Source organism: Meriones unguiculatus, chromosome 9 (genome assembly GCF_030254825.1).
Source record: "Meriones unguiculatus strain TT.TT164.6M chromosome 9, Bangor_MerUng_6.1, whole genome shotgun sequence".
NCBI classification, from domain to species: Eukaryota; Metazoa; Chordata; class Mammalia; order Rodentia; family Muridae; genus Meriones; species Meriones unguiculatus.
This window is the reverse complement of record NC_083357.1, coordinates 51,446,897-51,518,524: the sequence shown is the minus strand read 5'-3', so window position 1 is coordinate 51,518,524 and position 71,628 is coordinate 51,446,897. Positions and strand designations below refer to the sequence as shown.

The 71,628-nt window shown below is 46.4% G+C and overlaps 1 long non-coding RNA gene and 2 pseudogenes across 2 annotated transcripts; 2 read left to right on the top strand and 1 right to left on the bottom strand.

Moving 5' to 3' along the window:
• Positions 1–24,863: 24,863 nt before the first annotated feature.
• LOC132656697 (small nucleolar RNA SNORA17) lies at positions 24,864–24,986 on the bottom strand (annotated as a pseudogene).
• Positions 24,987–38,019: 13,033 nt separating this feature from the next.
• Positions 38,020–46,663, top strand: LOC110556538 (dehydrogenase/reductase SDR family member 2, mitochondrial-like; annotated as a pseudogene).
• A 10,384-nt stretch (positions 46,664–57,047) lies between these two features.
• On the top strand, positions 57,048–62,920 carry LOC132656445 (uncharacterized). 2 transcript variants are annotated; one of them, XR_009594207.1, is made up of 3 exons: positions 57,048–57,173; positions 58,418–58,592; positions 59,751–62,920. It is a non-coding gene; the product is annotated as an uncharacterized LOC132656445 (long non-coding RNA). The 2 variants fall into 2 exon arrangements; XR_009594208.1 differs by lacking the exon at positions 57,048–57,173 and adding an exon at positions 58,220–58,262.
• The last annotated feature ends 8,708 nt before the right edge of the window (positions 62,921–71,628 follow it).

The following is a 71,628-nucleotide window of genomic DNA, read 5'->3' as shown; positions in this document are numbered from 1 at the left end:
GTCTAAACAGACTTTGGTTACAGAGGAAGGGAGAGTGACTTAGACCTGAAGGTGGAGTGAAGGGGGCCATTAGAACGCCATTGCAGTAGCAGATGGACAACAGCAGCATGTCCATCTGGGGACATCTGCCTCCGGGTGGGGAGACCGAGATTTCCCAGCAGTTCTTGTTCATTTTCATCGTTGAGACAGATTCTCAGGTTGGTTGTGAACTCGCTGTGAACATCTGGTCCTCCTGCCTCCACCTCCAGAGTGTTGGAGTCAAGGGATCTGTTGCCACAGCACTTCAACGCCGTGCTGGGGCCTGCAGCCAGGGCTTCATGCATGCTAAGCATGTAAGCTATCGACTCAGCCACGTCCCATTCCTAAGAGGTGGAAAGCCCAATGTGGACGTAAAAAAATCATGGATGGATCAGATGCAGAAGGTAAAGTGAAGAGAAAACTCCCGGGCAACGATCAAGTTCTGGTTTCCTGAGATGGGGACAGACAAAGGCTTAGGGGTGAGCGGGAAATGGGAATTCCACTGTTCATGCCCATTTGAGCCAATCACTTAAACTCTCCAACACTTAGTGAAAATAATGTGTCCATAAACGGAGGAACATTGTGGGTAAGAGATCAGATGCCCGGGCTCAATCAGCAATGTCATTCACTAACCGTGTGGTCCACAAGCCAGCTATTTTATTTTATTTTATTTTTTCTGTGCCTCACTTTTCTTCCTCTTCCTCTTCCTCTTCCTCTTCCTCTTCCTCTTCCTCTTCCTCTTCCTCTTCCTCTCCTTCTCCTTCTCCTTCTCCTTCTTCTTTTCTTCTTATTGGGCAGGGGGAGGTTTTCCAAGACAGGGTTTCTCTGTGTAGCCCTGGCTGTCCTGGAACTCACTTTGTAGACCAGGCTGTCTCATAGAGATCCTCCTGCCTCTGCCTCCGGAGCACTGGGATTAGAGATGTGCGCCACCCTCAGCACCGTCACCCAGCTCACTTTTATTGTGGGTAGAACAAGAATAACCACAGTGTCTACCTTAAAAATTTCAAACACCCATCCATGGACTTTACTACTCTCTTATGCTTCCTTTTTACATTTTTATTTTCATTAAAAAATAAAACCTTATTATAAAAACATTGCAAATAAAAAGAAAACCACACACTGAAATTAGCCAGACCCTAAAAGCCGTACAACTCGATGACCTTCTCTTCAGTTAAGGAACTGGCGGCAGGAAATGGCTGCACGGGCGCCTGCTCGCGGAGTGATCTTCCCAGATGTGGGCACTGTGGACGCGAGACAAGGGCTTTCTGGGGCTCCGCCCTCAGTCCTGCTATGCTTTCTCTCAAGTGTCCCGGAGTCCCCTGTTTTCAATCTGTCTTGTTTTGAGTTGATGTCTGTGTGTTGTGTGATATTTGGGGAGGTTGACTCACTCAACCTTCCTGGGGCTGGGAGCATAGGAGGGCGCAGCAGGAAGTGGGAGGGTGGGAAGGGCATGGCGGTAGGCTTGTGAAGTGAACACGGGCTGATTCGTAGGATTTATGACTAGGCAAGCAGTTATTGAGTCACTAGGTGGGATCAACAGGGAACCATACTCTCAGGCAGGCAGGGGAGCGGCCAGGCTCCTGAGGTCTTTGGTTGTGGCCTTGGAAGCCATGTTATCAATCTTCATTTTAATTAACCTGTCATTTTCTAGATCCTGGGCTGTGCTCAGCTGGTGAGGCCTGGAGGGTGGAGAGGGATTGGCAGCTCCTTACTTAAGACTGAGAAACCTAGAGGGAAAAGTTGGGAGTATTTTCCCATGGTGTGTGTGAGAAGCAGAGGCTGCGTGAGAACCTGGTCTCAGTGTGTTTCCCAGGGGCAGAAACTAGCATTATTGACGAGAGACAGGGACTCAATAGGGCCAAGCTATCAGTCCTGCACTGCTTAGACCAGTCCAAGAAATCGTGCAATCTGGGGAGCTGAGGGTGCACAGATGTGGGGGTGGGGAGAGGGGAGCGCAGGGAGCCTCAGGAAGGTAGTAGGAGGAAGTTAGATGCTCACGTCCCTTTGTTGATCTTTTTTGGGGAACAGGACGTAGCATCACCCTGCGGCCTAAAGGGCATGAGGACCAGGATGGGCCCCATGAGAGTAGCTAGGCTAGGTCTCTCCAGGCTCTGGCATACTCGAGAAGCGTTGGGGTGAGCTGTGTCACGTCAGGGAAGAGAAGGAGGAAACGGCGTTTCTCTCAGATCCGTGTCTGGCATGCTCCAGGCACCCTGCAGAGTGCGTCACGCCACCTCACTGGGTGCTATGGCCACTTCCATCTGACAGAAGGGCAAACACATGGCCTGAGAGCCCCAGGGTTCTTGTTCTGTGCCAACAGTACCGTGTCTGGTTCTGTGGGCCTCCTCACTGTAGGTCTGGCCCGGCCTTTCTGATGAGCCTTTGACAGCCAGCATCACAGCCATATCAGTACTTATTTTCTTTCATTTAGAAAGTTTCCCCTTAATAAAAAGATTGTTTTAGAGGCCGGGCTATGTATGGCTCAGAGGCAGCATGCTCTGCTGATGCCCTGGGTTTGATCTCTAGCACTGCGGAGAAAACTTTTTGTCTTATATTTTAGGCAAAGATACATGTACAAAGATACACGTAAAAGCATTTTTTTTCCTGCATATGTATGTGTGTGGGACGCGTGTTGATAGTAGGTGTCTTCTCCAGTAGCATCTTATATGTTAAGATAAGGTCTCTCACTTGAACTCAGAGCTTGCCAGTTTGGTTAGGTCAGCTAGCCAGCTTGCTCAAGGGATCCCTTCTGGGCACAGGTGGACCTCCACATCAGCCTGGCATTTACATAGGTGCCAAGGATCTGAACTCTCGTCCTCATGCTTATGTGGCAAGCATTTTACCCACTGAGCCATCTCTTTAGCTCTGTCTGTCTATATCTATCTATCTATCTATCTATCTATCTATCTATCTATCTATCATTTAGATCTCCCCCTCTCTATCATTCATCTATCTTTATTTATATAAAATGTTAAAAAAAAAACAACAACCTAGGAACTAAAGCTATGGCTCAGTGAATAAGAGCACTTCTTTGCTCTCCTAGAGAACCCAAATTTGCTTCCTAGCACCCTTGTCAAGCAGCTCACAACCTCCTTTAATTTCATCTTCAGATCACCTGCTTCTCTTCTGTTCTCTGCAGGCATCTTCACACATGCTCTATGGGCAGAGACACACACACAGGCACACACATAAATAAAATAAGTCTTTAAAGAAAAGGAACCACCCAAGTGCTCATTCATAGAGAAGTAGTCCAATAAACTAGGGCAGCGTTCTTAACATTTTTGGTCACAGAATCTATGTGTGTTATTTTGTTTTCAATCTATTTCTATCATTTTGACTTATGTGTAGGGATGTGTGTGTTTGAATGTGTATGGGTGCATGCGAGTACAGGTGCTTCGGGAGGTCAGAGTCATCCAATCCCCCGGAGCTAGAGTTCTAAATGGCTATGAGCCACCTCGTGGATGCTGGAAGCCAGACGTAGGCATTCTGGGCAAACGGCAAGTGCTTTTAACCTCTGAGTCATCTCTCCGGCCTCACATATGTTCTTAAAAACTATTGACCGCTGCAGGGCACTTTTGTTCATTTGGGTTTTGTCTACCGACATTTACTGTAATAGAACTTAAAAGCTGAGAAATTTAAAAGCTTGTTCAATAAAAACAATGCTCTTATTGTATGCTCACATAAACAAGATTTTAAATGAAAAATAGTTATGTATTCTAAAAAGAAAAATTAGAAGAGTGCGTTGTTGTGTGGGATCCAGGCCGGCAGTTTATCTAGGTTAGTGATCTGCCCATGGGCTAGCCTTTTCTTTTCTTTTCTTTTTTTTTTTACTTTTCACTTTAAGTCAGGGTCTCAGGATATGTCTAACTTGGTCAGGCTGGCCTTGAACTCAGTCTGTAGCCCGGGAGGTCTTTGAGTTTGTGATGTCCCTGCCTCAGCCCCCAGGCCAGCTGGGATTACAAGCTTGTGCCATCTGGCCTTGATAATTTTTACAGATACATAGCAGAAGACAGCTAGGTGCTCATACCTACTTTTGATTTTAATCTATTATAATATGCTGCTTTTTAAATTTTATTTTTATTTTATGTGGATGAGTGTTTTGTTTGCATGTATGTCCGTGCATCTTGTGTGTACCTGGTGCCCACGGAGGTCAGAAGAGGGAACTGGAGTGCCTGGAGATGAAATTATGGATGTTTGCGAGCTGTTATATTAGTGCCGGGAACCGAACTCAGGTCTTCTGCAAAAGCAGCCAGTGCTCTTAACCACTGAGCCATCATTCCAGTCCCATAATATATCTTGTTCTGATGGAAAAACAAGATAGGAGAGTGTGTGGTCTCACACAAAGAGAAGAGAGAGGAGCATTAATTTTTCAGTTATACATTTTTAAAATGTTTTAATGGTATATATCAATTATACACAGTTTCATTATGACATTTCATACATGTATATAATACATTTTGGTCATAGTCACCTTCCATTACTCTCTTGTCTCCCTTCAACTGATTCCCTTTCTCTTTGTCATCAGTCCCCCCTTCTAATTTCATGTCTTTTTTTCTTTCTCTTGTTATGATGACATTTTGAGTTGCTTATGAGAGCATGGGTGAAAGTTATTTACAGGGCACCTTACCAGCGGCTACATCACTGAAGAAAATGCTTCTCTCACCCCGGCAACTATTAAACTGTCTTTAGGTCCTCAGAGAGACCTTGTACCTTGTGAGCCTCCCCCCCCCCCCCCGCCTTAGCTATTGCTAACTGCCTATAAACCCTCAAGGAGAGGAAAGTCCTTATGAGTCTCTCTCTACTCCAAGTTGACAGGCTCACACAAATGCTATGAGCTGTACAACCTACCATATCATCCTCTGGCTCTGACATTCTCTCTACCCCCTTTCCAGTGGTGTTTCCTGGGCCTTGGAGGGGGTGATATAGCTGTCCTGCTTATGGCTGAGAATTTAACTCACCTTTTTTCAGCAGTCTCTGCAGTTACTGCTGCCCACTGCAAAAAGGACTCTTCAGTATCAAAATTGTTTAGAAAGCAATTTTATGGGCGTCACATCATACACATTTAGCAAAACAACGGCTATCGCTTCCCCACCAGGGCCTATGACCTCCTCAACCATGCGCTTTTGATAGAGCTTATCATAGCAGACTTGATTTTTTTTTCCCCCTGTAAAACAGGTCTCAATTTAAAGCAGGAAGTGGTTGGTTGTTACCCACAACAGACTTGCCATTATTGCACCAGTGGGCACATGTGGCCTGGTAGGTCAGGATTGTTGTGCATAAAGTCCATAGCTGAGAAAAACTGTCCAGCCCTATAAGGGCACACCATTGGGAAGAGGGTTTCTAATTCACTTCTACCTTGATTTCCCCCATGTCTTGTGTCCAGAGGATGTGATGTCTTCAGTCTTCAGTAATAGAATCTTACTGCAGTAGACGTATGGTTTCTTTAAAAACTGTCATGTTATGTAAACATGTTTTTGTTTTAATCCCAGGCATATGGGGCTGCTTTAGTTTGTCCACAGCTGTTGACAACAACTGTCTCGTGCTCTGGCAGAAGAGTGATCTTTGCCAGCTGCAGATAGTTTAATTTTGAAAACTTGGGGAGGATACAAATGCCAGAGCCGAGAGAGAGAGAGATTTGGGGTGGGGGTACTCTGAGAAAGAAGGAGGCTGCTGCTCCCTACTGCTGCTCCTGCTTGCTGTTGATGCAGTTTGAAGAAGTTGGAGATATCCTGAAATGAAGATTGGGTTCAGCCCAAGGAACCCAACCTAGCCTAGTGTTGAGGGGTTGGAAGGGAGGTAGAGGCATAAGAAGCCCAAATAAATAGATTAAAAAATACATGCTATACCTTACTGTTGGGGATTGGTCTAATGCTGGCCCTCAAGGTCTGGTTATACCTATCCTTGTTTTATAAACCTGACTAAGTCATTATATCTGATTGGTTGATTAAACAGCTTATACTTGGGCAGGGCGGAAAGGGGTAGGCATGGCTAAGGTTCCCGGGCTTTGGAGAAAATCATAGGAGACAGACAGATGGGAAGAGAGGAGGAAGGAGGACGCCACGATGGGTTAGAGAAAGAATCACGTGGGACTGGAAACAGGACTCCAATGATGATGATGTGGAAAGACTCAGATGAAGAATACAAGCAAGAACCATGGGGTTATGAAAGGTAGACCAGATGAGGATGATTAAGGTGGATGGTATTGGATGGGGGCTGGGAGACGGATGGTAAGGCTATTGAGACAGTGTAGGTGAAATATCTGCCCAGCCCAAGGCAATTATAAATCTAACAGGTGTGTGTGTCTTATTTGTGATAGTGGGTTAGATAATACCTCCACAATAATCATAGGGCTAATAATAAACATTATGTAGCCCAAACACTCATTTTTAAATTTACAACAACACCTTACCATATAGGTCTTATGGGAAAACAACTGAAGTGGCAAATGACTATTGCTTGATACCATGTCAAAAGTTGACCATTGGTACTTTTTAAAAGGTTAGTTGCAATGTGGAATCTGAAACAATATTAATGAACATGTTTCAATCCCACTATCTTAAAATGCTATTGGACTGTCATACATTTTGAGTGAATTCATATTTCATATACACATGATTCGAGAGAGAGAGAGAGAACCCAAAACTCTTGTTCGTACAACCTCACCACCATTTGTGTTTGATGCCAAGCCACCTTAATGAGACCTGCATGATGACAAGAAGTCATTCTAACATGGAGAAATGTCATGAGGCTGCGCCCCTAGTGAAGAGCCGCAGGTAAGTAGTGACTGCTCAGGGAGGGAGAATCAGTCATCCAGTCCCAAGAAGTCAGCCCTAAACACAGGTACATGTGAACAACACTAAATGGGCTCTGAGGAAGGGGTGGAAAAGAGAGAAACCCAGTACTCATGTATAAAAATCTCAAAATATGTAAATAAAAAGGTATTCAGATGAGAGAAGGCTTTTCATGAGTAGTTCCTGCTAATATCGAGAGACTACAAGAAAACATGCAGTCCCTCTGCATGAAGCAGAAGAGGAGAGAGAGAGAGAGAGAGAGAGCAATGGAGGCTCCATGCTTGCAGCTGTGTCCTTAGGCTGACGAGTGGCATTATCACTGCGAAGTGGCATTGCGCTGCTCCAGATTTCACTCACCGGCTGCATTCAGCACAATCAGGCATGAGGGAGTTCGTCCTTTGTCATCCCCGAGCTGCTGTGGGCTTCTCCAGCTGATAACTTACCTGGGGAGATGTTCCAGGAACCTTTTCACTTTTAGCCTGAAAAGCTGACAATTTTTTTAGCTTCCAAAAAGCGTATCATATCTACATTTAAGATAGCTGACTCAGTTTTTTTTTTTTTCCCCTAAAATCTCAGTGACTGTCTGAGAATGATGCTATGGCTTGCCCAGACCTATTTATTACAGCTGCTGTGTAAGGCAGAACAGCACCCACTGCTGATATCCACATAGCCGGGGTAAGCAGAGCTCAGATTCCTGCTTTTTATTTATTTAGTTTCGTAGTTTCTTTGGAGGCCATGCCTCCACTCTTCTAGTCAGAGAGCTCTCTGGAATGTCAGTTTCGTCTTTTCTCAGGGTGCTCAGACATAGGGGAGGTGGCTGTGGACTAGAAGCAACAGCTGAACGTCGTTCTTAAGCCACTTGCAGGCCCTTAAATGTAAGGATTAATAATGATGATGAAATGATTTTTACAGGTTAGAGCTAAAACATCACACTTTAAAGTAATCTTAGATAAAATTATGACGTCTCGAAGGGCTTACTTTTCAGAGAAAAAGAGAGTGTGCCTTCCTGGCTCCAAATGTATGTCTGTGTGACCCTGCTACCCCCGAGTGCTACCCCCGAGGCTCAGGGACCATCCCAGAACAGGGGGTGGAAAGATCTGAGAAGACCGTGAGGGAGCGGAGAGCCACGGTGAAACAGCATTTGTTGAACATAGTATTGTGTTTATCTGAGACTCATGCACAAGACCTGTTCGCTCAGGATCAAGCGAGCCCAAATCCCAGCATGGAGGAGGGGAGGAGCTCAGGAGGTCCCAGCCTCACCTGAGGAGTTACTGGCAACTGATGGCTTCTGGGAAGGGAGAGCCAGTTTTCTTCAGGGATGTGGCTCCGAAGGGGCTGCCCACGCTCCAGCAGATGCTCATCCATCCATGCATGCACAGACAGCTCTACGTGGGCTCAGTGAATTAAAAAGAAAAGAAGAAAAGCACATAAAATGGGGAAGAAAAAGTGGAGGGGAGGGAGGGAACGAGGGTAGATTGAATAAAAACAGTATATGTGTCTATGAAATTCTCAAACAATGAAAAAGGAGAAAGTGTTTGCTTGTTTGTTTTTGTTTTTTTTCAGTGCACACTTTAGGCGAGTGCTGAGCTACCTACCTTTTTCCTCTAAGTTTTCCTGGGACACCAAGTCTCTCTAGTTTTTCCAGGCTGACCTTGAACTCACTAGGTAGACCAGGAAGATGTTGAACTTAGGATCACGCTAACTCAGCCTCCCAAGTAGTTAGAGTTACTGTATAGGCTATACCCGATTTAAAGTTTGTTTCCAGGGAGGTGCCAGGAAAACTTTAAAGTTTTGAAGTAACAACTTACTGAATAATAGTCCAGGGAGAATCACCTGTATATTGTTAGTATTAATCATTGAGACACTATTACTAACTTAAAAGTTATTCTAAAAACTTGTGTGTTTGAGTGTTTTGTCTCTTGTGTATGTCTGTGTACATATGTGCCTGATTCCTGAGTAGGCCAGAATTGGGCTTTGGAGTCCCTGCACCTGGAGTTACTGATGGCTGTGTGTCACCATGTGGGTGCTGGGAATCAAACCCAGGTCCTCTGCAAGAGCAGCCAGTGCTCTTAATTGCTAAGCTACATCTCCAGCTCCACTGCTATTTTTTTTTTTAAATAGGCCGTGTCTAATATAGCCCAATGTCTTAGTCAGTGTTCTATTGCTGTGAAGCGACACCTAGACCGTGGAAACTCTTGTAAAAGAAAAAAGGCATTTAACTGGGTGTGGTAATAGTGTCTTTGGTGTTGGGCTATGTGTTATTTATTGTTTGCCCTATGACTATCAGAGCTGTATTATTTAACGCACTCTCACAATTAATAAGACACAGGCACCTGTTAGATTTTAAAATTGCCTTATTTGCCTTGGGCTGGGCAGATGTTTTACCTACGCTGTCTCAACAACAGCACCATCCACCTCGCAGCCCCCATCCCATGCCATGTGCCTTAACCATCCTCGTCCGGGCTGTCTTCCATCTATAATCTGACAAATACTTGCTTGTATTCTTCGTCTGGGTCTTCCCACACTATTATTAGAGTCCTTGCTCCCAGCGCACATGGTTCCTTTTCCACCTAACCATTGTGCTATCCTCCTTTCTCCTCTCTTCCCAGCCCTCTGTATTCTTCCCATGAGTCTCCTCTTCTGAAAGTCTGGGAACCTTAGCCACGCCTACCCCATCCTGTCCTGCTCTGGTTTTAGGCCTTTTAATCAACCATAATGTCTTAGGCAGGTTTACACAACAAGGGTAGGGGTATCCAGACAGTAACCAGGTCTTGAGGGCTAGTAATTTGCACCAAAATACAAGCATCAGACCAACCCCCAACAGTTGGGGCTGGCTTACAGTTTCAGAGGTTGAGTCCATTATCACCAGGGCAGGTGGCATGGTGTCACACAGGCGAACACCGTGCTGGAGAGGTAGCTGAGGGTTCTACACCCAAATCAGCAGGAAAAGCAGAGACACTGGGACTGGACTGAGCTTTTGAAACCCAAATCCCACCCCCAGTGACACACTTCCTTCAACAAGGCCACCCTTCCTAGTAGTGATACTTCCCTGCCCCTATGGCCAAGCATTCAAATCTGTGAGCCTGTGGGGGCCATTCTTATTCATTCTTATACCACCACACCGAGGCTAGCCCCGAACCCTCAATCCTCCTGCCTCTCTGTTTCCTGAGTGCCTTGATTACAGACATAGATGACCATGCCTGGCTTGTTTTTGAGATAGTCTTGCTTTGTAGCCCAAAGCAAGGCTACCCTTGAACTCGTGATCTTCCTATCTCAGCCTTCCAATTTCTGCCATTATAGGCATGTATTGTTACTTAATATATACATATATACTTATAATTAGTATGTATATATGTGTGTGCACACATGCACACATCATGAATGGGACACAGCCTGCATGTAGCGGGCAGAGCACAACTTTCTAGAGTTTCTCTCTTTCAACATGTGGGGTCTGGGGATGGAACTCAGGTCAGTCTTGGTGATAAGTGCCTTTATCCACAGAGCCATCTCACCAGCCCTTAAAAGTATTTAGTACAGAATATTTTATTTTGGTTTGAGACCAAAATATATTTTATTTTATATAATAAAAGATATTATATTTTATTTTGGTTTGAGACCAGAATATAGCCTACATTGTGAGATCCCATTTCAAGCCCACCTTCTCTCCTCTCATAAAAATTGGCAGTGATGTAGGGTGTGGAGGGATCCTTGAGTGAGTGAAGTCCTGACTGACTGTGTGCTGCTGACATGGCTACAGCCATGTTAAGGACCCGTAGCCTCAGACCCATGGGAAAATGAAGCTCAGAGGGATGGCAAAGCCTTCCCCTGGGTTCTGAGTGCGAATGTTGACACATGTGCAGAAAATGTCCGTCATGTTCCCCCCAGCCCTGTGATTGGAGCCTGGCCACTGAGCCCCTTCAGCGTCTACTGAACCTATCTCTTCGATCCAGTTGTACACTCTAAGCCCACCTCCTTGTTCATCTGTATGTGATAACCCACCTTCCTGTCCACTGTGTATAATAACACACTGAGCTTCTGGGGTGCTGAATTTTCTCCGAGAGCCCAGTCCACCCGACCCTGGTTTTCCTGTAAGTCTGTCTGTTTTGTCTTTTATCCCCTTACTACCCCAGGCAGGTCTACGGCCCTAGAGACTGTGCATAGAGTCGGCACAGCAACATGCTAGGCATGAAGGTTCATGCTTATAATACTAGCACTCAAGAGGTCAAGACAGGAATATTAGGAGTTCAAGGACAGCTTGGGCTATCTAGTAAAACCCCTCCTTAACATTTTTTTCTTTACTTTTCTTCTGAATGGCATATACAGCTTATAAGCTGGATATTTTTTCAGATGGGTTAATAAGTTTTGCCACTGTTTACTAAAAATCCATTATCACTAGGGCAAAGGGTGATGGTTGCTCTATGAAATACAGAATGTAGGCTGACAAGATGGCTTAGTGGATATATATATATATATATATATATATATATATATATGTGTGTGTGTGTGTGTGTGTGTGTGTGTAGCCCAAGTTTGCCTCAAAAGCTGGTTGGATCATTTCTGAAATTTCTCTTTTATGACTACAGTTGTTCACGCATCAATGCTACAATGTTTTAGTTATGCCTGCTTCATTAAAAACACCTTATGTTTTAGGGTTTTTCTGCTATCTCCTCAATGGCTTGATTATTCTCAGGGCTCCTGTTTTGGTTGTCCATTGCCCCAGAAGAGCAGAAGAGTCCACAACCCTCAGTCGAGGGGACGCGTTGGCTCTGAGCTGGCGGTCCCGGCTCCGTGGTCTCAGGAGGTTGTGCTCATGCTACCAGCCGGGCTGCAGTTGTCTTCACTTGACTGGGGCTAGGAGACTAACCGCTCGCTTGGCGGGCAGTGAGGCCTTGCTCCATACTCCTGAATTGTGGGACTGTAAATTCCAGCATTTTTGGAGTTTATTCAGATATAACCAGCAGTCCCAGAGAACCGGCCCTGGGGCAGAGGCAGTAAGGCTGAGCTGGTAGATGTGAACAACTAGTCCTGGGCCAGGAACACGTGGCTGTCCTGGGGCAGAAGATTCTGCAACTGTGTCTTCACTCTTCTGTACTCTCTGTGCGCTATTTCCTTCTCTCTGGATCTGTCTGCAGCTCAGTCTGTTTTTGTGGGTCCATCACATAAGCCCTTAGGGTCACCCGAGTCACCTCAGCTTTTCAAGGAGCAGATGGGCGGGAGAGGGCCATAGAGGAGCCCAACAGAAATCTGAAGCTCTCTTGGTTGATTTTAAGTGTTTCTGCATATTTTGTGCTTCTCATTTTCTTCTTGAATATTTTCCCACCTGCCTTTCTTCTCCCCTCCCTCCTTTTCTTTCTTTTCTTCCTTTTCTCCTCCTCCTCCTTCTTCTCTTCTTCCTCCTCTCCTCTTCCTCCTCTTCTTTCCCTATCCTCTTCAGGATTAGATATTGAGTCCAGGGCCCCGCACTTGTTAGGCAAGTACCTTACTGCTAAGCTATCCTCCAAAATCTCTTTTTTAATTTCTATTTTGTGACATAGTTTTGATAAGTTGCTCAGGCTGGTCTTGAACTTGCAATCGTCTTGCCTCGGCCTCCTGAGTAGCTAAGATTATAGACCTGAATCACTAGGCTTGGTTCTCTTTCCTAATCTTCCTTCCTTCCTTCCTTCCTTCCTTCCTTCCTTCCTTCCTTCCTTCTCTTCTTCTTCTTCTTCTTCTTCTTCTTCTTCTTCTTCTTCTTCTTCTTCTTCTTCTTCTTCTCTGTTTTTGGTCCTTTCTTTTTTTCTTTGGGCTTGACATTGAAGGTCGTCTACTTTTGAGATGGGGCTGGTTTGAAAGTATGTCCATTCGGCTTCCTCACTCTCCAGTATATTTATCTGAATTAATTGACATGGAAAGAGTGTGCCAGACTGAAAGGTCTACGCGTCTGCTGTTAGCTCTGCTTCTCCAGACTGCTTTGGAATGAAGTGTAAGACTGAGGGTCAGTGAGCGAGAGCCCTCTTGCTCTCCCTCTGGATGAAAGGCACGTGTCACGGAAGGAGAAACAAGCACAGACAAGGCTGCCTCATCTCTGCAGGCTGTTTGCCAGCAAAAGGTCACAGCTGCTTTTCTGTTACGGGTTAGCTTCCCTGTAACATCGTAAGGCAAGCTCAGGCCAAGACCTGTGGGCCTGAGAAAAGGGACAGCCACAGTCGCTGAGACAGGACAGATTCTCAGACGTGTTATAACTCACGCTCTCCAGCAGGGGGCGCTCTAACACACAAAGTGTGGCTCCCCTTTTCCTTGGGCCTGGCGGTGGAGACAAGCTCCTCTATTCTGCCCTCACTGTGTGGGGTTAATCTGTGTTTGCGGCTTGGGGAGAAGAATTCTGCAGAAGGGTATTAGAATGTTTAGAGCCCCGTGTTTTGAAAGGTAGATGAGGCAGCCTCAGAAACCCCTCAGCTCCTGGAAACACAAGACTATAAATGTATGTTGTAGGAAGCAGGAAGGGAAAGCACAGAGGAAGGAGGGAGGAAGACTGAGGAAAAAAACAGGGTAGGTCTAGTACTTACAAAGACCATTTTTGAAAATAAAACATCAAAAGAAACGTAAATTGGAAGTCAAGGCTGATCCTGCCAAAGCAGAGCCTTTGGCTGCCTTCATGAGGACCAGACCTGAATTTAATATAAAATTTCTCTACATAAATTATAGGTAGATGGGTGCTGTTCAGGCACCCATCTACCTATAATTTATAGATATCAACTCTGAACTCAAGGGAATTGGGTTATGCAAGGGTTGCTAAGGAACAAGAGCCGACAGTAGGTAAGGCAGAGGTTGCTTAGTAACCAGGAGTCCCTGGGTGATGGAGTGGCCAGAGTAGGTTTGGAACTGACAAGAATCGTTCACATGGCTGTCTCCTGCAAGCTGGTGTCTGTGAGTCTCTTGGCCTGGCGCTGCCGGGAGTTAACCTCTCTTCTGGTTGCCAGTCCCCAGGGACTCTGACTTAATCCTGCTCCCTACCACTCTCTCCCTATCTCAGCAGAAAGCTAGTTCCAGATCGGAGGACAGGCACCCGGGACTCTCACATTGGTAGACGCAGGAGCTCCTGGGCTGATGTGGAGCGGGAGCAGTTGGGTTTGGATGAAAGAAGACCTTGTAGACAAACTGCTCGTATTTTTCCAACTCGTGGAGACTGAGAATCCAACTCCCTGGGCCCGGACTCCAAGGCCAGATCCCCCCCTGCCTCCATCCCTGCCCTATCAGGGCCTTACCTGTTCCCTCTTGACAGACCTCCTGGGGCTATGGGCCTCTACACTGCCTTCCCTGCCTTGACTCCACGTGACTGGCATATTTCAGAGTGCCCCAAGACTGCTTTTCCAGGCCCTGTCTGCACTGTAGGCACACAGGTTGTCCTTACTATTTCCTGGGTCTCTTGGATACTCACATTCTCTTATCTCTCTTATCACCTCTGTCTGTCCTGGCTTCCCCCTGGTAAAAGCTTTCTCAGTTTTCCAAGTCCTGCATCTCCCTTAGCCTGGCTTTCCTCTCAGCGTGAGCCTGAACCCAGGTATGCCGAACCTCTTTGTGATTCAGACCCTTGCCAGGGCACAGGTCCAGAGGGTGAGCTGGGGGCTATTGATCCCCAGCCACACTCTGCTTTCTGGTTAGGCTACTTTCAGGAAATTCCTTGCTGACTGGCTATTTATAGCTGCAAAGATTGTTGTTCAAAACAAAGCCCTGTTCTTTTTTTTTTTTTTTAAAAAAAACAAACTATTATTTATTGATATATACACCTATAAGTCTCCATATGAGTGAGGAGCACAGAAGGATGTCAGATCCCCTGGAGCTGGAGTTACAGGCACTTGTGAGTTGCCAGATGTGGGTGCTGGGAATTGAACTCAGGTCTTCCTCAAGAATGGTATGTGCTCTTAACCACTGAGCCATCATGCCACCCCTGTGCCCTGGGCTTTTGATTGGCTCTACAATACTAGACGTCTGTGTATTCCCTCTGATGCAGCAGCCTTCAAATGCAACCCAAGAGTGGTTGGCTACTCCTGTACCAGCCATGCCGCTCGCTCTTTTACCAGGGGGAACATCTCACTTGGCAGGTTGGCTTTGTAGTTCGTGAGGCTCACTGCTAGCTAAGATCCTTAAATCTCCCAGCGCCTACACAGTCTTTGGGCACTGTAAAGCCAGCAAGCAAGGGAGGAATCCTCCAGTTGAGTTCCAGCTTCATTTCTTTATGTCTGGCAACAAAGACATGGAGGTGCCTTCAGCAACAAGGGGATTTAAAATTACAGACGGGGATTTACTGTGAGGCAAGCTTAGACCAGCTGGCAGGGAAACATGTTAAGTAGCCCAGACTGGCCTCAGACTCCCGGGAATCTGCCTGCTCCTGCCTCCCAGGTGCTGGATTTAAAGGTGTGTGCACCATGCTCAGGCAACAATAGGGTCCTACCATCTGGTTTCTGGTGGCAACCAAGAGTATTGGCAATAGCCTGTAGTGTTTTGGGGGCCGCTGGGGTCTCTCTGAGCAACAACTCATGAACAGATATCCCTGGCACTGAGATGGAATCCTAATTTAAACAAAAAAACCTGAACAACCATGACTGGGGAGACTATAGACCCTCAGGGACCTCAGTAGTAGTTGATTGAACAAATTCAGTCAACAAAGTAACACGAAAAAAGATTGCAAACTACCAATTTGCATTCTCTCTATAAAAAGAAGCCGTGCTGGGGTGGTTGTACGCACCTTTAATCTCAGTACCTCGGAGGCAGTCAAGTGGCTCTCCATAAGTTCAAGACCAGCCTGATCTATATAGTGAGTTCCAGGCCAGCCGGGCCATATAGTGAAACCTCATTTCAATTATTTTTTTTTTTTGAGACAAGGCCATGCTGATCCCGAATGTGAGAGGGTTTGCCTGCCTCAGCTTCTTGAGCGCAGGGATCTCATGCATGAGCCAACATACATGACTACAAACTTGATTCTGGGAAGGAAACATGGGAAATTTCATTTTTGAATGAGTTTTAACCTGCTGGAGTTTTGAAGCCTACCATGAACTTTTAAAACTTTGTTCTTTAAGGTTCCTCCTCCTCCTCCTCATAGTTCCCATTTTCCCTAGTAACACTCACCCCTCCGACTTTTGTGGTAGTCGTGGCCGTACATCTCCTGAGCTTTTACATGTGTTCTGGCATCTTTAAATGACAGAAGTGCTTTGTCCGTTTGGGAAATGTGCACAATTGCATGCACATTTTGAATTAGGTTTACTTCACTAGATATGTTTTCTTTTTTTTTTTAATTTTTATTAATTACACTTTATTCACTTTGTATCCCCCTTGTGGCTCCCTCCCTCCTGGATATCTTGTCAAGATGTATTTTTTGTTGTTCGGTATATTTTCTGGACATTAATTTCATTGCTGGATAATATTTCACTATACAAATATAACACACACTCACTCATTTCTTCTACCACTGATGAGCACATGTACTTGTTTCCGCTTCAGGGCTCTGACGGAAAATGCTGCTCCTTTTTGCTGGGCATAAAATCCCTCTGCGGTCAGAGATCTATTTTTAACATCTCCACACACTGCCAAACCTTTTCCCAAAACGATTGTCTGTTTTCCCTCTACCTAGAACTGAACGGGCGTTTCTGTTGCTTTTACTTTTCAACGACAAGCACTTAATTATGGTTATTAATTAGAAGGGTGTGGGGGTATATGACCTCCAACCCTAGCACTCACAAGAGGCAGGACCATCAAGCTGAAAGTGGGGACTCTCAGCCTTGCACAAAGAAATCCATTCGGGCCCTTGTTTTGCCTTTGGTAGAGAGAGGCAAAACAAAGTAAAACAAAACAAAAGAACCAATAACGGCTCTCACAGTTCCTTGTTAGGCTTGGTTACACCCCACCACCCCCTGCCCCGCTCACGTGCGGCACGCCTTGCCAAGTGGGAAGCAAGGCTACACTGGGGCGATTGCTTTTGCTGCTGTCCAGCACCGTTACTTGCTTTGTGATGCTCCATGGAGAGGGTCCAGGTGGGTCTGGCACCCAGCGAAGTAAGTGTCTTGGAATCTACTGCCCTGGGCCTGGGAGGCAGGGGCAGGCCCATATTTCTGTGAGTTCTAGGGCAGCCAGAGCTACATAGTAAGCTCCTGCCCCAAAGATAAATAAGGTTGGCGAGATGGCTCAGCCAACTGGCTGCTCTTGAAGTAGGAAGAGGTAGGAGAGACCAATCATTAGACTCTGATTCATTGCTTCATTTAATGATTCACTTGAAGCACTGTTTGCACTGTCTGTTGGCCAAGCATGACTTCACTCGCTACCTGGAACAGAATAACCTGGGAAATGGCTGGAATCACGGGTCGTTGCCCTTAGCAACCCGCTGACTGCTATGTAAGCTTTTGTAAAAATTTCACTCATTCGCCTGACCTATACAGGTATAAAACAAGAATGCAAACTGGACCCATGACCCAGGCCTTTCAGAAACTGTCCTGGCTTTGGCCACCCATGACATCTCCTTTCTTCTACTCTTGTTGGTGTCAGGTGCTTATTCCAGAAAGACTCCCACAACACTCTTCTAGAGGACCCTGGTTTGAGTCCCAGCACCCACATGGCAGCTCACAACTGTAACCCCAGTTCTATGGGCTCTGATGCCCTTTCCTGCTCTCCGAAGGCACCAGGCACACACATGACGCACAGACATATAGGCAGGCGAAGCACCCATATAATAAAAATCAATTAGCATCGTGCAGTGTCTGCCGAGGTCTGCGAGCTCCGCGCTTGCTGGTGGGAGACATTTCCCCGGTCTGCTGAACTGAGGTCTTTTTACTGGAGGGAGCGCTCTAACAAGTCAGGCTGGCCCACCCACTTTCCGTAAGCCAATCAGAAGAACCGGACTTATGGTGAAAAAGCAGGAAAAGCAGCTTTAGTCAACATGGCCACACTGGGGCGAAGAACAGACATCCAGGTCTCAAGCCCCCACCAGCCAAGGGTCCTACAGGAGGGACAGGTCCGAGCAGCAGGACTAAGGGCCGATCCTCCCATCACCCTTGCCTCAGTCCGGCTTCTCCTGAGAATCTGCCTGACAAATCTTCCCTAGGAGACCAGCTCCTCCTCCAGTTGCCCCGGGCCTTGGCCTTTGCTTTCCCCCAGCTGCTGGGAGATTACCATTCTGCAGACCCTGTTGTTTCAATAGCCTCCTAGGTGAGGAGAGGGAGCGGAGGTCTCTGGAGCACAGCCCTGGTGCAGCCTGGCAGACTGGATGCAGCCTCCCTCTTTTCTTTGTAATCGTTAAGGTTCTTTGAGGTTCTACCATCAAGCCATAGCCCCAGGTTTCCTGCCCTCAGAGCCCACTCCCCAGCCCCTTTTGAGAGAGAGTGCCTTACTAAGTGATCCATGCCAGCTGTGAGCTTGTGTTCCTCCGGTGCTGGCCTCCCCAGGAGCTGAAGTTACATTCCTGTAGCACCAGGCCCCTTGGACCTCAGACTGTTTATTGCTGTGTTTTCATTAGTCACAAAGGTATTTTCTTACAATTATTACATATATTACACTTTGTCCATGTTCCCCCATCTGTTGCCCCCCACCTCCCCTCCCCTCCCCTTTCTGCTGCTCCGCTTGCTCCTCTGAGCTCTTATGTTCTCCTTTCATTTCACGTATACACACGGGATTTTGTGTATCTGTATATAATCTAGGTCTACAAATGAAAGAAAACGTGATAGAGCTGAGTGTGGTGCCCCCTGTTAATCCTAGCTTGGGAGGCAGAGGCAGGGGCGTCATTGAGTTTGAGGCCAGCCTGGTCTACAGAGTGAGTTTCAGGACAGTCAGAGATTCAGACAGAATTTCTGTCTTGAAAAACTATTCCCACCCCTCACCCCCGCATAAAAAGAAAACATGATGTTTGTTTTTCTAAGACTGGCTTAATTAACTTCAAACAGCAATTCAGCCACATCCCCTTTCCTGCAAATACCATCATTTCATTCTTTGCCACCAAGTATAATTCCATTGTCTGCATGCACAACATTTTCTTTATTCGATCCCTGGCTGCTGCTCTAGAGCTTGACTATAGTGGCGTAGCAGACATGGATGTGCACATGATCTCTGCGATGTGCACAGAGTCCTCAGGCTAAACACCCAGATGTGCTGTAGCCGCCTCGTGTAGGCTAGGCCCTGTTTTAGTTTCTTGAGGAAACTCCATATGCTGATTTCCACTGAGGCAGGGCTAGTTTATGTGGAGAGGTTTTAATCCAGCAACTTCCCTACACTGGCTGGAATACAGACACAACCTTAGCACACACCTTTAATCCCAAACAATGAAGGTAACGTTAGTTGGTAGAAGAAAGCAGCCATGTTTAAATTGTCTAATTGAGAGGCAGACAAGTGATGAATCAGAGAAAGATTCGACAGAATAGGATATGTTCAACTCTCAGAGAACAGCAGGTAAAAGAGAGGAGACTTAAGGGAGAACAGAGCAGTGGAGCTGAGTTCTCCCAGTTCAGTTTGTGGAATTCAGAGGCAGGTTTTTCTGGGAGAGTTTTACGGAGAGACAGGTTGAAGAGAAAACAAGCTACACCACAGGTGAAGACAGAACGAGCCAGAGAATGAGAAGAAGCCAGAAGATAAGAAGAGATTGCTAGAGTTAGTTTGAGGCCAAGCAGAGCAATTCAGTGAAAAACTGAGAGAAGCCAGATGGAATCAGTCAGCTTGGAGGGGAGTGTGAGCCAGAACAGCTGGGTTGAACCAGCCAGCCAGAGTTTAGAAAGAGCTAGAAAGAGGAAGCCTATTCAGCAGTAAGTCTTGGAGGCTCACAACATTCTAGGCCTAGACTAGATTGTATGGAGGATAGAAGCTTCCAGGAGCAATAAACCTTTGAGACAACAACTAAATCAGGTGAAAAAAAATATTTATTTATTTAAATTTTATTTTTTATATTAATTACAGTTTATTCACTTTGTATCCCAGCTGTAGCCCCCTCTCTCATCTCCTCCCAATCCTACCCTCCATTCCTCATCTCCTCCCATGCCCCTCTCATGGCAGCTCAGCCATCCAAGTGGGTTTCCTAGTAAGGGGAACAGGGACTGTCTCTGACATGAACTCAGTGGCCTGCTCTTTGACCACCTTCCCCTGAGAGGGGAGCAACCTGGTCAGGCCACAGAGGAGGACAATGCAGCCAGTCCTGAAAAGGATACTTTTATAAGTTTATATCTCCAACCCGCTGTGCACTGTGCAATGCTCCCCCGACCCTTCCCGTCACCCCATTCTCAGCACGGGAGTCAATGTTGCCTTTGCTTTTCTTTGGTGGCTAATATCATAGCACAGATTCCATCTTGCTAGGATCTAGAGTCAACTAAGAAAGAGCCACACCTTGAGGCAGGCTTGTGAGAATACTTCCAGAAGGATTAACTGAGTGGAGGCATCTTCCCATCCTGCCTCCAGTTAGCTGTCAGGGAAGGGAGAGGAAAAAGAGGTTTTCAAGAGATGTGGAGACCGATAGCCCTACAGCGAAAGCTTTATCAGGAGAGCAATTAATACCGCAGATAGTGCACTGGGTATCCAAACAAGAGAGAGGTTCGGCTCAGACAAAGTGGGATACACCCCACATTAGGAGGCGGCAGGCTTAGTTAATATGCGACTGCGCATGCGCGAGCGGTCATGTCGCATCCTGTTCCCGGCAGCAGTTGGAGGGTTCTGTCTGTCAGCTCTTGGTAGGGTTATCTGGGGAGGGTGGAGGGATGGCACAGACAGCAAGGCGCTGTGGTTGGAGCTGTGAGGCTGTCCGTGGAAGCCGTGCTCTAATGGTCCCAGCCTTTCCTGTTAGAAGAGAAGAGACGGAGGGCTTTGTTATAAACGAGACAGGGAGCCCGTGCTTCCATCGTCGGTGGGAGTCAACACCAGTCTACCGTTGAACTGGGGTGTCACTGGGTCCCCCCTCCCCCACAGTCAGGTGCTGGTCCCTGGGTGTATGTGTCAGAAGGACGCTGTCCATGTAAGAGTTCTGGAACTGCGTTTGCTGAATTCTGGAAGGGATGAGCCACATATGTTCATGAAGAAGAATGGATGGAGGCAAAGAGAGGAATCAGAGAACAGGCTCCATCAGAGGAAGGGGTACCTGTAAAACCCACGGTTTTCATTTCAGTTGCCCTTTTAAGGATATTTTTGATAATCCAGTCATTATAGGGTAGGTTAGAATATGGGGAGGTGTTGGAGAGGAAAGATGTTGTCAAGGATGCCCTCTGGTTAGGCCCAGATAAGTGGTGACGTGTCCTCCAAGAAGGTGGATGGGCCATGGCTAGCAGGTGGGTGGCCTTGTTTTCCCGTCTGTGGACCAGAGCCCCTCTATTACACACCCAGGAAAGAGTTCTTCTCAGGCTAAGCATGTGGACCTCTGAAGAGCTGTCTCAGATATTTTATTGTCTTTCAGGCACCTGAGGCAAGTTCCTAGAGTCTTCTGGCACAGAAGCTCCTGTCATACGGCTGTTGTGTCGCACAATGACATGGACAATGACTGGCTATTTTAAGAGGCTGAGACGAGACAGCCCCGGAGAGTTTTTGCCGTGGAGCTGCTGGGCTCTCTCTGCAGCTGCTGACCTGTGTCACCCAAGTTCCAAGAACTCAGCTGGCTTTTATTCTGGGAACTTTGCAGTTTCCCAGCTGGCCAAACACCACAGTGTGTGTGTGTGTGTGTGTGTGTGTGTGTGTGTGTGTGAGTGACTATCTCACGTCCTCTACTCCTAGGAAAAGCTTATTCCCAGGATCTTAGATGAGGCCCAGTAGGCAGGAAGTCAGTCACCAGCAGAGAGAACTGGTTGGCAGGTCTTTGGAAAAGGAACTTATGGATCAAGCTGAATCTGAGTCGTCATGATTGGGTCTGCTTTTTATCTTTTTTCCCCTCTATATGAAAGAACATTTGCATGTCATGCCTAATAGTAATATTATACTTAATGGAGAACACAGTACAGCCTAACTATATCAAGGCAGCAGATGAGGGAAAAAGGTATTTTAACTTGGATGGGACCCAAAGCTTTGAGTATCTAACTAGAGGAAATGGAGTTAGTCACTTTAAGTTTGTAGGAGGTCTGTATGTTGCAGTTCTTTTAGAGCATTTAATTTAGTTGTAGCTTAGTATCAATAGCAACATAGTGATATAATTAGTTGGACCCAATTAATATTTTCCCTTAGCAGGAAAATTTTTGTTTAAAGCTTTAAATATTTGAATTTAAATTAGAAGTAACCCCTCCCCCAAGGTGGAGTTCTTTTAGAATTTTGTTTTGCTTTTTGAGACAGGGTCTCTCATTTCTCTTTGTAGCCCTGGATGTCTTGGAACTCGCTATGTAAACCAGGCTGGTCTGGAACTCACAGATTCTCCTGCTCTACCTCAGGGATGCTGGGATTAAGGGCGTGTGCCACTGTGCCCAGAACTGCTACTGGGAAAATTTAAAATAAGCTTTTTGCACACTTAAAATGTGAGTTTTAAAATTAAAAAAAAAATTAAAATATAATCACACCACTTCCCTCTCTCCCTTCTTTCTTCCAACCCTTCCTGTGGAACCCCTCCCCCTCACTCCCCTGCTCCTTCTTGAATGTGTGGCCTTAAAAATACATATCAAATAAAAAAATAAATATACATAATACATACAAACATACACACATATAAATGCATACATACATACACATGTATAAATGCCTACATACATATATACAACCATCCTAGCCTGCTTACTGTTACTCATTTATACATGATTTCAGAGCTGAGTACTTGGTATTGGATAACCAATTAGGATCTTATCCTTGGGGACAACTAATACTCTCAGCATTCCTGAGTTGCCTGTAGTTCATTGTCTCAGGCTGCTCCCTTCCACACCCCCCCAGACTTTCTCCATTCATATTAGCATACCTATTGGTGTTGTGCTTTGCTTGGTCAAGCCTTGTTTAGTCAGCCATGTTGTTGGAGTCTCATGGGTGAAGCTTTGTTGTCATTTCTACCAGACACAATCTCTTGCTGGAGTTCTGGCTCTTAGAATCTTTCTGCCCTCTCTTCCTTCATGTTCCTTGAGCCTTAAGTGAAGGAGTTGTGGTTAAAACTACAATTTTTTTAAAACATGAAGATATGGTTTAAGTAAGGTCTAGGTAAACAAATAGTTATATAAGAAGCCTAATTACTGTAAGGACATATATAATATCACCCCCATCCATAGCTTCACCAAAGCTGAGGTTAGCATTTTTATCATTTGGTTGTATAACCAGCAGAATTCCAACGACCAATTTAAACAATGGCTGGATATGAGAAGATTCAAGAAATATAAATGTGCAGTCTTTTCCCTCTAGGCTGGAAGGAGTCTTGAATGAGGTCTTTTTCCAATTAATGAAACCACCTACTTCTCCTTATTTCCTGTAAGTGTTCTGTGAAAAGGCTCTGTAAACAATTTTGAACTTATTAGTTACTATGTAAAAAAAAGTTTCTTATAACAGTATATATCTCCCTTTAATAGACACAGCTTATGTAATATTTTTTTTTCACATTCTGTACTTATTTTATAAGGAGATAAATGGATACTTTCCTGAAGGGGTAGATCATAGATTTAGGCTAAGGATGTAAAAAAACTTTAGTTAATTCGGACAATCATCATACCATTTTTTATATACCACCAGTATAAAAGACTGAAGATCACAGATACAGTGGGATTTCCATACAATAAGCCGAAGTTTTAAATAGATTTAAAATGTTTGTCCACTAAAGTTCTATGATAATTTTGTAACTTAGTAGGAATGCCCTAGGTAGGAATAACTTTTTAAACTTTGTATTGGTTCTTTGTGAATTTTACATCATGCATCTCAATCAGACTCATCTCTCCCTCCCTTGCAACCTCCCACCCCACAGAGGAAAAATAAATTTCCACTGTGGAAGATGTAGGGTGTCTCATAGTGTCCCACAGTATGCCCTTTTGTCCATACTTCTTGACTTGCAAATGTGCATTGAAATGAGTCGTTGGTCTGGTTCCAGGCCTCTGGCTTCTGCTGTCCTATTGATACTGGATCCTCACTGGGACTGTTGTTTCCCTGTGTCATGGAGGTTCTTCAGCTTTGAATCTGTAGGACTGAGCCCTTCACGTACTCTAGCAGTTATTGATGGGGTAGAGGTTGGGGTGGGCCAATTCAAAGCTCTGGATCGGGCCTGCAAGGTATCCGAGCTGGTCAGCCTGACAGCTCTCCTGTACCCACACCAGGAGGGGCTCTCCTGCCCTGTCCTGGCTGGCCTGTCCAATGCTGTTGCCAGCAAGAGGCAGAGCCAGCTCTCCTGAGGTCTTACCCTTGAGGCCATCTCACCCACAATCCTCCCCTCCAGGGCTGGCTCTACTGTGCTGTTCAGGTGAGGCACAGGGCCCACTCTCCCAAGTGCTTCGGTAGGTGAGGGGTGCACAAGCTCTCCTGCTCTCACGCCAGCTCTCTCACGATGCCCAGGTGAAGGGTGGGGCCAGTTCTGCACAGCCCTCAGATATCAACATGTCCTCAGGGTGGCATTCCAGATCAGCGATGTCTACCTGGCCTTTGGTGGTAACAGACCCCTGCTTCAGCAGGGCCATGGACTCAGGTGTGGCCCCCAGTGGCAGCACAGGCCAGGACCTCACCATGGTCCTAGGTGTCATGGTCGGCTACTCACATCAGGCTGTTCCTCGCTACCCTTGAGTCTCCAGTTCTGCCTCCCTTCATTGTGCACACATCTGTTTCTCTTTCTCTTCCATTTCTCCACCACTTCCTTGCTCCTCTTAGTGATGCTCGGGGTCTCTGCGTGTCTGGGGTCCTTTCAGCAGTGTTATGCTCCACCCATGCAATTCAAGGCCAATTACGGCACTGGGCAGGGGCCATCTTGGGCATGCTCTGCTCCCCCAAGCCTGCACCACAGAACTGGTGGTTCTCTCAAGCTTGCTCTTTCCTAGGCTTGTCCACTGGCTTGGGCTCAGTTCTGCCTGAGGGCCTGAGGCCCTAGTCAGGGTTCATCTAGTCTCTGGCTTGCTCCCCACCCCGGGAGCCCACCTGAGCCTGGGCGGTGCTGGACTGGTGGTCATCTTGGGCTTGCTTTTCTCAGGGAGTGTTAGGTCACTAAACATTCAGATGTTCCCAGGTCAGGGTGGACATGGCCTCTCACCTCTCTGCCACCCACTGACACACATGTGACACAGCAGACACACCTGCAACACCATGAGGGGCAGTGAGGAAGATTTTTTTTTTTAATAGAAAAATTTCTCCGTCTAACACAGTGTTTATACAGTAGGTGAAGACTTTACTCAATGGGAAACATACAAATAGCATTAGGAGAAATCCTTTTCATTTTTTAAAGACTCATCTTTCTTTCTTTATTATTTTTAATGAAGAGCTCTCATTTTTGTTTGACGTGCACTTTTTCTTTTACCTGCATGTATGTATGTGTACCATATGCATGCTTGTCCAAGGAAGAGAGCATCAGATCTCCTGGAACCAGAGCTACAGATGGTTATGAGTCATCGTGTGGACACTGGGAACTGAGTGTGGGTCCTCTGCAAAAGGGGCATCTCAGGTCACTAGGCTGGGTGGCAAGTGCCTTTTCCCACTAAGCCATTTTGTTTCTGGCCCATTATCTATCTATCTATCTATCTATCTAGGGTCTTTATCTAGCCTTCGCTATCCTGGAACTCACTATATAGAACAGCGTCGCAACCGCCTCGACCAGCAAGGAAGACACAACCACCAGCTCTTCCTCAAGCAGTTTATTCAGGCCTTTGCCAGCTTCTTCTCCCCCCATACCCTGGGCCCTTCCCAATTATATAGGCAACCACATCAGCCAATCACAGCCAACCACGCTCATTCATCAGACCTGCAGCAGGCAGCCAATGGGCCAGTGCCACGCTCGCCTTGACCAAACATGGACTTGTTTATCAGCAGTCAGTACATCCGGCAGGCGCCATCTTTTAGGCGCGGCAACTTAATAGCCGCGGCTTGCCACAGAACAGGCTGCCCTTGGATTTAGAAATCCACCTTCTTCTTCCTCTGAGTGCTGAGATTAAAGATGTACACCACCAATGCCTGGCTTTTTTTTTTTTTTTTAATATGCTGTATTCTTTCAGTTAAGTTATTTGCAGTGTTCAAGTACAATTAGGTTGTGTGTGGTAGAGGTGGTTCCTCCTGGCTTTATCAGCTTAACCCTCCTGTCACATGCTTAGGGCTAGGCGCAGCCCCAACACCACTCAAGGGTAAAATGTTAACTGTAGTGGCAGCTAAACCACTGCTTAGGCTCCTCATGCAATAATGTAGCAGCCAGCTAATCCCTTTAGCCTCAATAACTAAGGGCCGTATGGTGTGTATCAAGATACGTGTCTGTTGGTATAATGTGTTTTTTGGTTTTTTTTTTTTTAAATGTATACACCTTACCTTGTTCATTTAAATACTGATTTCTCCCCCACTCCACCCCCAACTCTCTGGTTTTAATCCGGATATTGCATTGTGATACTCATTCTAAGCATCCTGTCTCAACTCTTGTGTAAACAAGACAAAATAAAGCAACTAGATACAATGTTGTGCAATGGGAGGAGCCAGAGGACAGGAAAGAGGGGAGGAGCCAGAAGGCAGGAGAGGAGTGGGAGGAGAAGGGGTGAGAGGAGAGCTAGGAGAGCAGAGCTGGAGGAGAGATCTTGGAGGACATGGAGCATGAAGCAGACCTAAGATTTCACAAAAAGCAAGTATAATGTGGGAAATCTAAATGTTAGGAAACTGAGGGCTTGGAGGTTTAGGAGGGAGTAAATATTGCCCAGCATGGTGTTCTAGGTTAACTAAAAACCCAGTCTCTGTGTGGTGATTTGGTTAATACAGCTGCTGAGGATTAACAGCAGCATTACCAGAAGATAAACAAATAATAAATATTAATACCGATTACAACAAATGGCACCCAACTAATCTAAGTATCCACACCGTTTAAATCATACTTTATCGTAATTTGGTGGGGGGAATAAGCTCCCAGTGATGTAAACCAAACTCAAAATCTAAAAACTCCCAGGTGAGTTACTGTCTCTTTAAGAGAGGCTCTTAAACCAGCCCAGGAGTAAAAGATAGCCTCCTGTGGGCAGACCTGAGACTTCCGTAACAAAACTGGCTGCTGCTGCAGTTTAACTAAGGAGTAAACAAGCATGGCTCTTTCATACTGTGGCTGGCTCAACTGGCTCAGCTTCACAGCCATGGCAGGAAAGAAAGGAACTTGGAGGCAGACAAACCTCTAGACAGAGTTTGGCCTAAACTGCATGTAAAATAAAAAATTGCCATGGCAGAGGGTGTTTTAATCTCTTTTGGCTTCATTTTGGCTGTCATATTCATGGATCTGGTTGCAATATGTTTAATGGTGTTGGTTCTTCTCCACGCCTTCTCCAAGAAAGTTCAAGGAGAAAATGGGGGAAAAAGCCAAGGATTGGGGTACTAAGTTACAGACAATAGTACTCATCTAAATAATTAGGTTAATAACGGCTAAAATTCAAAGCTCTCTGGCTGCAAGGTATTTGTCAGCTCTTTCTGGTAAGGGTCCGCCAATTTATTGAAACATCAACTAAAATAACCAACTGGGCTTTGTTTGTTACAGCATAAATTGGCACAACTGACCCCAAACTTAATTTTTTCTTTTCTCTTTGCTGGATTTTCATATAAAGGCTTTGAGTTACAAATATACTGATTTGAAACTATATATAGCTGAACAAGTTGGTGAAGGCACATGCCTTTCTTCCCAACACAAAGTGAAAAGAAACAGGCAGATCTCTGAGTTCTGGATCAAGCTTATTTACATAATAAAAGCCAGGATGCCAATTCCTGCTGTATAGCCACTTACAGAGATAGTCTAAGATTCTAAATGACAAAAATTTCCTTAAGGTTACCATGTAAATTCTTTTTTTCTTAATAATAGATGTTATGTCCTTACTGTTCTAAAGGTTGGATTCATATCATTTTTAGCTTTATGTAAAGAGAGATAATGTCACACTGCTCTGAAAACTGCCTTATCCTTTTAAATGTGAGACATTTCACAGGGGAATAATGTTGGTTGTGCCTATGTAAAGAAGACACAAGAGGCTTAAAGATGGCAAAGTACATGCCAACCTAGTTTAATCCTAAAAACTCAAAACTTATATTCATATGTTTAAAAAACAAAACTGTCCATCCCATATTAAAAAGAGGGCAAGCCAAAGAATAGCCACTATCATTGTAAAGCTCAGGTACAGGATGCCTAGGGTATGCTTAAATGCTAAAGAGGGAGTTTAAATAAAGTCGGCTACAAAGGCATAACTGTCCACTCTGTATAAAAAAGGGGCAAGCCAAAAAATAGCCACTATCAATGTAAAGTCCAGGTACAAGATGCCTCGGATATACTTAAATGCTAAGGGTAAGAGAGCTTATATGCTAATACTAAGAGAGTTTATATAAATGCTAGAGGTAAGAGGGAGTTTAAATAAAATTGGGCTATAAAGGCATAACTGCCCATCCTGTATAAATAAGGGACAAGCCAAAAAATAACCACAAACAATGTAAAACCCAGATACAAGATGCCTAGTGTATGTTTATCAATGTAAAACCCAGGTACAAGATGCCTAGGGTATGCTTAAATGCTAAAGGTAAGAGGGAGTTTTAAATAAAGTTTGGCTATAAAGGCATAACTGCCCATTTTATATAAACAAGGGGATAGGACAAATAGCTACAATATATATAAAAATCTAGGGCTAAACCTCAAAACAGGTACAAGATACCTAAGGTATGCTTATATTCTAAATTAAAAAGGAGTTTATATAAAGTTTACTTAAAACATGCGTTTTCTATTGCTCAAGGCAACCAGCTTGTCTTTCTATTGGAAGGCTTCTCTAGGGAAATAGGTATCAGCTTGGCCTAATACAATAGGCATGCTAGAGCCCAAAAAGATATTTTAATCTATCCAACCTTCTTTTGATTTCAACATGATAATGATTGTATGTTCAATAATATGGTACCTTATATTGCTGATCCCTTTACATGGGAACAACTCTGAAACTGACTGAGAAATAAAAAATATGTTTTCAGCCAAAAACTTCAACAATACTTGGCCAATAAATCCTTGGCTATAATATCCTCAAAATGTATTATGCTAACCTTTTAATTTGCATAGATAAAATTGGCTTACAGTTTAGTTTCGTCCTGCACATCTCATACATTTATAATTTTAGAACTCTATAATGCTTGTGAGAAATTATGTTTGCAGAACAAAAGAACTGGACACCAGAGATGCTGGATCAAACCTGAAGGATTCATCCTTCAGCATGCTGAGACATTGACACATCTGTTCCAGCATCTTGCATGTTCCAGCATTCTGCTTGTTCCTGCCTCAACTTCTTCAACTGCTGTTTCTCATCAAAGCCTGCTCCCAAAAGAACTTTGAAGAAAGCTACTAATTTTAACTGATCCAGCATTTTAGGCTGTTCCAAAACGGACTTTTATTAAGCCTGAAATTTCTCAACATTCAAATGTTATTGGACTGCAAATGTTATTGCTTGCTTAATTAACCATTTTTATTTGAGCCCCCTAAAGGATTTCTACATGTCCACAATGTCAGCTAGAAGAAACTCATGAGAACGGTGTCCAATTTCCTTTAACGGGGGTTGGGTATGTTTTTGGTTGTTTGCTATGGTTGTTTACTATTTTATTGTCATTGGGAGATGTTTATTATTAACAGTCTTTTTCAAAGTAAAACAAAGAATATACAGGGATATTATAGAAATAGAAAAAAGGGTAGATTATTGAATCTACTCAACTTAAGGTTTTATTTGTTATTCCCAAATAAGATTAATTTTAACTCTGGTATAGGATTTTGCATATTGATGCAAAAATAAGTATTTTTAATACATTGGTATAAGCTTTACTATATTGATAGAAAGTCAAGGTTACTTCCAGTACTTTTAAACTACTATTAAAATGTGGTTAGGATATTAGGTATGCAAGTTAATTGTTAGTTATTCAACTCATAGTCGTGTTGGACACTAGTTTAATTTATCACAGGAGTATACATCATAGGTTTAACAGATAGATATGATTTTATATACAAAGCGATTACATAAAGATAGGTTAGTCTTCAAAAACTTCAGAGACCTACAGAATATGGTGTTTAAAATGTTCTTATTATTTTAAAGATTCTTTGACAATGAGACAAGTCATTTCCTGGCAGCACCTCACCTACCTGAAAGAAGATAATGAGCATCGAAGAACCTCCATATGGAGATGGCTTCCAATGTGGCAAACAAGCCACTCGGGTAAAGAAAATACCCTCGCTTCACAACAGACAAATTCTGCCTAAAATGGGCAAACTTAAATGCAGGACAAGTTGACTGCCAAACTCTGCCAAGACAGGGTAAGCAAGTCCTAAATAGTTCCTGCTTCATGTATATGTCTGTCAAAATATTCTGAGCCAGAAGGCTGAAGATGATGCTCCAACCTTATAGAGAGTTATGGGTGACTGTTCAGCAGCAAACTGTCTCTGTCAATTTTTTTATATTTTGGAAGCTGCTAACATACACTTCCTATTTACTCTCATAACTAATTTTATTCCTTCTCAAGTCTCTGATGGGGTTGAAGACCAAATAGTTACAGTACCACATTTAAGCTTAAGTTGTTTAGAACTTAAGACTTTTCATATAGGTAATACCAATAAGGATAAAAGTTAATTTAGGTATAGAACTTTAAACTTGTCAAGATAGATAGGATAATCAGACCCTTTCTCCTAAGATATCCTCTCCATGTGCTAAATACACATGGACTGGACATTGCACATGTAGATTTTACCTAACAGTTTTCATAATTATTATTGTATTGAAAGAAAAGGAGCCTTTTATTGGACTTAAAGGGGGAAATGTTGGTATAATTTTTTTTTAATGTATACACCTTACCTTGTTCATTTAAATACTGATTTCTCCCCCACCCCACCCCCAACTCTCTGTTTTCAATCCGGATATTGCATTGTGATACTCATTCTAAGCATCCTGTCTCAACTCTTGTGTAAACAAGACAAAATAAAGCAACTAGATACAATGTTGTGCAATGGGAGGAGCCAGAGGACAGGAAAGAGGGGAGGAGCCAGAAGGCAGGAGAGGAGTGGGAGGAGAAGGGGCGAGAGAGGAGAGCTGGAGGAGAGATCTTGGAGGACGTGAAGCATGAATCAGACCTAAGATTTCACAAAAAGCAAGTATAATGTGGGAAATCTAAATGTTAGGAAACTGAGGGCTTGGAGGTTTAGGAGGGAGTAAATATTGCCCAGCATGGTGTTCTAGGTTAACTAAAAACCCAGTCTCTGTGTGGTGATTTGGTTAATACAGCTGCTGAGGATTAACAGCAGCGATACCAGAAGTTAAACCAATAGTAAATATTAACACCGCTTACAACACGTGTCACTGAGGATGGGATGGGCAGGCTAATGAGAGGGATTGACATTAAATCAGCCGAGAAAGGGGAAGAAACTAGATGGAAGAAGAAAATTGAGATATTGTTAGGATCCAGAGTCCAAGGGTTATTACTAAAGCTATCAGAAGCCACAGTTAAGAAGTCAAAAGAAGAGGGGGTGGTAGAGACAGAGGGGATAGAGGCAGGAGAGACAGAAAACATACGTATGAATTGTGCATGGAATGAATGGCAGAGCTTACACATAGAGTAGCTGTAGAAATAAACACTGGACAACTGTAAAGCCCAACTAAGCAGCATATGAACTGAACGTGATCATCTGAATCTCTCTTCAGAGAGTCATGCAAGGGCTGGACAGATGGCTCAGCTGTGAAGAGCACCAGCTGCTCTTCCAGAGGACCCGGGTTTGATTACCAGCACCCACACGACAGCTTATCACTGTCTGTAACTCCTGTTCCAGGGGATCTGATCCCCTCACAGAGACATGCACGCAGGCAAGAATATCAATAAATACAAATAGATTATTTACAAAAAGATTTATGTAAGAGTGAAGATTAAAAAAAAAAGACAGTAAAATGAAATACAATAGGTAAAAAGTCTGATGACTGTCCATGTTTCTTTCCTGATGGAATGGATTGCTTTGATGCCTGTCATGTCACATGTAGCAAACTGTGCTGATGGAGGGGGGAGTAGCTTGTAATCCAGGTCAAATCTGCAAAACCTGATTTATGGGTATTCAGCTTCCTGGTAGAGTTTAAACAAACTGCCTTTTGATCAAGTTTCTGTCGCTGGATGGGGTTCAGCAGTTTTATCTCTCGGTCCTGGCTTTGTTCACTAGACCAGGAAGTGATGGGGAGTCAGGCATTCACACTTCAGCCTCCACAGTTTTCGCCTGTACTGATCCGATCCGGCATCTCCCTGCTCATGTGTCTCTGGCCTTGCTCACATCATCGTAGCTGGTCCTTCCCCAGCTAGCTCTTCTTCATGTGGTATCTGTAAGAGTTAAAGGGGGCAGAGGGAAAGGAGAGAGTGGACATCAGATTGACCTCGATGGCAAGAGCAGGCTTCCGTTGTTTGGAGAGGGATGCCTCATGACCTCTGCACAGAGTGTGAGGATACAGGAGATCGCCCAGTCTAGACACAGTATGCAAGGGTGCAGCACCCACCGCCTAGAGACCGAGAGGAGATTGTGTTATTGAGTAGGTAGGGGAAAACTTTTTGGGGAGGAAGATAAGTCAGACTGCCCAGTTTTTACAACCTTTGGCCTTAGGGGCTTGTGATGGGGTTAGATATTTTTCAGAATTCCACCAGTAGCGGGTTTTCCTGGAACCATGGGCCTATTTTAAAGGTCCTGGTTTTGGGGGGATAGAGGAGGAGGCACCATTTTGGACCTGGCTGCTTCCTGCTGATGGGGTCATCATTTTCGATTCCTGGGATGGAATGCCTGTGAGAGAAGCACCGTCTTTACTTCATCTTGTGTGCTGGACTGAATTATGGTGGTGATGTGATCCAGGAGGAACTTCTGCAGGAAGTTTAAAAGCCAGGGTAAAACTGTAAATATGAGGGTAATAAGGGGCAGAGGGGTGAGTAATGAGAGGAGCTACGACGGGAGAGAATCCAGAGCCCATCCAAAGGAGGAGGCTTGTTTCTGAATTCTCTCTGTCTGGTCCCCAAGTCTTTGTGTCCTGTCTCAAGCAGCTTTGATCTGTGGATATAAAAGCAGCATTGTTCATGGAGGACGGTGCAGAACTCCGTGGGCAGGAGTGTGGAGCTCTAGTCCTCTTTGCTTTTGGAGTACCACATTGACCAAAGAATCGAGTTGATTCTGAAAGGGGTTGAGCTCATCTGGAATTTCTTTAAGTCTTTCTGAGAGTTGGTGAGGCAGAGAAGTTAAGGAAAGCCTTCCCCTCCCCGTCCAGCTGTTTCTGTTCTGAGACCTGAAAGGTTGCCCTAAGAGACAAGCTGGACATCTTGCTTACAATGTTTTTTTTTTTTTTTTTTTTTTTTGGGGGGGAGGGGGGAAATAAGGGAAACAGTAGGTAATATAAAGCCAAGGGTGCAGGCACCCATCCAATTAGTTGTAAGCATACATAGATATTTGTTCTGAAAAACCCAAGAGTCTTGTAAGGGAGGCAAAGCATAGGATGAAAGTGAGTTATCTGGTACAGGCTCCTATTCCTAGGGCAGTTTTCCTTTGTGTGGTGGAAACTTTCCCATATGATGACACCTATAGCTTTCCATGGGTGTTTGTAGTTCAGCTGGTCACGTGGCAGAGGTTCTAAGTTTTCTTTATTTGAAACTGTCCTGGGACTCCATAGAATTAGGTATTGAACCCTCAACATTGGGATTAGCATTGCTAAGAGGAGGAGAATTGAAGGCCAGGGTTAAGAACAAGGCAACTGGGCTATCATGCTGGTCCCATACTGGACCAGGGATTCATTGCCATGCCAGATCCGTTTTCTATAACCAGGTTTTATTTTTATGGAAGGCAGTATTGTGGGAGATAAAAATTGGCCTCTTCCTCCAATTTTGTCTCTGTAAAAAAATAACATTTATATTTGATGTGGCCGTAAATACAATTCTAGGTACATTGAAGACATTTAATCACTTGTAAGGTGAGTGGTCATTAACTTTTATATCTTAATTACCTTTGTTTTAACAGTTTATAATAGAGACTCCCATGCGATTAGGATTTTAACAAGGGTAACTCATCTTTGCTAAGATTTTGCGTTTTAAGAGATAACTTTTTGAATTCAACCTTTTAGTATCAAAATAAACTTTAACCATAAATATAACCCATGGAGAAAGTGGGAACCAAAGTGAGCTGGGTTTGTTGTTGTTGTTTATTTTTGAGTTGGAGCTGCCGTGTAGGAGCTAGGAATTGAACCAAACTCTTTTCATCTGAATTGTGAGCCTTAGCCTTCAAGGGCTCAGCTATCTCTCCAGGCCCCAAGATTAGCTAGTTTAGAAAGAGTCAGTACAAACCTTTTATTCCAGCACTCCCTAAGCAGAGACAGACAGATCTCCAAGTTCGAGGCCAGCCTGTTCTACAGAGTTCCAGGACAGCCAAGGATACACAGAGAAACTCTGTCTTGAAAAACAAAACAAAACAATCAGTACAAAGGGAATGAAGGCCATCAAGTTCCTGGAATGTTAGGGGCCTCATATGAACAAATGTTTTACCAGGCGAGGAACTAAAACATTTACTTAAGGGTTTTACAAGATGAGGGAGAGGTTTGAATTTCTTGTCAAAAGCACAAAATTTATAGTATCTGATAGAAAAGACTCATATTTAATGTTTACAACCATTTAGGGGCCAGGTGAGAGATCAGAGCTCCTAAAACACTTTTGGCACCTTTGGTCTCTGGCAAGGATGAAGTTGCTGGGAGGCCCAAGGACATTTTTGGATTTTAGTCAAGGAAGAAACTGGCTATTCTTCTATGGAGTTATTTTATTTACCCTGAACTGTCAAGCCACTTTCTACCTCCTGCTCTTATTTCCTTCTGAAAAGATTAACTTAGCTGCTGTTACGGGGTTTGGATCCTGATCAATCTGGCTTCTTCAAGCTGAATTTTGGGTGTTGGGTGTGGCAGTTTGGGGGAACTCTTCCAGAGGGCCCATCTAAAAGACCCCAACTATCAGATAGAGGGAAGAAAGGAGGTTCTTGACTGCTGTCTGAAAAGAGATGTGATGGAGAAGTGAAGCCTTGTCCATCTTCTCTTTTTGAGGAGTATTAACATTTAACAAGTTGGGACCGGAGAGATGGCTCAGAGGTTAAGAGCACTGGCTGTTCTTCTAAAAGACCTGAGTTCAATTTCCAGCAAACACATGGTGGCTCACAATCATCTATAATGAGATCTGGTGCCCTAAATAACAAACAAATAAATAAACAATTCTTTATGGCTCTGAACTTGCATAAATGTTAAAAAAGCAAAGAAAACATTTAACAAGTCCTGCTGTGATCAGCCTAGGGAGGCCCAGCTTAGATACTGTGTTACATCATCTTACTCAAAGAACGTTTGACATAAATTACACACATAGACTAATATAGCAAATTAATCTTACCTGAGAGGAAGCTTTGAAAGGAACATGTTTGGGTCTGAAGTGGGTGGGCAAATCCCTTTTCCAGAGCCAGCTTTCCAGTGAGCTTAAATGGCATATGGCAATTTATCAACATCATCTATGCCCAAAAGACATTTGTTTTTCTATAAACTAAACCAGTGAGTTAAACTGGACATAGAACTAACTGTTGAGCCCATGATAACTGGCAGGGCTACATAGTTGTGCACATGAATGTTATCTGTTGGGTCTGATGAGGGCTGACAAGAGACACAGAGCACTTTTCTTTTTAGAATACTATAAGAGACAGTGTTAAAATTAATATGCTTCTCATTGTGAAATCACTGTATACACTTAGAGATGAGTACAGAAAAACGCTCTTTAATAGCAGTGTGAGACTGGTTCTGGCTAAGGCACAAAGGGAGCCTGCCTCAGACAGAAAATGTCCCCAGCTTATACAGGCCTTACACTCTCCACTTACACTGTCATCCTTAAATCTCATTCAGGTCCTGATTCCAGGTTTTACTCCGAATGCTTTAAGCAAAGGCAGGAGACTACTAGTCTGGCCACTTGGGCAGATGAGAGATTTACACAGCAAAGATACCGTCAGAGTTATGTTGTTCTTCCTGAGTAGCTATCACACAGGGACATCTTTTTTTTTGTTTTGTTTTAATTTGTTCACTTTACATCCCAAGAGTAGCCCCCTCCCTCCTCTCTTCCTGGTCCCACCTTTTCTCCTGCTTCCCTCTATCTCCCCACCCAGGGACATCTTGAATCTCAGAATTATGCTTTTCCTGATATCAGAACCTGAAGTTAATACAGGCCAGGATACAATTAATGGTGGTGCTCCCGAGCTGCCCAATAGAGGCATGCTCTTTGATGTGGGTCTGGGCCTAACTGGAGGCCAGTCGTGGTGGGTAAGCATTAGCGGAAACGTTTTCTCAGCAACCTCAAAGGTCACCTCCGCTACACGTTTCCTTTCCTATGGTTTCTAACAAGCCTGGCTCGCGCACTACTCTCTCCAGTCATTGGAGGCAACGCTACTTTAGTCAAATCCAACCTTGTGTGACTTAATATTTCCTAAGCAAGTTGGTTAGCAAATCCTTTATAGCATCAATTTTACTTCTACAAGCCCCTCCTGTATCAAAAGAGCATTAGATTTCTAAAGGCCACCCCACGATATCTGTAAATTAATAAGATCATTGGTACATTGCGCTCCGTACTTAGGATCAAGCAGGCTCAGACTGGCCCAGGAAGGTGTCTGCACTTACCAATGTCTAGATTTTTCCAGCCTCACCTTCAATTTGTATATATTCGCAGATGGGAATGGTCTACTCGAAAAACTTAAGTATTTTTCCCTCTACATGTTCCTTTTGGCTTCCTTTTAAATGCGCAAGCACTTATAGCCCAGAGAGCATTAAACAGAAAACTGTGAGAACAGGCATTTAAAGGCATCGGAAAGCGAAAGTGTGAGACCGAGGAGACTGGTCGTCTAGGGGACCCATTTACCCTTGCGCTGCTTCCAAGAACTCCACCAGCCCTTCAAAAGCTCTGGCCAGCACTACAGCGACAAAGGAAAATCACCACCTTACCTGACCCTGTTAGTTTGAGAGATAAGGGAGAGACCCACAAAAGAAAAGGAAGCACACACAGAACGCCTACCCGCTTCCAGGGCATGTATCTGCCAGGCATTGCGCTACGCTGCTTTCTTGATATCTACAAAAGATCCTCACGTGCTGGCTGTTTTAGGACCCTGGCTTGGGGAAGTAGGTAGGTTTTCTTTTGGTGTCTCTCCGTGTGTGTAGGAAGCCTTTTTCTCGAAGGCTCCAACTGAGTCAGCTGGAGGCCAGCATGCAGGACTCTGTTTTGAGCTCCACAGCCTGCTCTAATCCTAAATTTCTCTCTACCTATGGTATATGCCACTCTCAGGTGCCTCCCCTGCCCCAGCTCATCTGTCTCCACACAGAGAATTCCTGCTTCAGACTGTGTGTGTCACACCTGAGCCTCGGCTTCACAGCCTGTGTGGTCCTCTGCCTCTCTCCTGCGGTTTGTCCAGTGCTGGCTCTTACTCCCTTTCCCATTGGTTGTTCCCGTGGCATCACTGGTGTGGGGGAGGGCATGCTTCGCTGGTGTCTCCTGCTGGCTTTGGCCCTGACACTCCAGCCATGTGTTGCAGGCAGGGTGTGTTCACGGGCTCTCTAGCCTGTTTCTTTGTGGGGCTCATTCATCGTTCAGGAATAGAGACTATTGGAATAGAGACTGTTGGTTATTATCCTGACGGTTTTTCTTTCATTCGGTTGAACCAGAAAGGCTGCTAATTCACTGTCTTACAGGGAACCTCATTTCATTCTTATGAGCTAATATTCTTCTACTCCCTCCCCTTCTTCCTTCCCATCCTTTCCCTTCCCTTCCTTCCCCTTTTCTTTCTTGGGTGCTATGGATAGAGCTCGGGGCTTACATGTGCCAGGCAAGTCCTCTGCCAGGGAGATCCAGTTCTAACTTGTCAATTTTATAACTGTGGGATTTCCACAGGGTCCATTATCCTGACATGAGACTCAGGTATGAGAAATTCACTCTGTCTAGCTGGGCTTCCTGCCACCCTCTGCTGCAAGTCTAAGAAGTGTGTGTGTGTGTGTGAGTGAGAGAGAGAGAGAGTTTGGGGTTAGGAGACTATCTCATGCTCACTAATGCCACCACTGTGAACTGGAAATGGACTGTTTCCTCAAGGGCAGCAGGATCCAGTAGGATCAGGCCTGTCACCATGTTCCAAGCCATGGTCTGGGCCCAACAGTGCCTGTCTCACTCAAGCACTGGGCTCTCTGTGAGGATGCAGAGCAGCAGTGTAGCCCAGAGCGGAGGCCTGGCTGAGCGCGTGGCTGTGCTCACAGGTCCACTGACGGGTGAGTGTTCTGATCTCCTGGACTCTTAACCTCTTACACAGAAGGACCTTGGCCTCCGTGGAAAGACCCAGAGTTGTAGAGCAGGTTATCCACATCTTTGTGTGTGGGGAGGCTGACTTGTATCCCATCTGTCTGCAGGATTGGCTTTGCCATCGCCCGGTGTCTGGCCCAGGATGGGGCCCACGTGGTCGTCAGCAACCGGAAACAGCAGAATGTGGACCGCGCGGTGGCCACGCTACAGGGGGAGGGGCTGAGCGTGAGCGGCACTGTGTGCCATGTGGGGAAGGCGGAGGACCGGATCGGCAACAGCTAGTAGCCAAGGTAAGAGGCCAAGGAATGGAAAGACAAAGAGAAGGGAGCCCTTTGCTTCACAGCTCAGCCCTGGGAGAGGCAGGATGGGGGTGGGTGCCCTGGCCTTCTGCACAGGGAAAGAACTCCACAGCTGAAGAGATGTGTAAAGGCATGGGGGATGTCTCAGGGGATTCCCGGAGATATGTTAGGCCTCAGGACCATTGGGTCCACTCAGGATGCTCCCCTTCCATACACGGTTGAGGTAGCATTGCATTAGCCATCTGTGCCTCAAGGTCCTGCACTCACGACTGCTCTGAAAAGAGGAGTTCTCCTCAGGCCATCTCCACCCTCTCCCACAACTCTCTCCCTGGAGTACTGTGGAGGTGTGGATTTCCTGGTGTCAGCCCCCGGTGGGGAGCACTCTGGGGGCAGTGAACAGGTGTGGGACAAGGTGAGAGGCCAACCAGATGAGCTGGGGTCTGGTATCAGCTCTGTACTGGGCTCTTCCTAGACATCATGGTAAAGGCAGGCCTGAATGGTAGTGAGAGACCAAAAGATAAAGTAGCAGCTACCTAAAGTAGGTGCGGTAAAAAGTTAGTAATGCCCTGAGGGGGAGAGCCACCTCGCTGCGTTCTTTCCCCACCCACTAGGGATACAGTTGCTAGGAAACTGGACCCTCCCCCTAGGGAGGGACACCAGGTCATGGTCAATGGTCTGGGAACCTTCCTATAGCCAATCGATTCACAATGTAGCACTTTGACCAATAGATGCTTGCCAGGCAGGAATTGCCCCTGCCTTGGACATGCTAGGAGGGATCAGAATCTATAAATGACCCAACTAACCTGGGGACGGCGCGCTCAGCTCCCACCGCTTTGGTGGTGGGGCTGTGTAGGCCCAAGCTGCAGCTTGTAATTTACAATAAATTACAATGTGTGTTTTGCAATAGAGTCGATTCCTGTAGATCTTTCGGGGGCTAGTGAACTGGGTATAACAGTAGGGCTCATCTAGGCTATGCTGTGGTTCATTTTAAAGTCGAGCCCTTACCCTCTGCTTTCAATTCCTGACTCTTACACACTGATTTGCTCAGTGACTGGTTTGTTGCCACTACGACAGATTTTCTGATAAAATTGGGAAGAAGAATTGGTTCTTGGCTTAGAATTTCAGACCATGTGTGGCTTTGCTTATTTGTGGGCGGGGATGACGTCGGGAGGGCCTGGAGGACAGGCATTTCTCACCTTACGGGGGCCAGGAAGCAGAGAAGGGAGTGGATGCCTGCAGCCGTGGGTTCCCTTCTTTCCCTTCTGTCTTCGTCCATGGCCTATGGTGGTGAAGGGTCACCATGACTACAGCAGCTCTTACAAAAGAAAGCGTTTTATTGAGGCTGGCTTAAAGCTTCAGAGGTTTAGTTGATTTTCACCATGGCAGGAAGCATGGCAGCATGCAGGCAGACATAGTGCTGGAGGAGCAGCTGAGAGTTCCACATCCAGATTGTCATGTAGGCAGCCCAGGGGGACGGGGGTGGGGGGATACAGAGGGAGACAGAGAGAGACAGAGACAGACAGAAAATGTGACCACACTGGGTCTGGTTTGAGATTTGAAACCCACCAAACCCACCCACCAATGACACACTTTCTCCAGTAAGGCCACACCCACTCCAATAAGGCCACACCTTCTAGTTCTTCTCAAGTAGTTCCACTCCCTGATGACTAAGCATTCCAATACGTGAGCCTATAGGGGCTATTCTTACTCAAGCCGTCACACCTTTTCTTCTCTCCGGGCGCTCAGCTTACTCGGGCGCTCAGCTTACTCGGGCGATGCTGCCCACATTCACAGCAGATCTTCAGATCTTCGGGATTTCCCTGGAACACCGCACCGACATACACAGGACTATGCTTTACTAATCTAATTAAGGTGACAGCCAAGATTAACCATCACACTTACTGAGCCCTTGCCATGTGCTAGACACGGCTCCAGGCCCTGGGTTAGGAACATACCAGGAAGAGTCTTGTTGGGCTGAACATTGCACATTGTGTTTCTCTTAGGAGATTTGATTGGTCAGAACTGGGTCTATGCGCTCAGACTTTCCAGCCCACCATGAATTCACTCCTTACCCTTAAGGGTCTGGGAAAGCATCTGTAAAGTGACTCCAAGTCATCTTAGGGTCTGTTATTCTCCCACCTCCTGTGCTGTTAGGTCCTATGGTTTGTTTTCAATTCTCTCTGATGGATCAGACAGACACGGGCTGAATCTCATTATGCCTGCCAGTATTTTCTGCTGTGCTCTCAGCACTGAATCAAAGCTCTTTCTGCCCACTGACCTTGGTGTGTTCTACCTTCCCAGCTTCTATTTTGATGATACCATCTTCATTCCCCTCCTTTCTCTCTGCCCTTGACTGGGTGCCCTTCACTCCATCTTCAGAGATGACCTGAAATTTGAACTGCCGGCAGCCACAGGCAGTGGCCTCCCAGGCTTCTCTGCTTCATTTCTAATGTCTCTGAAAGAGCATTTGTGACTACGTAGGTGGCATTTCATTGCAAACAGTCTCCCATTCCTTCCGAGTCCCTCTTTTCGGCGTCTCAATGCATGAGTTCACGGCTTTTTCTCAGAGTGTTAGAAACCACCCCTCTTGAAGTGGCTAGCACATGCCGACCCCTGACCTGACTTTTCTCTGATGCACTCCTATTATTCAAGGACTTGAGACTCAGTAAGCCTTTCTGCTCACTGGACAGACATTTTTGATGGAGTAATTGTCCCTGGATCGTATCTGCCAACATCTTGGAGGCATTGTCACAAAATGAGTTTGGAATTTATGTTAGTATGATCATTATGAACATATCTCTTCTACTCCAGGAGGCTGGAATGTGTGCTGGACCTCACAGCCGGCATTAGTAATACACCTTGAGGTCACTTAGGATTTAAGACTGCTCTCCTACTGTGTACTCAAACTGTGTGTTTACCCTGTCTTTAAGGGAACGATATAACAACCAAACTCACTTGCCTTGGATTTCCCATGTAGTTGACTTTTACAGCCTAAACCAGTGCATAGCTATCACCTTAAATTGCCTGCTCTTCCATGTCCCTGACCCAGACAGCCATGCATATGTGTTTGTATGCATGCTATGATAATGGCTTGCTGAAAAGAAAGCAGATCGAAAGCAGCCTTATGAAACAACTATTCGCTGTAACGGCTGCAAGCTTGTTAGCCTTTGCTGGTTTGTTTTCTGGGTCGGTTTGAGTCAGTGACTTAACCCCTTGTGAAACGCTGTTAAAGATTTCTGAAAAGTATCCCATTCCTTCCCCCACGGGATGCTTTCTGTGCTGTTCAATGAGAGAGAGAGAACAAATCCCCCGTTAGGGACAGGTTCACAGGACAGACATCAGGTGGTCATAGGGTCACAGATTCAGACCCGAACAACAGACAGGTTGATGGCAGGCCGGAGACCATACCCTGCAGAGTGACGGGAGACACAGGGAAAGAAGCGGATAATTAAAATCGGGGCTAGCCCTTGGTCAAACGACCCAAAAAGGAAGTCTTTAGTTCTTTCCTTAATGTGACAGGGATTCTGAGTCTATCGCTAGTTCATCTAGCCAGTGGAAGATTTCCCAGCTGCAGCCAGGCATTGGTGGTGCACACCATTAATCCCAGTGTTTGGGGGGGGGGCAGGGACAGGCAGATCTGTGAGCTCCAGGCCAGCCAGGCTACACAGAGGAACCTCATCATGAAAAACAAAACAACAAAACAAAACAAAAAAGAAAGAAAGAAGAAGAAACAGAATTTTATCAGGTGGCAGCAGATGTCTGACAGAGGGATTCCTTGATGCTAAGATTGTTCATCCTTGGGCCACAGGGCCACAGTAGGGGAATCTTCCTGGTCTAGACTTCCTGGAAATTGGCCAACCACAAGGACTGCTCTCTCCCCATCATTGTCCAATGACTATAGCGTGCACCCTCCCGAAAGGTCACAAACCTCTTATTTGGGACCTGAGGCTGGTTTTAGACTCTTGATCCTCTCCAAATGCTGGGGATTACAGTCATTCAAGGCTCAGCCCAGTTCCTTAAAAAGCCATGTTCTTCCTTAAAACTATTCTAAATATTTTTGAGGCTGTGCTCACAGGCCTATCTATCTCTTAGCCTGGCTGTCTATAAAGCCACGAGCAAGTCGGAAACACTTCTTGACCTACTCAGAAGGGCAGTTTGGCCTCTCAAGCCTGCACGTGTTTGTATCAGCTGAACAAATGACAAGACTCCAAGTCACGTGGCCGGGGCTGACCATTGCTTCCACAAACCCTGCCCCTCATCTACTGTGATTTCAGATCCAGAATGTGAATGTGAAGGCCCCAGCCCTGTTCCTGAGCCAGCTGCTGCCTCAAATGGAGAAGAGAGGGTGAGGCTGTAGGGTGAGGGTGGGAACTAGCTGTGGGGAGCTTGGGAGACTGAGGTACAGGAGCCTGGAGGATGCTTGGGCACTGCCAGGAGTAGGAAGGTATAGAAGGGGGCTCTCTGGGACCCCCACACTCTCCATCTCCCTGTCCTACTTACTCTGGAAGTTCTACTTCCAGAGGCTTTTGCATGAGGGTAGTAGTCCATAGGAGCACAGGCTGGATTTTTGTTTGTTTGTTTGTTTGTTTGTTTTTTTAATCTCCTTAACATTCTGAGCTGATCATCCTTGCCTATACTCTGGTCCTCTTACAGCTAAGTAACCCCTCTGTGCTCACTTAACACCTCTGATGGGACTTTCTTATTTCTTTCCAAAGAGAAAAGTCTATCCCAGGCCATTTCTTAGTCCCTGTTTTCTCCCTCCAGGGACTGCATCTGTGTCTATCCCCAGGTCTTACTCTGTTCCTCACTGACACAGTCCATACTTGCAGAAGGCAGATTCTGGTAGATGAAAAAGTTTCTAACCATCATTTATTATTATTATTATTATTATTATCATCATCATCATCATCATCATCATCGGTTTCGAGACAGGATTTCTCTGTGTAGCCTTGGCTGTCTTGGACTTGCTTTGTAGACCAGGATAGCCTTGAACTCACAGAGATCCACCTGCCTTTGCCTCCCTAAATGCTAGTATTATAGACATGTGCTGTGCCTGGCTTTTTTTTAAATTAATATTATTTTATGGGTATGGATGTTTTACCTGAATGAATGCCTACGCACCTGTGTGTGTAGTGCCCATGGAGGCCAGAAGAGTGCAGCCAGTCCCTTGAAACTGGAATCACAGATGGCTGTGAGCTGCCATGTGGGCGCTGGGAATTCAACATCAGGAAAAGCAGCCAGTGCTCTTAACCACTGACCATCATTTGTTTGTGTGCGTACGTATGAGTGTGAGGCCAGAGATCAAAACCAGTGTCTTCATCTATCTCTACTTTGTTGTTGTTGAGACGAGCTCTCTCACTGGCTTGGCTTGACTGGCCAGTGAGCAGCAGAGACTCACTTGTCTCTGCTTTCTCAGCACTGGGATTGCAGGTGTACACTGCCGTGCTTGGCTTCTTACCTGGGTGCTGGGATCAAGCTCAGATCCTACAGCTTTCACTTCAAGCATTTTATTGACTGAGGCAGCTCCCTAGTGCAGCAACCTTTATTCCTTTATTTAGTCCCTCCCCTCCTCTATCTGCTTCTTATAAAGTGCTCGTTGGGGGCTGGAGAGATGGCTCAGTGGTTAAGAGCACCGTCTGCTCTTCCATAGGACCAGGATTCGATTCCCAACACCCGCATGGTGGCTCACAGCTGTCTGTAACTCCACTCCCAAGAGATCTGACAGCTTCACACTAACGCACATAAAATAAAAAGTGAAACAAATTATTTTAAAAAGGTGCTCATTGACAGGCATTTGTCCCCATGTCCTGGGTGTCATTTCACCAAACCCACTCGAGTCTTTCTTCCAGCCCTTAGCTTTCTGCTCATCTCTTTCTTCCTCAAAAAAGTAGAAGGGGGCTGTGAAAGGGATAAACATGGCCATTCTGTTTGTGGGAAAGAGGATTGGAAGTCTCAGCTTTTCCACTCACTGGCCTCAGTTTCCTCATGCAGAGTGGGCGTGGTGATGGTACCTGCATTGCAGGATGTGGCTGATGGTAACACCTTGATCAATGGCGACTCTTCCGCTTCACGTCTCTTCTTGCCTCCAACTCTTCTTAGTGCTGCTGTCGTCTTCGTTTCTTCCATCTCAGCTTATAGTCCACTGTGGTAAGTACTTGGTTCGTATCCTCGTGTTTGGCATATAGGAGGGGGTAACGGTATTTTCCAGAGCCACCCAGGGACAATGTCCAGGATAAACCCTCCTGATGTCCTGGGCTAGGCTTGTACCCATGTGGCTTTTTTTTTTTTTTTTTTTTTTTTTTGATAAGGGAGCATGAGCAAAGTGAGTCTGAGATCTGGGCTTGCTCAGCTGTGATCCTCCATGAATGAGAAATCCAACAGACACTTTCTCCTGCCTCATCTCTATCCCCAAACACTTGTAATTTCCTTCTAGGAGCTAGGCGCCTACATTGTCAGCAAGACAACCATGCTAGGTCTCACTAGAACACTGGCACAGGAGTTGGCTTCCAAGAATATCCGGGTGAATTGTCTGGTTCCAGGAGCTATTAAGACCAACTTCAGCAGAACGGTGAGGACTGAGAGTCCCCAACCTGGCAGCCTAGCTGAGGTCCTCACTGTCCTCTGAACTCAGCTGGAGCCCAGTCCACCGATGCTACAAAGGGCAGCAACCATGGTTGCTTGGCCAGGTGGCTACTTCTGGGTCTCACTGTCTCCTTATCTTAGTCATATTGACTCACCCATCTTTTCCCTTTGCCTAGGTGCATAGCAATGAGACTCTCTGGAGTCAGTTAAAGGAGCACTACCAAATACAGAGGCAAGTGGGTTTGCTGTCCTGGCGGTCTGCACACAGCTGGGAGATACAGCTGAGGATATTTTGTGTTTCTATTGACTGGCCTTTCCTTTCGTTGAAGACTGAGTCCACCCTATCTCCCCTCTCTCCATGGGACCTCATGGAGCTCCAGAACCAAAATACAAATCTTCTTCCCATCCAGGATTGGGCAGCCTGAAGACTGTGCGGGACTCGTGTCCTTCCTGTGCTCTGCAGATGCCAGCTGCATTAATGGGGAGAACATCACGGTGGCCGGCTTTTCCTCTCGGCTGTGAGGGCATTGAAGGACTGGTCATCAGAGGGTATTGGCCTAGCATGTAAGGAGAGGGTCTGCAGCAACTCGGACCTCACCATTGCTAGGCTCAAGGGAAAAGAAGATCTATCAGCATCTTGTTGTAGTTATTAATATTTACTATTATTATATCTTTTAGTTAAACAGTGGTTATTTCTAAACCAGCTGTATACCCAAATCACCACACAGAGACCGGGATTTATTTAATTAATCTAGAGCACAATGCTGGGCAATAGTTACTCCATCCTAAACCTCCAAGCCTACATAATTTCCTACCATTCAGATTCACCCATTATACTTGCTTTTAGCCATATCTCAGGTCCAGTCCCTTCTCTCCACATGGTTCCAAAAAACCTCTTCTCTGGATTCTCCTCCTCTCCTCCTTCCTACTTCCTCCCACTCCAGACCAGGATGTCCCACCCTATCCTCTCCATTGCTCAACCTTGCAGCCGGTTGTTTTAATTGACAATTTAGAGAACAAATGGTGGCATGTTTACACAAACTTGAGACAGGTAATGCTTAGAATAAACACCACAATGCAATGTCTGGATTGAAACCAGATAGTGGGGTAGAGAAATCAGCATTTGAATGAACAAGGGTAAATTGTACACATTCCACAAGACCATTATACCAACGCATTCTCACCTCAGGATTCTCCACAGGACCACCAGGTAGACTCGATTGACCTCACCAACATTATATGAGGCTGAGGGATGTAGTGGGCTTGGCATTCTGGAAGAATCTTAAGGGAAAGGGTCTTAAAACTTTTCCTGTACTTTGTGTTTAACGTCTCTCTCCTAAAATAAAATCAGACTTGTCTTCACCGCCGGGTGCTCCTGGCAAAGGTAGAGTCAAGAGCAAAATGGCAGGGACAGGTCTGCTGTGGCAGGCCCTTCAAGCGGAGGACTGGAAGTAGGGCAGGGGTTTGCTGACTCCTTTGCCTCTCTTCCTTGAGAGAGGAGGCAATGTTGCCCACCTGTGGAACAGTGAGGGGGTCATCCAGAGGGAGGGCCCTGTTTCTAGACATGGTGGTAAGAAGATGGCATGGTTTACAACGGTGCAGGGTTCAGAGATGGGGGTTGGTGACCCTGTGATGTGTGTGTGCGTTGGGGACACTGCTGTTGGGAGAGGAGAGGCTGAGGAGCAAGCACAGGTAAATTTGAGTGTGTATGATTACCCATGGGTCTTGTCTCCTTTGTGCCCAGAACTAGTGAGGGGAGGGAGTGACCCTACCTAGTCACAGGGGTAGGAGCACAAGAAGGGCCACTTCTCACAGCCTCTTAGTGGCTGCCTGGAATGTCAGGCATGTTCCACTAGTCCTGCTTAGCCATTCTGGGCTCAGGAGGATTGTGGCTACAGTGCACACCCACTTTCTTGGGAGATTTAACCTCAGTATCCACATGGTTCCCAGTAGGACCAAGATTCTTTCTCTTGGGCTAATGTCTGGGGAAAACAAAAACAAAAACAAACCAGAAACAAAAGACAAGCAAGCTTGGTACTTCAGGGAGCTCCTGCTGGGCGGTGGTTATTTGCATGGAGAGGAGGAAATAAAAGATTATCAGTAATGGAAGGCTGTGGGAGGGGCCAGCGCACTTGCCAATCTTCCTCCGTGGGGAGGGGAGGGACAGGAGTCTGAGTAACACACTCTCCATCTGGAGTAGTCCGTTGTGTATTTGCACATTTCAGCTGGAGCTCTAGCTTTGTGTGCCCAGGTCCACTGTACTGCAGAGTGGAACATCTTATCTCCACACTGAACTGGGGTGGAGGGCGTGGCCTGAGACTGCGTGGCTGGTGGGAAACTTGGATGTGGGTTCTGTGGGGCGAGGTGAAGACAAGATAGGGAGGTATCCAAGGCTGTGGTGGTCCCTGCTAATAGTGCCAGCAGACAAACTAAGCTGGGTCATGCTACGACCTGTCTCTCTCTAGTTTGAATGTGTGCTTTAAGAATCCAGTTATTGGGATCCCCGGTTCATCTCTCATCGGCATTTGTGGACTAAGCCTTTGGAGTTAATTAGCAGTAGATGAGCCGTGGAATGGGCTTTACTTAGGCTGCACTCTCGTTTTCGAGTTTCTGTTCCTTTAATCTTTCAAGGCTGGAAGAGACTGTCCATCAGTGCAGGACACATTCCTGTAAATCCCAGTGAGGAAAAAAATGTGATTTGCCAGTCATTTTCTTCCTGGGTTAAGAGAGGGTCACTTGTCCATATTCTCATTCAGCTTGGCAAGGCTGGAATTCGAATTCAAGTTCTTCTCTCAGCGAGTCTCCGCGAAGAGTGACTGCCAGGCCTCAGCCCAGCCTTCTCTTGTGGTTCCTGCGCGCTCTGGTTTCTTTTGAAAGCAGAGCCCAAGCAGGGATTTGGAGCAGAAGTGAGGCAGCAGGAGGTGAGTGAGCCAGGAAAGCAAGGGCAGCTGCTGTGCCTCCTGGCACAGGCAGGGGCTGGTACCCAGGCGCCTGCTGGGATTCCTTGGTTCCTGTGCTTTGGAACAAAGAATCGGCTCAAGGACGCATCGACAGCGATAGAAACAGAGGCAGGTTTTTAAGAAAGAGAAAGACACTGTCTGGAAGTGAAGTAGGTCAGAGAGTTGGGCAGGTCTGAGCCTCAGAACCTCTGGGCCACGGAGAGTGTCCGTGCTTTGTAGACTGCTTACTTGTACAGCGCTGCCTTCCCAGCCTTCAGCAGTGGGAGACCGTGGGCTTCCCCCCATTCAACGCAGCCCAAGGTGGGAGCTCTTTTCAGCCTAGCTCTGCTTACAGATGCCAATTTTGATGCCCTTGCCCCCCCCTTTTAACCCCATCCTCCTGCTTCATCATGGAGGAAGCCACAGTACGTCACAGGGCTGTCTCCCCTAGGTTCTCTAAATAGGAGTACGGGCTAATTCTCACAAGGGAGGTGTCTACTGACAAGGACAGGGGGAACGTTATTCTATGGGTTGTCATCTTCTATCCATCAGGAGTTGTAGGGACAGAGGTTTACCAACCACCGGAGAGGAAGACGCTGTTCTACACAGTACAGGGTTTCAAGGGCCGCAGGAAGCAAGCAGATCACCCCAGCCACCTCGGCAATTAGAATGCGGGCCAGAGGATGCGAGCAGGGCAGTAAACGTGTCTGCAGCCCTGTCTCCGGGAAGCAGCAGTTCCTGCTCTCAGATGTGTTTAGGGGACAACATTTCATCCACTGCTTTTGTGAAGCTCCAGGGAGAACATGAACTACTCCGCACAGAATGAAACAATCGGTCCGCTTCCCGCAAGGATGGGCGCTCAGAAATGTCCGGAAGCTTTCAAGCCGCTAATCTCAAATCTCCACTAATGGTTTAAGCAGGCCTGTAGCTGTCCCTCGGGGTTACAGGAGAAAAACAAAGAGTGAGAAGGATGGGAAGGCAGGAAGAGAGATCATAGTGAAAACCCTTAATTAGCTAATCATGCATAAAAGGAACTGGTGTCTTTGAATAACTGAATGCTCTATTTGCCACAAATAGAATTGCTTAAATGCAATACTGTGAAAATTTTAAACATAATTTAAAGCTTCCCTTTAATTTTCTCTAAGCTAATGTCACAACATTTCTAGAATGTGAAGACCCCAGAAGGAGAAGATGTGCAGGGCTGCCCTCTGTCTGGTTTCTGGTGACTCAGCTTTTGAAGACAGCTGGGAAGTGGTGAAGGTGGCAAAGGTGGGTGCCTTGGTGACCCAGAGAGTGCCAAGAGTGGGACTGAGATGTGTGGATCTGGAGCTTTAACACCTAGGAATCCTAACTGGAGCACCAGGCATTTGGAATTGTCCTGGGTCTGATTTTATCAAAAAGATCAACTATTCTTTCATCTACAAAGAAGGTCTCCTGGGCCAGCTAAGCAGCTTACGTGACATTTGGCTCATTTCTGGGGGGTTTCTTTTTTCTTTTAACTTTTTATTGGTTCTTTGTGAATTTCATATCATGCACCCCCAACCCCGTTTATCTCTGTGCCCTCACGCCCAACCTCTGGCCTTGTAACCTTGTCCCAAAAGAAGAAAACCCATGTGGACGCTGTAGTGTGCCGCAGTGTGCCCCACAGTTTACCCTTTTATTCACACTTAGTTACTTGCAATTGTTCGTTACAATGAGTCATTGGTCTGGTTCGAGGCCTCTGGCTTCTGCTGCTCTATCAATACTGGAACCTCACTGAGACTCCTCACAGACATCCTGCAGCTTTGGATCTGTAGAACCCGCCCCTTCACAGGCTCCAGCAGGTTATGGGGTCGATGTCGGGTGTGCCAGCTCAGAGCCCTGGACCTGGGCCTGGGAGGTATCCGAACTGGTCCGCTCACCAGCTCTCCCACACCCGCACCGCCAGGGTGAGCTCTCCAGCCCTCCCCTGGCTAGCTCATCCAAGGCTGCAGCCAGCAAGGGGCAGAGGCAGCTCTCTTGCTGCCATGCTGTCAGGACTGGCTCACCTGCACCCATGCCAGTAGGGCCAGATGTACTGTTCCGCGCAGGCGAAGGGCAGGGCCTGTGCTCCCAAGTGTTGCAGCTCTCCCACTCTCATAAACCCAGGGTCAGCTCTCCTACCATAGGTGGGAGGGTGTGGGGGGAAGAAGGAGGGCACTTTTCCCTTGTCCCAGCCACCACAAGGCAAACAAGTTGCAGGGCCAGCTCTCCCATGCTCATGCCCCTGGGGACTGCTCGCCCATAGCCATGCCACCAGGGTCAGCTCTACTGTGCTGCCCAGGTGATGTGCAGGGCCTGCACTCCTAAATGCTGCAGCAGGAGAGGGACAGGGGCAGCTCCCCTGCTCTCATGACCCAGGAGCCAGTTCTGTCTGCCTGCCACTGGTGGCGAGGGCAAGGAGAGGGAGGCCATTCCTGGGAGTTTCTCTTAATGGATATGAGGGATGAGTACAAGACGTCAGTTGAAAGAGATTGTCATCCTCCTTGTTTTAACCTGTTAGTGCTGCTGTAATCAATCGATCAATCAATCAATCAATCAAATAGAGGCTAGAGAGCTAGCTTAGCAGTTAGGACTATTTGTTGCTCTCGTAGAGGATCTTTTTTGGTTTCCAGGACCCATATGATGGGTAACAAACTGCCTTTAACTCCAATTCAAGGGCTCCATCAACTTCTCCTGGCATTTGAAGATGCCAGGCATACAAGGTGTATGTATATACATACATATATAGATAGAGGCAAAAACACATATAAAAATATTTCTAAAATTTTCTTAAAAAAACAAGAGCCAGGCATGGTGGTGCATGCCTTTAATCTCAGCACTTGGCAGGCAGAGGCAAGCAGTTCACTGAGTTTGAGGTCAGCCTGGTCTAGAGATTAAGTCCTAGGACAGACAGGACTACACAGAGAAGCCCTGTCTTGAAAAACCAAACCAAACCAAACCAAACCAACCAACCAAAAAACCAACCAACCAACCAACCAACCAACCAACCAACCAACCAGCCAACCAAAAAAGCTCACAAACAAAAACAACAAAACCCAAAAAACCCCACAAACAAAAAACCAACCCCCACCCCGAAGAAATTTTAAAAAATAGAGATTTATTTATTTGTTTTTATTGAGATAGGCTCTCATGCGTCTCAGGCTGGGTTTGAACTTGCTGTGTAGTCTTGTATCTGCCTCCTGACTGATGGGGTTCCCACCATGCTAGGTTTATATAGTACTGGAAATGAAACCAAGGAAGTTGTGCAGTCCAGGCAGGCATTTTACTAACAGCTACATTCTCAGCTCATAAAGGAGAGTTTATAAAGAACATACTTATTCTTACAGCTTTGGAGACTGTGAATGTAGCAGCATTTGGTATCTGGCAAAGTCTGTGCTCTGCTTCCAAGATTACTGTCGTGTCCTCATGTGGTGGAAGAGAAGCACGGACCACACTCCCTTGAACCCTTTTATCAGTTAATTTATTAGTTCTTTGAGAGTTTCATAGAGTGTGTTTTGGTCATATCCAACCTTCCCTCAGCTCTAATCTGTCATACCCAGCTGTGAACCCTTTGAGATACAAACATCATTGGCCTGGGAAGATAAGTCTGCTGGTGCAATAGTGCTAAAACATCATGGGAGTAACCAAAAACTTTCCAACTAGATCTAAGTGCCATCACACATGATGAAACATTATCAGGCCGAGAACTATGGCTAGACAGGTCAGAAGGCCTTGGGGACCGCCTGCCATTGTTGTGGTGCTAAATGGATGAAGGTTTAAGGTTTATGGAACCCATTAAAATCCTACCATCCATAAAAACCCGGTTCTCATGACGTAATCCTCTTCTAAAGGTCCCAACTCTGAATGCTATCACATTAGTGATCAAATTTCAACACAGAAACTTAGGAGGGCATGCTCAGACCATAAAACTGTTAATAAATCAACCTCTAGCTACAAAATAGATCCTTACAGCCTACACCAGAAAATGTCACGTTGACAGTATTCTTTCAGCTCACTGTTTTTCTTCTGCAACCTCCCGAACTCTGCCAGCTAACTTCACATCAAACCTTTCTGGGAGGCTTTGTCCTTCTGCCTTGCTTCACCTGCTGAGGCTAAGCATGATGCAGGTGTGAGGAGGTGTGTCTTCCTGAGGATTCATTATCCAACTTACAGACTTGTCACTGGGGCTGTTTCTTTCTGCCAACTTGGTGCCTTCTCTCCAGCAAGCTTGCTCTCCAGAAGAGCTTAAAACTTGCCCTGGAAACAGCTGTACCCCAGAATCAAGGAGAAGAGAACTGGAAGAAATCACACAAACATTTCAGTTCACCTTGCTTTGCCTTCCCCTGCAAGAGGGGCTAAGGACTTGGTGCAGAGGGCTGGTGGGAAATACGTTCCAGAACTCAGGTGTCTTGACCTCCAGTGTGGGCTTGTTCATGGCCAAGTGCCCTGCTAGTCTTCCCAACTCCTTGTACCCCGCCATCGATGATTCCTCAGAGGGTTTTAGAAAAACTCATTACTTATGTGTACATTGGTGGCGCCTTGTGAGTGTATGCTATGTGAGTTCTAGTGAATGTGGAGGCCAGAGGAGGGTGCTGGATGCCCTGGAGTGCTGGGTGTGGGTGCAGGGAATCTACCTCTGCCCTCTGAAAGCCCTCTTAACTGCTGAGCCATCTTCCCAGCCCAGCGGGCTTTGGCTTGTTTATTTTTGTTTTGTTTCCAGCGAGAATGTTTCCATTTGAACTGGACGAGTCCTTGCTACCAGGGCTGCACCAACTTCTGACAACACTCCCAGAAGCCACTTCGATGTTGTACTGATGAGTGGTCAGAGAGAAACCCAGCACTTCTGCTTTCCAGCCAACAGTGGTCTCTGGGGCTTAAGAATCTATCTATCTATCTATCTATCTATCTATCTATCTATCTATCTATCTATCTATTCTTATATATATATTCATATATATTTTTTCTTATGTATATTCATATATATATATTCATATATTCAGATATATATTCTTATATATATGTGCGGGGGGCTGTCTCCCAGCAGCCCACATAGTCAGGAAGGGCATGAGACAGGAAGTGTGCCTGGAATGGCCAGTGAGCTGTGTACAGGGATCACACATGTGGTTAGGAGCGTCTCTATCTAGAGACACTCTAAGTGAAGTCAGGCAGAGAGCAGGAGGCCCTGCTGGGGAGAGGGCGTCCTGCACCTTAGCCCCAAGGTCAGAACGGCTGCCCGACTAGAACTGCAACCTCAACAGCAGGGTTCCTCCCAACACGAGTGTGCATGGTGTGATGCGTGTGGTGTGTGCATGTGTGTGTACCTTGTACACATTGTGTGTGTGCATGTGGTGTGTCCACGTAAGTATGCTCATGCTTGTGTGAGTGTACGTGTGTGCATGCATGTGTTTGTGACTGTGTGTGTGCGTGATTTACATTTGACTTTTGGATTGAGTGGATTCTGGTCAAAAAATAAAAGCAAACCCATCCCATTTGATAATAAAGTCAGACAAAAACTGCTAACAAAAATCATGCAGACTCTGAGATGTGGGAGGGACCAAGCCGGCACTAGGAGGAAACTGTGAGGTAGGGTTTTTGTTATTTTTTTTTTTCCTGTTTAAAGGTTACTATGCTACAATCTTACAATGTTTTTTTCATTGTCTCTAGACAGCTGGGCATGTTTATTGGGAGATAATTTTTTTTTCTTTGCTTCCCTACTCTTCTCTAGTAGGTTGGTTTGGTGATAAACATGTAAAACCATTAAGAAAAGAATTTTAGGAAATGTCAGTGTCAGATAAGGCCACTTGGCTAACCTAGTGGAGAGAGACAAACATCAGATCAGTTTGTGATCATGTGTAAACACAGACTCCTCCTCCAAAATGACCATTGCATGAAAATGACCTAATGTTGACACCCTCACCCTGACAAAGTGTGGCAACAGATTTAACTATTTCAAAGAGTGTGGAAAGCATCCTGGTGCATGGCACCCCCCAACAAGGAGCCAGTCACAGTTGACAGAGAGAGCCCACTCCTGCCCCAGCAGACAGGGTGCTTGCTCAGAACCGCGTCTCACTGAGGCTCATTTCACTGAGCATTATCGGCCCTGGATGTCTTTTCTCCTGTCTGCCTATCCACCAATATTTACTTTACCAGTCAGTGAAATAATTGCGGCACAATCTTGCAATAAACAAAGCGAGGACAAGAGAGGGCCTAGCGGCTGGTGGCGATTTTGAGCAGCTGTAAACTTTTATTTGCAGAGAGGCATACTGGCTGCTTTTTATTCTGCACTCTCTTCCGGATCAGAACATCACTGCAGCTTTGAGATGAAGCCTTGCTCTGCAGCCCAGGTGAGGCTGGACCTGGTGAGCTTTCTGTCTTAACTGTTAGGGTGCTGGGAGCACGGTTGTGTGCCCACCACCCCCTGCAGAAGCTGCAGCTTTTAAAACACAAGCCTGCTGCTGCCGCTGCCTCAAAATGTCTGAGAATGCTTACTTCACACAGAACAGAACTTCATTTACTTACACTTCTGGAGGCTGCGGGAGTCAAAAGCAAAGCGACAGAAAAAAAAATATGGTTCCGTCTCTTCACTTCTAAGAATACCTTGAAATTCTGCATCTTAGGGAGGAGAGAAAGAATGGTAGAAAAAGGATGAGCAAGAGAGAGCCAAAGGCAACGTGAGGCCACCTTTATAAAAGCTTTAACCTCATTCACGAATGTGTATGCTTTCATGGCCCAGCCACCTCTTAAAGACTACCTCTTTAACAATACTTATTAAAGTGTTCTGTGTGGGCTGGAGAGACGGCTCAGTGGTTAAGAACGCTTTTTGCTCTTGCAGAGGACCCTGGATCAGTTTTCAGCATCCACATGGCGGCTCTCAGCTATCTGCAACTGCGGTTACAAGAGATCTGAGGCTTTCCTCTAACCTCTGAAGGCACACATGTGGCCCATACATGTACATGCAGGCAGAACACTCACGCACATACCAAAAGTGTTCCTAGTGTCCATGGAGGTCAGAAAGGGGTACTGGATTCCGTAAAACTGGAGTTACAGGCAGTGTGACCTGCTATGTGGGGTGCTCTAACCAAACCCAGCAAGAGCAGCAAGTGCTTTGAAGAGCTGAGCCATCTCTGCAGCTACAAGGCTCACCCACTAATACTATCACGCTGGATGCTAGGTCTCAATGCCTGGATTTTGGAAGAGACACTCACCCATAGCTAGGCAGTGACTTACCCTTGAATGTTTTGCCCCTGATGCCTACCATGAGCTGCTGCATGAGCACCCTTGCTGGAGAACCCTAATCATGGGGCGTGGGCATCATTGCTGGAGAGCCCTGCTCCTACTGACCATGGGGCATGGGCATCTTTGGTGGAGAGCCCTGTTCCTACTGACCACGGGGCGTGGGCATCATTGCTGGAGAGCCCTGCTCCTGCTGACCACGGGGCATGGGCATCTTTGCCCTTCTTCATGTTTTTTCTTGAAGCCTTTAGTGGGGAGCTGGTCACACAGAAAGTCCTCATTGAAAGCTTGTTGAACAAATAAATGAGTTGTGGTTGGAGGCGAATTCCTCTTTTATAGGGTCACTCAGATGTATCTAGCTCTTTGTGCTTCTTGGGAGTTTTCCTTGGGCATGAATTTTCTGTAGCATAAGAACATTGTCCCTTTTAAAAATTAGTGTTCAGTTCTGGCTCCTGCCACTCCAGAGCTTTAGCACCCCCTTGCCTACAAGGAGTTTATTTTTCTTTGAGAAAAGAAAGAAAAAAAAAAAAGACCCATGGTCTAGGACAGTTCAGTCACTCAGTCTCTAGATCATGTATTAGAAGTTGGGTGTGATGGAGCATGCTTTGATCTTAGTGCTGACGCTGGGGGAGGCAGGTAGATCTCTTGGGCTCACTTGGTAGCCAGTCTAGCCTAACTGGCATGCTCCAGGACAATAAGAGACTCTTGTCTCAAAACAAAAACAAAAACAAAAACAAAAAAACCAAACCAAACGAAAAGGTAGACAGCACCCGAGGAATGACACTCCATGCCGACACCTGGCCCCCGCATATACTTGTATGGTGGTTTGAATGAGAAGAGCCCCATAGGCTCATGCATTTGAATGTTCAGCTCCCAGTTGGTAGAACTATTTGGGAAGAATTAGGAGGCGTGGCTTTGTAGGAAGAGGTGTGTCACTGACACTGTCATGTGGCTATTACTTTATTATTATTATTTATATTATATAATCTATAACAATACAGATTATTCTTATGCAAGTCTACAAAGAAAAAGCACAAGCAGGGTAAAAAGAAATACGAAATGTACAGTTTGGAGTGAAAAAGAGCACTAGGAAATTTAGTGCTGGAGCCAAGGCTTATTGCTGAGACAGATAAGGAGAGTCCTGATGTGAAATGGAATAAATGGAGGGTTCCCTCAGTCAAGACCCCACGCAGATAAGCTTCCAACCCGTAAAAAGGAAAGGCCTGAGGGATTTTCTGCCTAAAAAGCAATTAAGAAAGGCTTTTGCAAACGTGATTTAAGGAGTGGGCCAGGCTCTATCCCAAGTGGGCTAAACTGGGCAGTGTTGGTCATGGGGTTCTGGCTTACAGCCCGAACTTGCTGAGGCATTTCCTCAACTGAGGTTCCCTCCTCTCTGATGACTCTAGCTTATGTCAAATTGACATACAACTAGCCAGCACAGAATGGCAATGTATGTTTTGTGCTATATTATGTTGCAAGTATGTAATTTACTTTTTGGTTTTGATCATACAGGGGGTTACAATGAAGGCATTGCCTTGAGTCTCAGAAGAGACTTTCTACTAATTGTATTGAGACCATGAAAGACTATGAGGTCTTTTGAAGTTGGACTAGATACATTTTGCATTATGATATGGCCACAAGCCTGTGGGAGCCAGGGAATAGAATGTGGTGGTTTGAAGAGAATGGCCCCCTTAGGCATGTATATTTGAATGTTTGATCCTCAGTTGGCTTGGGAAGGATTAGGACGTGTGGACTCGTTGGAGGAGGTGTGGGCTTTGAGATTTTAAAAGCTCACCCCATTCCCAGCTAGCTCGCGCTGCCTGAACATGGTTGTTGTCTCAACATGGAGGGTCTCAGTTACTGCTTCAGAGCCGTTCCTGCCTGCCTGCTGACATGCTTCACTCTGTGATGGTTGTGGACTCTCTGGAACGGTATGTCCCACACAAACTCTTTCTTCTGTAAGTTGCTTTGGTCATGGTGCCTTAGAAAAGTAAGACAGCATTCATATGTACCCTGAGCAACAGACTCACACTCACATTCCAGAGAGAGAGAGAGAGAGAGAACAAGACACACACACAGAGACAGAGACAGAGAGAGAGGGAGGGGGAGGGGTGGAGGGAGGAAGAGAGGAACATTTTAGATCTAGATCTGAAACTTAGGATGCTTTCTCAGGAGCCATTTTCAGCATGACTTCCAGTACCACTCAATCTGGGTCCCACCTACGTGGTGGGGTGGATAGGGCTGTAGCATTAGAACCTTATAGTTCAGTAGAGCGGTTTCCCCAGGGCTGTGAACCAGGGAGCAGTAGCCGCCACCCACTGAGTCTTTATTTAGGGCTAAGAACTGCTTACAAATTCTCTCCTTTAAAGTTCACAGCTACTCTGTGAGGCAGGTCTAAGCTCTGCTAATCTTGGAGGAGGGCCCTAGACTCCAGGAGGAATTCACGATTCTGCTGAGTGCCTTTCTTGGGGTGTGTACAGAGTAATCCAGAAGTGCAGGGTCAATGCAGCAGGGACGGGAGATGGTGGGCACTGGCTTCAGTCCCGTGATGGAGGCAGAGTCTGGAAAACATTCTGTGTATCTCAGGGGGAATTGTGGAGTTGATACCTGCCGCCCATAGAGGCAATCCCCTCACGGTAGCCTCCTGTCAGCTCCTCTCAACGACAGGCCCTGCTCCTTCACACCTGTCCCTCAAGGTCACAAGAGACTGACCTGTTTGTTTGTTTTAATATGTTATCTTTTGTGTGTGTGTGGTCAGAGGTCAAAAATAGGTGTTTTTTTTCAATCGCTTTTTTTTAGTTTTTTTAAATTTAATTTAATTTTATTAATTACACTTTATTCACTTTGTATCCCCCCATAAGCCCCTCCCTCCTCCCCTCCTGGCCCCACCCTCCCCTTCCCCTTCTTCACGAATGCCCCTCCCCAAGTCCAGCGATAACAGAGGTCCTCCTCTCTTTCCTTCTGCTCTTAGTCTATCAGATCACATCAGGAGTGGCTGCATTGTCCTCTTCTGTGGCCTGGTAAGGCTGCCCCCCCCCTGTTTTTTAGACAAGGTCTCTCACTGACTCTAGAGCTTGCTGATTGGGCTATATTGATGGCTGACAAGCCCTGGGGTCCTTCTGTTCCTGCCTCCTTGGATTACTGACATAAGCTACCATGCTCTGCTTTTACATAGGTTCTAGGGATCAAAGTTGGATCCTCAATTGAGCCTTCTCCCCAGCCCCAGGGAGAGAGAGAGAGAGAGAGAGAGAGACAGAGACACAGAGAGACAGAGACACATACACAGAGAGACAGAGACAGAGAGACCAAGAAGAGACCAAGAAGAGATGTGGATCAGTCATCCTTCCCAGGTAAAAAGGGTGTGGAAGGGAAAAGGGGTGTGTGACGGAAACAGTGTCCTAGGCCTACTGGATAAAGGAGGTCTCCACTGTTTAAGGTTTCCGAGGAAGGAGGTGTAGTTCCCAGAGAGCAGGCTTCCTTTGTAAGCTACAGGGCATTCTGACTTAGACCACGTGATTAGAGTCACAGCTACAAGGTGGGGCAGGGGAAGGCAGCTGGTTAGTGTGCAGGGACAGGGCTTCAGATTCTGGGTGACACGGGGCTGGGTTTGTATGCCCACCCTGCTTCATCACCAAGTGGCAGGGCTTCTGCTCTCAGGGTTCCCTGCTTAGGGCCAGGAAGGTCTGAGTGCTCTCACAGTGCCAACACCATCAGCTTTAGCACATTAGAATTTTATGGGAAATCATCTTGTTAGTCTTTAAAAATAGGAGCTGAAACAAAAACAAACTCCCTTTAGGTTCCAAAGGCGTCAGAAGCAACAGGAAACGCTTTGGAGAACGGCCCTGTGTTGCCCTTGTAACACTTTTTCTAAGAGTAAGATCCAAACTGTTGCTGCAGTACTGATCTTTGCACTGCCACGGAGTCCAATTTAACCTCTGCTTGCCTTGCAGGAGAACAGCAGCTGCTCCGTTATTAGTCACGTTCAAGTAGGGATGGGCTTCTGATCCTTTTTTAAAAGCAAGGGTAATAGGGAGAGATTAGAGGTGCTTGGAGGAGGCTGCCTGCCTGAGAGGCAATCACTCTGAAACCCAGCTCCACCTGGCTGTGCAAACAGCTGTTAAAAAAAGATGAGGAGGCTCCGGGGAGCCTGAACTATGCCGAAGCCCAGGTTCCTGGTTTGAAAAACCAAAGAGAAAGACCTGTAGGTGAGAAAGAAAGCTGTCTTCTTTTGAAGGAGAACTCCTGGACGTTTGTCTTATTATTTAAAGTCTTATGGTGGGGGAGGAAGGACATTATTTTCAGCTCTTTGAGCTCGTGCCTTACCAGGGAAGAGTGGTCCCAGGGGCAGGTCAGGGTCGGGGAGAGAGGCTAAGCTCTGTGCAGACTTGGGGAGGTAGGGGACACAGAAGGAGGGGCGTGTGCAGAGAGGACTTCTGTGGACCTCCAGAAGGACAGGTGACCTCTGTCTCAACTTTGCTTTCCTGACTTGCAATTTTCATTTGGTACAGGCAGAAATTTGAAGTGACATCCTCTGTGGCTGCCGGAAAGAGAGCACTTCCGGTTGGGAAGGGGTCTTCCTGGACAGAGAGCAGAAGAGCGGCTTCTGTTCCCAGCGGGAGACTCTCTGCCGGCCTGCCTCCCCTCATCCCCACCCTCTCCCTGCAGAGGAGGCTCATTTCCCAGGAGTGTTCCCATGAGTTCATTTCCAAGGCCAAACGCCTTTTCTGCACAGATCCTTTTTATTGCCATGGAGACAATCTGCAGCTCCGACCAATCACAAGTTTGAGCAGCGGGCACCATGACAACCTGTGGGGGCTGGAAAGAGCTCCAGAGCACCTCAAAGACCAAAGCCAAGACAGCAATGCAATCTGGAGAGGCAGCGATTCTCACAAGGGCGGGGCGGGGCGGGGAAGGGCATTCGCCTTCCTCCGAGAGCGAGCTGGTGCTCTGCGGGTCACAGCCGGCCTGGTGGGCCGAGGTCTTGGACTGCCAAGGCCAGTCAGCTTCATTTAGTCTGATTTCATGTCGTCCTTTTCTCTGGCTAGGTCAGCTAATAGAAACCCGGAGATACGGCAGAGAAAGGTCAGATGACTCTGGGGTGGGCCAGAAGCAGTGTTCCCCTAGGAGATCACCCACAACTACTTGTTGCCAGCTTGAAGCTGGAATATCTGCCCTAGCTCATCAGCAGCACTTATTTGTAGTAGGGGGTCAGAAGCCTGTCACATCCTCCCTCGCAGAGCTCATCACTGCCTCCCGCCTGCTGGAGTCTGCCCAACAAGGGTGGACCTGGTGACTTCTGTGTTACTCCGCAGCTGCTTCTGGCTCAGAGCTGGCTAGGAGCCTTGCCTACCCGTTCCTCCTCGGCTTTCCTGCTATTCCTCCATCCTTCGACCCTGGGCTTTCTGACATGGTCTCTTACATTACTCTGTGGTCTATATCCTCTACCCAGAAGGGTCAAAGGGCAACAAAGTGGTACCGAGATCTGCTTGTTTATGAGTGGCTTAGGAGAGGCACAGACATGACCAAAGGCCTTTGTCCTGCTGGGGCCGTTCTCATGAAGACCGCCTCTCAGAAGCAGCAAGTGACCTACATGTGTGTCCCTCACAGTGAACCTAATGGCTGAATTTTGACAACAGACAAAAGTCACATCTCGCTTGTCTGGAGGGCCGTTCCACTTTGCTTTTTCTGTTGCTACGATAATCACTATGATCAAAAGCGACTAGGGGAGAAAAGCCCTGCCCTACACAGGTCGCAAGCCACCACTGAGGGAAGTTAGGGAAGAAACTCAGGGCTGGAACTAGGAGGCAGGAACCAGGGAGGAAGTCTGTTTGCTGGGTGTCTTAGTTCGGTTTTTATTGCTGTGAAGGGTCATCATGACCATGACAACTCTTATAAAAGAAAACATGTAACTGGGGATGGCCTACAGTCTCAGAGCTTTAGTCCCTATCGTCATGGCAGGAAGCATGGCTGTATCCAGTTAGCCATGATGCTGGAGGCACAGCCACAAGCAGCAGGAGGTGACTGTGTGCCACACTGGGCGTGGCTTGAGCATAGGAAATCTCAGAGCCGGCCCTCACAGAGACACACTTCCTCCAGCAAGGCCACATCTCCCAGTGGGCCAAGCACAGGAGTCTATGGGGGCCATTCCTATTCAAACACCCACCACACTGGGCTCACTCTCTCATCTCATGCTCAGTCGGCTCTCTTATACAGCTCGGCCAGCCAGCATCAATCATCCATCAGGATAGTCTCTCACAGATCTGAATGCAGGCCAATCAGATCTAAGCAAGTCCTTCTTCCCAGGTGACCCCAACAAGAAAAGCTAACAAGTATATATATGGCTCAGCCTACAACTCGGCTTTCTTTTTTAAAAAAATTAAAAAAAATATGTGTATGAGTGTTTTGCTTGAATGTACGTCTGTGTATCGCATGTATGCCTGGCTCACAGAGGCCAAAATGTGTGTGTCTGGTCCCCTGAAAATGGAGATACAGACAAGGAATCAAACTCAGGTTCTCTGGAATTGCAGCCAGGGCTCTTAACCACTGAGGCATTTCTCCAGCCCCAGCTCAGTTTTCTTACGTGTAAAATGGGAAGAAACTCTTAAGGCTGTTAAGGGCATGAAGTGAGTGGGTGCATGGGCCTGAGTTAGGGTCTATCTTGGTTGCTATGACGAGTTCTCCTACACAGCACGAAGCCACACCCCACCATTCGTTCATTCTCTGTAAGCAACCCACTCCCAGGGCCTTTGCTGATCCTTCAACCTCGGGGCTGAGGAGCAGCCTCTGCCTGCCCTTGTCTGTGTGCGTGGACTATTGCGTGTTCGGGTATCATCATCCTGTCCTACCCCAGCATGATGCACCTCTTGCTGCTTCCCAGCTGGTGGGCTCTCACCTCACCCACCTGGATGGACAGCATCTCCCAGGCCTTCTTTATAGTGGGGGTTTGCTCCTCTGCTCTGATTTCGGTCTCACTGGCTCCTCCATGTTCTGTCTCCCATCACAGAACACAAACCCCTGGCTCCTAGCCGCTGACCCTGTAGGTTGCATATAGCCGAGACATCAGTTGTTTGTACAGAGCTCTGTCTGCTGGTCTTGCCTTCTTGTCTGCCACTTCTAACAATTCCTCCTAGTACAGCGTCCTCTGTAGGATGTTATAAGAGCACCTACCTATGGGATGTGGTGAGCGTTAAGATGCTGCCTTTGAGGCTCTCCATATAGAGCCTGGAATAAGGCAACCCATCCATTGTGCTCATTTTCATTTTATGTATTTATTTGGTGGCGGTGGTGGGAATCAGGGTCTTACTGAGTAGCTTTGGCTGCCCTGGAACCCATCAGGTATCTGGCTGTGCCGGAACTTGTAGAGATCCATCCCTGTTTCCTAACTGCTGAGATTAAAGGTGCATGCCACCACGCCTGGCCTTGGTAGGTGTCATGTCCCTCACGGATTTTTATGTTGGAACTCCGTTTCTCGATGCAGTGAACTGTGGAAGTGAGGTAGTCCTTGGGCTGTCTTTGGGTAGAGGAAGTCTTGATGGCTAATTCCCTGTGGGATGAAAGTACTAGCGTCATCCCTCCTCTGTGAGGATATAGCAAGCTGTCTGTGTGGCAGTAAGAGGACTCTTCACCAAGAATCCAGCCATGCCTGTACCCTGATCTCACTTCTGGCTTCCAGAATTACCAGGCATAAACATTTGTTGTTTAAACCCAAAGTGACTAAGACAATGCTTTACATAATCATCTCTAATTAAACTCTGGATTCAGGATTTTTTTTTCCTACAATGTTCTGCGCACCAGGGACCCAGAAAAGTCTGATTATACAAAAGCCTGGGTGAGTCAGACAGTGTATGTCGACAACAGCGATCCCAGGGATGATACCTACGTGAGCGCAGAGGAGGGCGCATAGTGCTTCGCCAGAGACGTGCATGATTGGGTGGGGTCCAGGAAGCGTTCACTGTAGTGGTAACACGGAGGACCAGCTCTACCGGGTGGGAAGGGGCATCTCTAGCAGAGAGGTGCTGTGAGAGTGAGGGGCTCTGGAGGTCCCTTCCCACCAGAAGGCAGAGGCCTGATGCTGTACTGCCAGAAGACGAATTAGCTGATCCAGAGAAGATAACTACCTCTCTCTCTGTTTCCTGGGTGACGGAGTCTCTAGATGACCCAGCAACAATACTGAGATGAAAGCGAAGAGCCCTGCAGTATAATAAACAGGACAGAAATAGAGATGACCTGTAATGACGGGTCAGTTGTGGCTAAAGAGCAGGAAAGGGAGCCACGCCCAGGAAGGGCAGACCCCTGTGGTGTCACTGGGACTCAGCCAGCTAGAGCTGGTTTGGAGTCCTGGTATGGTAAGACTGTAAGAGAGAGATTAGAAGGTAGGCCTACCTAAAAGCTTTGAGGGCGTGCCATCCTGTTGTCTGTGAACAGAGTCCACCAGGGAAGGGCCAAAGGTGTGCTAAGCACATATTACCAACCGTGGTTATGAAACCACTGTCTTAGAGAAATGTCTTGATTGCCAGTAGGTATCAGAAAGCTATCTGTAGGCACGGTGGCTCCCAGCTGGAATGCCAGAGCTTTAGGGGCAGAGAGGAGGATCTCCACGCACTCCATGAAACAAAATGAGATGAAACCAAAATCAGCCAGAAAGAGTGGAGAGAAAATGATCTACTACCGTCTGATCTAAGAGGTCCTCCAGAGGTTCATGTGTGAGGCTTGGCTGCCAGCTAGTGTGCTTTGGCCCAAGAGTTCTGAGCTTATCAATGAATTAATCCCTTGGTAAATTCATGGCATTACTGGGAAGTGATGGCAACCAGAAGGTTGGATCTGGTCGGCAGAAGTGGGTCGCTAAGGGTCTTCTCTGGCAAAGCGCATTGGTCCCCTGCCCCTTCCTTTGCTGTAGGCTGGCTGCCATGAAGGAAGCTGCAGCTCCTTCTGCTGCATCCCTGAAAGCATGGAGCCGGCTGGCCATGGATTGAAGCCTCTGAGACTGTGAGCCTAGACAAACCCTTCCTCTCCTAGGTTGATCACGTCAGCTATTTTGTCACAGTGACAGGAAAGCAAGAGACATGATCTAAGAGTTAATGTTACAAATTGTTTCTAGCACCAAACCTCCCGTCCATTAAACAGAGTGGAAGACACCTGTCTTTTCATTTTGTTCAGCTGGCAGGTTGGTGGATAGGCCAGGAAAAGCAGATGTTCCTGGGGAAGGAGGGACCTAGATGCCAGAGGGACGGCTGCCTGTGGAGCCTTCTGCTGCCAAGTCCCCCTAGAGCCTTTCTTTTAAATATTTTCTGAAATTTAAATGAAACAATCAGGTAAAGAACACATGCAAAAAGTATAGAATTCATGAGGAGTAAAAAGGATACAGTGAAAGTAAACACCCCTTCCTCCTGACCCCCATGCCAGCCACCCTGGCTTCTTTCCTAAGGACAACCACTTAGATTTGCTAAGTATGATTAAGTGCTCGTACACACACACACACACACACACACACACACACACACACTTTTAAAAACATAAATCCTATCATACTAATTGTGTCAGCAGTCCTGAAGAAATCAAGCAAATGGAGTTGAGTACCTGCACTGTTTCAAAGGTGTGGGCAAAGCACAGGGTTGGCACAGAAACTTGGACAGGCTTACTGAGAGGCAGGGCAAAAAGAAGCCTGGGTACAAATCCCCGCTCCGCCTGCCTTCCTTCCCCTGCCTCCTCTCTGCAGCAGCCACAGAGAGAACCACGCCTGTATCACAGGACAGGAGAGCCTGCTGTATGATTTCCGGATGTCTCTCTCAGGGCTGAGAGTGGGTGCAAAGGCTGGGAGGGAGGAAAAAGGCAGATGGTAGCCATGCTGCTTAGCATCTTGCGTTGTGCCTTTCTCTTTTCTGCTTTACACTCTCTCTGGATGCGCACCCCTTCCTTTTGGCTGGCTTAGAGTCTTCTACTGTATTTCCTATACCACTGCACTGTGGACCTAACCACGCCCCTTTCCTATGCTGAAGTCCTAATGGGCAATGCAACTATTTGGAGTAAATGATGTCATAAGGACAGAGCCAAGGTGTAGGCTTATAGCAGAAGATATCGTGTAAGAAAAAACATCAAAGATCTCTCTCTCTCATGTCAGGACACAGCTGGAGGGGACATCCAACAGGCTCTGAAAAAGCCCTTACCAGGAACCTGATCAACAGGCTTTCCAGTCTTCAGAGCTTTGAGAAATACAAGTCTTTTGTTTAAGCCACCCAGCCCTTGGCATTTTGTTTTGGCAGCCCAATTTGACTTAGAAACATGTAAGAAACGATATACTCCATATGTAACAATATATGCCACTGTACATCCAGCTACTCCTCATTAATAGAGGGTTAAGGCCATTCATTATTTGCAAACAATGCTGCCAGGCACAGCCTTTTACCAAGTCTTTTCACATGGTAAAAGTATGTTCAGGAGAAAGCCCCCGGGAAGGGGTTGCTGGATCAAAGCGTGCTTTTCAAATTTTGATGGGCGCAGCCAGAGCAGCTCACAGGGCTTTGCACCTGTTTTCATCAGCCGTGTGAGGTTCCCGTGCAGTTCTTAAACAGCTGGGTTAGAGGAACTTGGCGACTTATTGAGTTATCTGCCAGCAGTATCTGTCGCCTTCACATTGCATAAACCCTGTCTGAATTTATGAAAGTGTACATTTCAGCCTTGTTTTCTGACATCTCTTTCAGATTTATTCAGCAGGAATAAAATTCCTTTGCTGAATGGTATTCTCTTGGAAGCAGTCCTGCGTGCGTCACTTTAGCTCACAAATAACAGCGCCTCCCATGTGCTGAAAACCTTTCATAATAAAAATAACCTAGAGGAATGTCCAACCAAGATAGCAGTCAATATTTAATATTTGATTTGCAGATAGCTTTTCTCCCCTGATTCTCTTTTTTTCCCCAACCAGGCCCCAGGACAGGGGTCTGTGATTTATGAAGGAGATAATAGGGGCTTTTGCTCTCTCCCCACTCACTTCCTCTCTGATCAGGGTTGAGGAGCAGTAATCAGGACACAGTGCAGTTTACTTGGCTCTCTGAATCTGGCAGATGTCGACTTATGGTACTTTTTTTTGGGCCCTTCAAAATCCAACATGGTTAGTGACACTAGGACTTGTGGTCTGAGGGTAAAATGCCCCCCATTGGTCCATTTGTTTGAGAACTTGGTCCTCAGTCGGTGGTGGTTTGGAGGGCTGTGGAGCCTTTAAGAGGAAGAGTGAGTGGCTGGGGGCGGGACTTGAGATTTGACAGTTCAGCCCCACTTCCTGTCTGCTCTCTGCTTCCTGATTGTGTATTCAATGTGATCAGCTGCCTCAGGCTTTAGGACCATGCATTCTCCGCTGTGAAGGACAGAATTCCTTCATAAGCTGTAAGCCAAAACCAAACCAAACCAACCAACCAAACAAAAACAAAAACAACAAAACAAACCCCTCTTCTTTCTCCTCTTTCTCCTCCTTTCCCCCACCTTTCTCTGGGAGGAGGGGCCAGGGTTTCTCTGTGTAGTCCTGGCTGTCCTGGAACTCAGTCTGTAAAGAGATCTGCCTGCCTCTGCCTTCTGAGTGCTGGTGGGATTGAAATGCACCACCACCGCCAGGTGCTTTCAGTGAGAAGCACTTACTTTTTTTCTCTGTAGACACGGGAGTTGGTGTGTTTTGCAAACATTGCTCCCGGGCAACATTCCACGTGCAGTGCTTTCTGTCTTAATAGTGCAAACATTTCTCCTTCTCTGCTTGCTGACTGTGGGTCAGTGTGGCCAGCTGCCCCATGCTCCAGCTGCAATGTCTACCCTGCCAGGATGGACTTTTCTTTGAACTGTAAGTCAGAATAAACCCCCACACCCTTAGATTGCTTCTTATCAGGTATTTGGTTACAGCAATGAGAAAAGTAACTGACATACATACATTTAATGTTCTAGATACATTTACATAGTGGGCCTTACGACATTAAACTTCGTTTGTTTCTTATTGTACTATGAATTATCTTTTGCTACAATAGCCAAAATAGCAACTTTTACCTTCTCATACAATATCTGAGGGTCAGGAATCCATGGCTAGTTTAACGGACAACTCTGCTTCAGAGCCTCCTGAGGAGTTTGTAGTCAGGTACCAAATGGGCCTGTTGTCACCTGAGTGCTTGCCTAGAGAAAGATCCCTGGAAGTTCCCATGGCTGAGAAGTAGCTGATTCTTCACCACACAGGCTTCTATAGAGCTACTCAAGACAGGACAGTTAGCTCCAGGGTGAGAGTTCCACAGAGCAAGAAAAAAAGCCATACAGAATCTTTCTTGATGGTTTTAGAAGTGTTCTGCTATCACCCGTGACAAAACATAGAAGGGACGAGGGCCTGAACACCAAGAGAATCTCCTGAAACCTCCAAGAGCAGGCCACGGCATCTACTGATGTCACCCCTCAGATCCCCATAGTCACTGCAAACTGTCTCACAGGCTTTTGGTGAAAGAGTTACAGCTGTGGGAGAGAATCCCTCTGAGATTTTATGGCTGTCACTCAATCACTGGGTACAAATACAGAGTGAAGTGTGCTCCCATGTTTGCCAGAGGTTGTAGCCATGATAGCACTGTAACTTTCTTTGCTGTGAGTTTGCTCCAGATGACAACTTTTCTTTTTTCAGGGGAAAAGGTTGGGTTTCAAGACAGTGTTTCTCTGGCTGTCCTGGACCTTGATCTGTTGATCAGGCTGGCCTCACACTCTGAGATCTGCCTGCCTCTGTCTTCCTGAGATGAAAGGCATGCATCACCACTGCCCAGCCCCAGATGACAACTCTGATAGGTTGTTATCCATAGAGTTAAACTTCTCCCATAATTCCCAGTGCTCTTTGGTGCCCCTCCCACAGATTCCCTAAACAAGGAAAGTTCTGAGTGACTAGGAATACCAACCATTGTGACTTGCACTCTACCAAGGATTTAGCAGAAGCAGAGATGCTGTTCCCCTAACCCACAGTGCCATGGTCATCTGTGAAGAGATGGATGTTGCAGGATATTTGATCCCATTGTGACTGTGAATTGGAAAAACCTGTTTCTAGTTGTGGTGTGGCTCAGCTCTAGCACACACCTTAACCCAAGAGCTTTTTGTAAGCAAGAGCTAAATAAAGCCAACTGTAGGTCAAGAGGTGAAGCAAGCACCCAGTTGACAAGGAGTGGACATAAGAAAACATAGGAAGGAGGGACATGGAGTTGAAGGGTATTTAAAACACTGTGGAGAAGGAGAAGGGTCTTTTTCCTTCTGGGACATCATCTGAGTAGGAAGGCTAGTTGGGTGCTTTCTCTGCCTCTCTGAGCTAGTAGGCTTTCAGAACATTGGGATTTTGTCTTAAAATCAACAGATGAGGACCCGACCTACAGGGCACACTCTGACACGTGCAGAGACTATCTACCCTCCTGTCCCAGGAGGAGTGAGCTTGAACACGGAGAGGCCCCACGACAAAGACAGAGATGCCTGTCCAGTCTCTGAATCTTCAGGTGATCTGGAATTTAATGGTTCTGTCATCACTGTGGACCAGCTCCCACAGAAAGTGATCTTTTTTGAGCCGGGGCAGAAGTTGTGTACTTGACCCAAGGAAGATATACCATGTTTGGGCTTGCATAGCAGAATCTTATACCTTTGATTTCTATAAAATACTTCCTGTGCTTTTATGGTCTAGGTGGCTCTTAGGTTTTGCTGCCAGCAGGGACAACCCTAGTCTTGCCAGCTAGTGCTAGTTGCTGCTTACAAGGGCTCAGCCAGCCCTGGTACCGCTAGTTGAGTTTGCTCACAACCTCAGAAGCACGCATCACCACACGGCTTTGTGCCCGGGAGGGGTATACATCACTCTGTGTTTGTGCCTACTGGCCAAATCCAGGTATGAAACCTTCCCTCCCACAGTTCTGACTCTGTGTGCTGCAAGTCTGTGAGACAGTTCGCATTGACAACGAGGCTATGCAGGCTCTCTCTGTCAAGGTGGTCCTGAAACCAGGGAGGGGCTCTAAAACCTTAAGGCCCAGAGCGCACACCCTAACTGGCCTGTTAGGATGCCTCCCGAGGCTGGAATTAGACGTTGACACTGATCGACATGATCCCCTCTGAAGCTCACGATGGCCCTCCCTCAGCAACACCTTCCACGCCTTCCCTGTGTGAAAGGAAGGTTCTGGGGCCAGATTATTGTCGGAGCTATCCAATGCGCTGATGTTTGCCAGCAGTGGCTTTCACTGCTGACTAACCTGTTGGTGTGGTGCCAGTTCTCGGCAGTCAACCCTTGGAAGTAACTGGGGGAGACGGAAAAAGAAAAGAACATCCTGTCACTCTTTCTGGATCTCACTTGAGGAGTGTCTGCTAAGCAGCCCTTAGCAGGATTTAAAGAAATCTGATCCGAGATTGCTCTCATGCACATTTTCTGAAGGCATATTTTCAGTTCATTCAGTTGACAGTTTTGCAGATGTATACAATGTATTCTATGATATTTGCCTTCAACTCTACCTCCTACGTCAAAGGCCCCTCGACGCACCCTTTCACCTTCATGTCCTCCCACCTCTCTCTCTTAACAGAATGTCAGTGGAAAGCCCTGGAGACCTCAACCAGCAACCAAGGAACTCTGAGAGTGGGAGAAACAGTCTTCTTCAGGGAGGAGTGCCATGATCAGTTTTGTTTTCTCTTTCTTTCTTTCTTTCTTTCTTCCTTCCTTCCTTCCTTCCTTCCTTCCTTCCTTCCTTTCTTTCTTTCTTTTATTGATTAAATTATACAAAATAAGGGTTTCATCACTGCATTTTTCATTTTTTTTATTCTACTTCTCCCTTTTCCCCTCATGTCCTGTTCCTCCTTGAGCCTCCCCCCACCTCCACTTATCCCCTTTCCACTTCATGTCATATGTGTTCTGTTACTCTTCCCTCTTCCTAAAAACGTCCTTTCCTCCCTTGTGTCCCCTTTCTCTTTTATGACTTATATCTACGCATACGTGAAATTAAAAGCTAGAAGCCATGTGTGAGAAGAACATACCGCATTTGTCTTTTTGAGTTGGGGTTACCTTATTTAACATTATAATTCCAGGGTCCAACCATTTTCCTCTAATTTCCATTTTCCTCTAATTTCCATTTTCCTCTAGGATGGAATGAAGTCCCACTGTGTTACATTTTCTGTGTTTATTCATCTACTGATAGGTATCTGGGCGGATTTCACTTCTGTGCTCTGTGAATGGAGCATGGACTTGCAATTAAGGTGTAGCTGGAGGCTCCGTGGGAGACATCTCCACACAGGTTTCCATAGTACTCACACTCTCATCGGCATCCTTTCCCTAAATCTCCGCCAGCCTCTGTTGTCTGGCTTCGTGTTAAACGATAGCCAGACTGATGGCGCTGCAGTGGAATCTCATGGAGTTTTAATTACACTTCACTGAAAACAAGGGATGTTGAACATGTTTTCTACTTGCTGGCCATTTCCGTTTCCTCTTTTTGAGAGCTGTCTGTTCAGTTCAACAATTCTTTTATTGATTTATAGCTTTGTTTTTTTTTTTAATAATAATTAATTTTTGCAGTTAAAAAAAACAAGAACAACCATATTCTAGATACTAACTCCTGGTGGTTTGAATGTGAACTGTTGCCCACAGGACTCACAGCTTTCAACACGTGATCCCCAGCTGGTTGCGTTCGTTGTTTGGAAAGTTGTGGCACCTGTAGGAGGTGGAGCCTTGCTGTCACCGGGAATGCCGCGAGTCTTGCCAGGCCCCACTTTCTGTCCCCTCCCTGCAATGCCATCATCCCACCCTCCTCTTCTCCCAGCCCCTCCTTTTCCGTGCCTGCTGCCATGTGCTCTCGACCATGACGGACTCTCTATGGAACCGGGGGCCCAAATAGACCCTTTCCTACTTAAGTTGTGTGGTTGCCCCCACCCCCAGGGTCCGTAGGTGCCATTAGGAGGTGTGGGCTTGTTGGAGGAAGTGTGTCACTAGGGGGTGGGCTTTGAGGTCTCATATGCTCACAGGTGGCCAGTGTGTCACTGTCACTTCCTGCTGCCTGCAGATCCAGATGTAGAACTCTCAGCTACCTCTCCAGTATCGTGTCTGCCTGCATGCAGCCATGCTTTCGGCCATGATGATAACGGACTAAACCTCTGAACTGTAAGCCAGCCCCAGTTAAACGTTTTCCTTTATAAGAGCTGCTGTGGTCATGGTGCCTCTTCACAGCAATAGAAACCCTAACTGAGACAAGTTGCTTTTGTCAGAGTATCTTCTCATCGCACAGAGATAATAACTGAAACAGATCATGTCCGAGGCATGGCAGGCATGTTCTCCTGTCTTGTAGGCTGCCTTTTCACTTTGCTGACGGTTTCCTTTGCTGTGCAGGAGCTTTTTAACTCCATGCTACTGCATTTCTCAGTTCTTGAGTTCCCTTGCTA